Genomic DNA, 71,402 nt, shown 5'->3' on the forward strand with positions numbered 1-71,402 from the left:
TTTGTGTAGTGTTCACCAGATAGGCTGTAATAGGTTTCACGTTCTGTTTGTTGTTTTTTTATTTAGTTATTTCATGTATCGTCACTTTTCATTCATTAAAGATCATGAGTAACCAACACGCTGCATTTCGGTCGACTCTCTTCCTTCAACAGACGAACGCCGTTACACATAATTTGCAACTAAATTCATTAAAAATCCTACAATGGTATTATCTGGATTTTTTTTCCTCATTTTGTCTGTCATAGTTGCAGTGTACCTATGATGAAAATTACAGGCCTCTCTCATCTTTTTAAGTGGAAGAACTTGCACAATTGGTGGCTGACTAAATACTTTTTTTGCCCCACTCTATATCATTGCGTTATTATAGCCGCATACAAACATGGTCTCTTTTTTGTTTTCTTGAGTAAGGTAGCTCCAAAATGCAGGTTTTTAAGCCTAGCAAGCAAGCAGAAAACACAGAGCGCCGGGCCATGATTGGCTCAGTGTTCTGTCACTCATGGGGACACTACGTCACCGCCAAGTCTAAGGGTAGACCTTGAAAATTCAAGCCCTTTTTGGGTGCTGCCATAGAAATCACTTCTATGCTCGCTTCGAGGCAAGCAACACTGAGGCATGCATGAGAGCATCAGCTGTTCCAGACGACTGTGTGATCACACTCTCTGTAGCCGACGTGAGTAAGACCTATAAACAGGTAAACAAACACGAGGCTGCGGGGCCAGATGCGTTACCAGGACGTGTGCTCCGGGCATGTGCTGACCAACTGGCAGGTGTCTTCACTGACATTTTCAACATGTCCCTGATTAAGTCTGTGATACCAACATGTTTCAAGCAAACCACCATAGTCCCTGTGCCCAAGAACACAAAGGCAACTTTCCTAAATGAGTACAGACACTTAGCACTCAGGAACGTAGCCTTGAAGTGCTTTGAAAAGGTTGGTAATGGCTCACATCAACACCATTATCCCAGAAACCCTAGACCCACTCCAATTTGCATTCCGCCCAAACAGATCCACAGATGATGCAATTTCTATTGCACTCCACACTGCCCTTTTCCACCTGGACAAAAGGAACACTTATGTGAGAATGCTGTTCATTGACTACAGCTCAGCGTTCAACACAATAGTACCCTCAAGGCTCATCACTAAGCTAAGGATCCTGGGACTAAACACCTCCCTCTGCAACTGGATCCTGGACTTCCTGACAGTCCCCTCCTGTACCGCCTGTTCACCCCTGACTGCATGGCCAGGCACGACTCCAACACCATCATTGAGTTTGCAGACAACACAACAGTGGTAGGCCTGATCACCGACAATGACGAGACAGCCTATAGGGAGGAGGTTAGAGACCTGGCCAGGTGGTACCAGAATAACAACCTATCCCTCAACGTAACCAAGACTAAGGAGATGATTGTGGACTACAGGAAAAGCAACACCGAGCACGCCCCCATTCTGATCGGCAGGGTTGTAGTGGAGGAGGTTGAGAGCTTCACGTTCCTTGGTGTCCACATCAACAACAAACTAGAATGGTCCAAACTCACGAAGACAGTCGTGAAGAGGGCACGACAAAGCCTATTCCCCCTCGGGAAACTAAAAAGATTTGGCATGGGTCCTGAGATCCTCAAAATGTTCTACAGCTGCAACATCGAGAGCATCCTGCCTGACTGGTTGCATCACTGCCTGGTACGGCAATTGCTTGGCCTCTGACCGCAAGGCACTACAGAGGGTAGTGCATACGGCCAAGTACATCACTGGGGCTAAGCTGCCTGCCATCCAGGACCTCTACACCAGGCGGTGTCAGAGGAAAGCCCTAAAAATTGTTATAGACCGTTCTCTCTACTCAGCCATAGACTGTTCTCTCTATTACCGCATGACAAGTGGTACCGGAGTGCCAAGGACAAAAAGGCTTCTCAACAGATTTTACCCCCAAGACATAAGACTCCTGAACAGGTAATCAAATGGCTACCAGGACTATTTGCATTGTGTGCCCCCAACCCTCTTTTTACACTGCTGCTACTCTCAATTCATCACATATGCATAGTCACTTTCACTATACATTCATATACATACTACCTCAATTGGGCCGACCAACCAGTGCTCCCGCACATTGGCTAACCGGGCTATCTGCATTGTGTCCCACCCACCGCCAGTCAACATCTCTTTTACGCTACTGCTACTCTCTGTTCATCATATATGCATAGTCACTTTAACCATATCTACATGTACATACAACCTCAACTCAGCCTGACTAACCAGTGTCTGTATGTAGCCTCGCTACTTTTATAGCCTAGCTACTGTATATAGCCTGTCTTTTTACTTAAGTTTTATTTCTTTACCTACCCATTGTTCACCTAATACCTTTTTTGCACTATTGGTTAGAGCCTGTACGTAAGTATTTCATGTTGTATTCAGCGCATGTGACAAATAAACATTGATTTGATTTGAGTTACATTAGAAGTGTTCATTCAAGAAAGCTCAATCTCATTGGCCACAGATAAAATGACATCAAATCCCGTTATACCTACAGTAGCTTTGATTGGACTGATCACCTCATCATCATACTTTCATATTCTTAGCTAGCAGTCATCATCATGAATCAAGTCAACAATCTACCGGCAAATGCATTTTAATCCTTGTCATATGAAGATAAATAATAAAGAGAAATTATAGATAAAACGTATCGGTGCTCATCGGCCATTGGACATAAACATTACATAACAAGTTGGAAATCGCAAAAAATCTGGAAAAAAAATCTGAAATCAGTGGCCAAAGTCTAAGATTAAGGGTCTCTTTTCCTAGTTTAAAATGATAAACATTCAACATTGGCCATGCTGTCAATCAAGCATGATTTGTGCCGCGCTCAAAACAACTGTTAACTCGGAACCGCAAAATCTGACTTCAGTGAGTTCAAAACAACTGGGAACTCGGGAAAAGCAAGCTACGCCTGGGAAAATACGCTTTGAACTTTAATCCAACTCGGAATTGTACATTCGGAACTCGGGCCTCTTTCTAGAGCTACGACCTGAAGATCACTGATGTCATCATGATTTAAAATATATATTTATTCTTCTTTATATTCTTGTTGTGATGTCTTAAAAGCACCATAAATTCAGAGATTGGCAGACTTTGATGACAAAGTTTGATGACCTTCCTGTTCAAGTGAGCACAGCACAACAAGGTGAATCCAAAATGTATTGTATGCTGCTGCATAAATTATGTAATATATGCCAGGGAGATATGTACATTGTAGCTAAGAAAGTAATACTAAGTGTATGTTGTGTAGTAAGCTGTTAGTAGCCCATGTGCCTCACCCCCCCAAAAAATTATATTTTCACTTCTTAATTTCTCCTACTGTTCTGATTTGGTTGTGCACATGTATCCTATAACCTGTTTTTGATAAATGTAATAATCAAATATTGTAAGAGCTTTCATTATCTGCTTATATGCCCCCTTTATTTATCCTACGGTTCTGACTTGGTGTACATGGAGAACACTGTAAGAATGGCCCATGTTCTGAATTCTGTAGCAGTATATTTCAAAAGTGTCTATTGACTAACGTCTGTCCTGGCTCGCTCATTAATGTCTTAATCGAAATTACGGATTGCCTCTTATCCACTTGTCGTCCCCTTATGCCATAGTTTGTACATCTCAATTGTCAGTAGAAACCACATTTGTTTAAGAAAGTCAGCCATATCATATATGTTTTTTTTTAAGGCAGTAAATGAGGCTGAATGAACTGTTTCGTTGCCAGACAAGGCTCCACTGATAGCCAGGTGTAGCAGTGGTAAGGTGTTGGTACTCTGCTGTTGGGACAGCTTTATGTAGGCCAGTTTGTGGGCACCGTTTGTCACAGTTATGGTGCAATTAATGTATTGTTTAGTGTTTTGTAGTGGCTTTGCTACCATTTTATATTATTATTATTTATTTATTTAACCTATATTTAACCATGCATCCCAATTTTTTTGTTTTGTTTCGCCACTGATTGTACCAGAATAACTCAAACTGTAGATTGGATAGTGGTGCTGGTAAATTACGTTGCTGTTGGGTAATAAACTAGGTGGCGCTAATGAGCACAATAAAGTTGCCTCAGCAGTTTAATTTAAAGTCAACTCTGATGAAATCTTGGGAGTTCTCGCAAGGGTAAAACATTACTCTCTTTGCAAGAAAACGTCTTTAAATTCGCAGGTAAATCCAGAAAGAGACAAAGACAGACATTGTTTCCCCTTCATCCAGTTACAGTCAGTTATCAAGCTAATCAATTATTCTCCTAGAAACGGGTAGGCATTTAGGCATCGACTATTTTTTTCATGGTCTCTCCTCAGACGAGTCCAATGCGTATATCTGTAGGGTTGAATCTTTACCGCACTTCCAAAGAATAAGCCTTCTAAGCATATTCCCTTTAAAACGACCCTACCATTACCACAATGTATGGATGTTATTTTTTTTGTTTGTTATATACCAGCTAAACATGTCGTTTAGTAGCTTGTTGTTTTTTTTGTTTTTTTTCCCATCCCTCCGCTCTGAAGCAATGGGAGTGGCTAGAATAACCTTCGGGTGAGCTAGTGGAGAGAGCCGGAGAGCGAGAGAGGGACTGAGAAGACTAGTTGATTGCTAACATGGCGGAGACCGTACTCTCGCTCTTCGACTACCGGGAGCCACCGACACTGGACAGCGACGGAGAGGGAACCAAACCGGCGCCGACGCCTCGGGGGTGAGGGTTGTAGTCAGTTAGTTAATTAGTAGCCATAGGTATTTTTCTGAAGTGACTGTGACAGCGCGAGCGAGCGAGATGGTGTGTGTGTGTGTGTGTGTGTGTGTGTGTGTGTGTGTGTGTGTGTGTGTGTGTGTGTGTGTGTGTGTGTGTGTGTGTGTGTGTGTGTGTGTGTGTGTGTGTGTGTGTGATCTAACGCTATATTGTATGCACAAATTAAAGTTGTAATACATTCGTTATTAACTTATTCGGTGCGAGAGTGTGAGAAACCCGTATAAATTATAGTATAATGTTCATTAGACTATAATTCATTTGTTGCTACCCACTTCACAAAGCAGCTTGATAGGTGTGTGTGTGTGTGTGTGTGTGTGTGTGTGTGTGTGTGTGTGTGTGTGTGTGTGTGTGTGTGTGTGTGTGTGTGTGTGTGTGTGTGTGTGTGTGTGTGTGTGTGTGTGTGTGTGTGTGTGTGTGTGTGTGTGTGTGTGTGTGTGTGTGTGTGTGTGTGTGTGTGTGTGTGTGTTTCCGCGCCCGCTTGTACGTGTGTGCGAGAACTGTACGAGCTAGCTAGCTAATTTAGCAACTTCTGCACTTGTGTAGTTAACTAACAAATGTTTCTCAAATGTGAATTGTATGTGAATTACTAGCCAACCAACGAGTTATCAAACGGTACTAGTAGATACTCTTAACAAACAAAAGTAAACCCAATATAATATATTTGTTCGTTTTTGCTATGGTCCTATATGCTACCAGAGCCTCTCTCTCTCTGTGTGTGTGTGTGTGTGTGTGTGTGTGTGTGTGTGTGTGTGTGTGTGTGTGTGTGTGTGTGTGTGTGTGTGTGTGTGTGTGTGTGTGTGTGTGAGAAGAGAGAGCTCTCACACACACAGGGAGAAGAGAGAGCGTGAGAGAAAGGAACGAGCACTGTGTGTGTGTGTGTGTGTGTGTGTGTGTGTGTGTGTGTGTGTGTGTGTGTGTGTGTGTGTGTGTGTGTGTGTGTGTGTGTGTGTGTGTGTGTGTGTGTGTGTGTGTGTGTGTGTGTGTGTTAGAGAGGGGGAGGGAGTGTGTGTGTGAGCAAGGGGGAGGAGTGTGTGTGCGTGACAGAGACAGTATGTGTGTGTGAGAGGGGAGGGGGAGTGTGTGCTAGAGAGAGGGAGATGAGTGTGTGTGTGTTGGAGAGAGGGAGAGTGTGTGCGTGACAGAGACAGTATGTGTGTGTGTGAGAGAGGGAGGGGGTGCATGTTGTGTGGAGAGACTGTGTGACAAAGAGAACAAGAGTGTGTGAGTGGAATGAGCACAGTGTGTGTGAGAGAAGGGGGAGTGTGTGGTGTGTGTGCTAGAGGGGGTGGCATGTGTGTATGAGAGTGTATGTGTGTGTGTGTGTGAGTGAGAGAGAAAGGAGGGGAGAAGTTGTGTGGTTGTGTGTGTGTGTGTGTGTGTGTGTGTGTGTGTGTGTGTGTGTGTGTGTGTGTGTGTGTGTGTGTGTGTGTGTGTGTGTGTGTGTGTGTGTGTGTGTGTGTGTGTGTGTGTCTAAGAGAGTGAGGGTGTGTGTATTCATGTGTGTGTGAGAGAGCAAGAGGAGAAATTGAATAAATGTGTGTGTAGGGGAGAGGAAGAAAGGTGTATTTTTCAGAGATTGTGTGAGAGAGAGGAGAGTGTGAGGAAAAATAAATAAGGTGTGTTTTTAGGGAGAGAGAGTGCGAGGAGAGGGCTGTGAGAGAGATTGAAGGACGTGTGTGTACGTGAGGGTGAGCATATTTGTGTAATAAAGGGGGAGTTTGTGTGTGAGGGAGAGATAGTGGGGAAGTGTGTGAGAGAGGTACAGGGAAGGAGAGGGAATAGTGTGTTGCTTAGTGGGGGAAGGTGTGTGTGAGGGAGAGAGAGGGGTGGTGTGTGTGTGTGTGAGGGACTAGTGTGTTTATGTGTAACCAAGAAATGTGGGTGTGTGTGTGTTTGTAGAAGGGATAAAGCAAAGGGGAATATTGTGTGTGTGTGTGAGTGAGAATTGTGTTTCTGACTTTCCAGTAGTGTGTTGTCTTCAAAGTAGAAACAATATTTTAGGATGGTAAGAGACTAATATTTTCTGGTATCATATTTTGTGTGTGAGAGATTTTAGTTTTTGGTTAGTTATTACAAACTGACAGTGAAGACTGGTGAATAAAAGTGTGTGTGTCTGTCTTTAAGAAATGGAGGGATAGAGTGTGTTTGTGACGAAGAGAGAAGGGGAGGGTGTGTGTGTGTTACAGAGAGAGGGGGAGGGTGTGTGTGTTACACAGAGAGAGAGAGAGAGAGAGAGAGAGAGAGAGAGAGAGAGAGAGAGAGGGGGGGGTGTTACACACACAGAGGAGAGGGAGAGTGTGTGTGTTTAAAGGGGAGACAGCAAGAAGAGGGAGGGTGTGTGTGAGAGGGAAAGAGAAGGGGAGGGTGTGTGAGGGAGAGAGGGTGAGGAAGTGTGTGTGTGTGTGTGTGTGTGTGTGTGTGTGTGTGTGTGTGTGTGTGTGTGTGTGTGTGTGTGTGTGTGTGTGTGTGTGTGTGTGTGTGTGTGTGTGTGTGTGTGTGTGTGTGTGTGTGTGTGTGTGTGTGTGTGTGTGTGTGTGTGTGTGTGTGTGTGTGTGTGTGTGTGCGTGCTTGCGTGCGTTTTTGAAACAGAGAAGGGAGGGAGAATGAGTGTCTGTGTGTCTTGGGGAAGAAAAAAAAGTCTGTGTATGTGTGTGAGAGAGAATGTGTGTGTCTGTGTGTGCGTGCCTGTGTGTGTTTGTTCTGGAGGCAGAGGGAGAAGGGGGAGGGTGTGTGTGTGTGTGTGTGTGTGTGTGTGTGTGTGTGTGTGTGTGTGTTCTGCAGGCAGAGAGAAAAAGGGAAGGGTGTGTGTGAAAGGGGGATACAGAGGCAAGGTTTGTGTGTGTGTGTGTGTGTGTGTGTGTGTGTGTGTGTGTGTGTGTGTGTGTGTGTGTGTGTGTGTGTGTGTGTGCGTGCGTGCGTGCGTGCGTGCGTGACTTAGACAAGGGCAGTGTGTTTGCTTGTGTGTAAGAGACAGAGGAAAGGAGAGTGTTTATGCATCTACTTTGTTTATGAAAGAGGGAAGGAGTGTGTGTGTGTGTGTGTGTGTGTGTGTGTGTGTGTGTGTGTGTGTGTGTGTGTGTGTGTGTGTGTGTGTGTGTGTGTGTGTGTGTGTGTGTGTGTGTGTGTGTGTGTGTGTGTGTGTGTGTGTGTGTGTGTGTGTGTGTGTGTGTGTGTGTGTGTGAGAGAGGGGGTGGGAGTGTGTGCATGTAGAGGGAATGTTATCCATGGAGGAGCGAGAGTGTGCGAAGAGGATTGCGTGTGAGTGTGCATGCGTGCTTTATGGAGACTAGTGTAGTGTGTGAGAGGATGTGTATGTATTAAAATGTATGTGCATGCATGGGAGAAAGAGATGGTGCATGTTTTCTGGAGATTGTGTGTGTGTGTGTGTGTGTGTGTGTGTGTGTGTGTGTGTGTGTGTGTGTGTGTGTGTGTGTGTGTGTGTGTGTGTGTGTGTGTGTGTGTGTGTGTGTGTGTGTGTGTGTGTGTGTGTGTGTGTGTGTGTGTGTGTGTGAGAGGGAACATGAGACTGTGGGTTTGGATATTTGAGAGGGAGGGAGGGAGACATTGAGTGTGTGTGTGTGTGTGAGAGAGCATGTGAGCTTTAGAGAGGGGGGAGGGGTGTGTGTGCGTGCATGTGAGCTTGGCTGAAGAGAGAATGTGTGTGTGTGTGTGTGTGTGTGTGTGTGTGTGTGTGTGTGTGTGTGTGTGTGTGTGTGTGTGTGTGTGTGTGTGTGTGTGTGTGTGTGTGTGTGTGTGTGTGTGTGTGTGTGTGTGTGTGTGTGTGTGTGTGTGTGTGTGTGTTAGAGAGGGGGAGGGAGTGTGTGTGTGAGCAAGGGGGAGGAGTGTGTGTGCGTGACAGAGACAGTATGTGTGTGTGTGTGTGTGTGTGTGTGTGTGTGTGTGTGTGTGTGTGTGTTGGTCTTGAGTGAGGGCTTGTTTGTGTATTTGTGTATGTGGGTTGGCAAAGGCAGAGGGCTGTGTGTGTGAGAGTGTGTTTGTTTGTGGGAGAGAGGAGAGGGAAAGATGTGCAGGGATAGGGGAATGGAGAGAATCAATGGGAGGAAGAGAAAGGGAGTGATAGAGTGAAGGACAGATGGAATGGAGAAGAGAGACATCTGATTAGACAGTACTAGAATAGACCACACACACACACACACACACACACACACAATGGAATATAACCAAGAGAGACACTCCTGTGGACTTACTTCCTCAACCTGGTTGGGCTTACGTGAACATGTCATGATAAATCCTAGAGACTGGCGATATGACGTGGTCATAACTGGTCCCTGGTCAAAAGTAGCGCACTATATAACGTGTGGTCGTAGTGCATTGATTCATGTAGAATTCACAACCACACATAGTAGAACATTTTACACTTGTCCCACCTGCTGTATTTGAAGACACATAAAGCCATCAAGGTGAAATAAGCAAAATTCCATTGGAACAAATTGGTTAGGAAATACACTAATATATATGTATGTATGTATGTATGTATGTATGTATGTATGTATGTATGTATGTATGTATGTATGTATGTATGTATGTATGTATGTATGTATGTATGTATGTATGTATGTATGTATGTATGTATGTATGTATGTATGTATGTATGTATGTATGTATGTATGTATGTATGTATGTATGTATGTATGTATGTATGTATGTATGTATGTATGTATGTATATATAGTGTATTTCATATGTATGTATACATATATATACATACACAATTAGTGGTTTCGGCTATTTCAGCGACACCCGTTGCTGACGGGTGTATAAAATCGAGCACACAACTATGCAGTCTCCATAGACAAACATTGGCAGTAGAATGGCTTTACTGAAGAGCTCAGTGACTTTCAACGTGGCACCGTCGTAGGATGCCACCTTTCCAACAAGTCAGTTCGTCAAATTTCTGTCCTGCTGGAGCAGCTCTGGTCAACTGTAAATGCTGTCATTGTGAAGTGGAAAGGTCTAGGAGCAACAACGTCACCGCCGCGAAGTGTTAGGCCACACAAGCTCATAGGACGGTCCGCCGAATGATGAAGTGTGTAAAAATCGTCTGTCCTCGGTTGCAAAACTCACTACCGAGTTCCAAACTGCCTCTGGAAGCAACATCAGCACAAGAACTGTTCGCCAGGTGATTCATGAAAGGGTTTCCATGGCCAAGCAGCCACACACAAGCCTAAGATCACCATGCGCAATGCCAAGTGTCGGCTGGAGTGGTGTAAAGCTCCCGTGTGGCTCAGTCGGGAGAGCATGGCGCTTGCAACGCCAGGGTTGTGGGTTTGATTCCCACAGGGGAGCAGTATGAAAAAAAGTATGAAAATGTATGCACTCACTACTGTGTACTACTGGATAAGAGCATCTTCTAAATGACTACAATTAGAAAAAAATGTAAATTGGGCAGTGGGAACGAGTTCTCTGAAGTGGTGGATCACACTTCACCATCTGGCAATTCGACAGACAAATCTGGGTTTGGCGGATGCCGGGAGAACGCTACCTGCCCCAGTGCAGTGCCAACTGTAAAGTTTGGTGTAGGATAAATAATGCTCTGGGGCTGTTTTTCATGGTTCGGGCTAGGCCCCTTAGTTCCAGTGAAGGCAAATCTTAATGCTACAGCATACAATGACATTCTAGACGATTCTGTGTGGCAACAGTTTGGGGAAGGGCCTTTGATGTTTCAGCATGACAATGCCCCCGTGCACAAATCAAGGTCCATACAGAAATGGCTTGTCGAGATCGGTGTGGAACAACTTGACTGGCCTGCATAGAACCCTGACCTCAACTCCATCGAACACCTCTGGGATGAATTGGAACGCTGACTGCGAGCCAGGCCTAATCGCCCAAAATCAGTGCCTGACTTCACTAATGCTCTTGTGGGTGAATGGAAGCAAGTCCCCGCAGCGATGTTCCGACATCTAGTGGAAAGCCTTCTCAGAAAGGTGGAGGCTGTTACAGCAGCAAAGGGGGGACCAACTCCATATTAATGCCCAATATTTTGGAATGAGATGTTTGCAGAGCCGGTGTCCACATACTGTTGGTCATGTAGTGTATGTAACCTAAGTTGAGGTATTTACCAGGCTAGAAAGGCTGTGGTACTGTACTACACACACACACACTATAAACCACTGTACTGTATGTAAATCAGTTGTTGCTAATGCCTCTTATAGCTCTACCATTCTAGATAATGTTAATTACCTCACACAATGGGGAATGGGTGAAATGCATTCAAAAGAAGGCTGTTACTTTAAGAAAGAGCAACTAGGCCCAAGTTTACATGAGTGACCATGCAGACACACACACACACGGGAGTGTGTGTGCACACAAGAAAGTGCAGGCGCGCACACACACACACGTTATCACGAGTCCAGATGGAGAGCAAGGGGCAGATCAATACAAAGACAGCGAATCTGGTTGATATCTCTGCTCAAAGAGTCTCTCTCTCCCTCGCTCACACACAAACACACACACACGCAGTAATGAACACTTGAGAAACCAAGGCACTGTCTTCCTATGGCCTAGTTTTAAGAGCCTCCAATGTCATGTAAGGAGAAAATAGAAAGAATTACAGAAAACTGTGTGTGTGTGTGTGTGTGTGTGTGTGTGTGTGTGTGTGTGTGTGTGTGTGTGTGTGTGTGTGTGTGTGTGTGTGTGTGTGTGTGTGTGTGTGTGTGTGTGTGTGTGTGTGTGTGTGTGTGTGTGTGTGTGTGTGTGTGTGTGTGTGTGTGTGTGTGTGTGTGTGTGTGTGTGTGTGTGTGTGTGTGTGTGTGTGTGTGTGTGTGGACAAACTGCCCTAAATCACACTGATCCAAAGCCAGTTTCTAGTGCTTGTATTTGAATGGTTACAGCTAGGATTGAGGCAAAGAAAGATTAGCTCAGATCGGCTCCTAGTGTATCCACTGCTCTTACAAGTGGCTTTACGCTATGGCTAGACTCTGCACCGCAGTCACAGATCTTGGATCAGTTTACCATCCCTGTATCCTGAATCCCTGGCAGTGGAGTGAAACTCAACACAGACCTTGGATCAGTGTCTTGTATTGTGGCTTGTGATTCACAAATGTCCCTTCAACACCAATTTACCTAGTAAGAATTTGATCCAATTCTACCCAGTCAGCATTCAGCTTTTTCCCCAAATAAACCAAAGTAATTGCAATTTTTCCAATAAATAATTTAAATTAATCCAAAATTGTTTTATCAATGATTCAGTTATTATTGGTAGAAAGTAGTTGGATACAGAAATTGAGACTGGCTTCCTATTGGTGGGGCGGCAGGGTAGCCTAGTGATTAGAGCGTTGGACTAGTAACCGAAAGGTTGCAAGTTTCAATCCCCGAGCTGACAAGGTACAAATCTGTCGTTCTGCCCCTGAATAAGGCAGTTAACCCACTGTTCCTAGGCAGTCATTGAAAATAAAATATTGTTCTTAACTGACTTGCCTAGTAAAATAAATTGGTGATCAGTGTATTGATTGCTTTTCCTACTTGATTGATGTGAAGATTGGTTCTCCTGGGGCATTGATGAAATTGATAGAATCTCTCTCTCCCTGTGTGTGTTCCACAGACGCGGTTGTGGGAGGAAAAGGAAGGGAACGCCGGTGAAAGTGTGCGACCGAGTCTTTGTCACAGAGGATGAGGAGGACAGCTCCGAACACAGCTACTGTCCAGGTGTGTGTTTGTCCTATATTGATGATTCTTGTGTTGACACGTGTGTGTGTGTGTGTGTGTGTAATAGTTGTGTAGTGTATGCATCCATGATTGTGTGTGTTATGGGTAGAAGAGGGGGGTTTGTGTGTGCGTGCTGACATATATAAATGTGTGTTTGTGTTCGTGTGTGCGACTGTGTTCGTATGCGACTGGTGTGTGACGTGCACATGCGTTCAGGTGGGTGAAAGGTTGTTGACCTTGTGTGTGTGTTCTTTCGGTGTGTGCAGTCATGCATGTGTGTCTGTGTGCATTTGCGTGTGTGCTCGTGTGTAATCCTGTTGTACTCTTCTCTCAGGTGATGGTAAGGAGGCTGCAGAGAACAAACGACCAACACTGGATGGACCATGTTACATCAATGACCCTGCTCAGATCTGGTGAGTGTGATTGTGTGTGTGGGGGATTTCATTTCATGGTGTTATTTTGTTATGATGTGTTTTTTATTTGATGACGTTTTGTATTTTTTTTTATGTGTGTATAGTTGTGTTTGTGTGTGTTTTTTGTTATGTAGAATACAAAACATTAAGGGCACCTTCCTAATACTGAGTTGACCGGCCGTACAAGGTGTCGAAAGTGTCGAAAGGGATGCTCGCCCATGTTGACTCCAATGCTTCCCACAGTTGTGTCAAGTTGGCTGGATGTCCTTTTGGGTGGTGGATCATTCTTCATACACACAGGAAACTGTTGAGTGAAAAACCCAGCAGCATTGCAGCTCTTGACACAAACCGGTGCGCCTGGCACCTACTACCATACCCCGCTCAAAAGGCAATCTTTCATCTTGCCCATTCTCCCTCTGAATGGCAGACATACACAATCCATGTCTCAATTGTCTCAAGGCTTAAAAATCATTCTTTAACCTGTCTCCTCCCCTTCATCCGTTCTGATTGAAGTGGATTTGAAGTGACATCCAATATGGGATCAAAGCTGTCACCTGGTCAGTCTCATGGAAAGAGCAGGTGTTCCTAATGTTTTGTATTGTTGTGCTGTTTTGCGTGGGGTAGCTGTGTGTGTGTTGCAGTGTGTAATTGAAAGTGTGTGTGTTAGCTGCTATTTTTGCTGATTTTGTACGCATAGGTCCACTTGTGCTGATCTAGCTCCCTCCAACCCCTTCTCTCTCTCCCTCCCTATCTCTCCCCCCACCTCTCTTCCTCCCTCCCCCTTTCAGCAGTGGGTCTTTAGAGCTGGGTGAGGAGGGATCCAGCGGGGGCAGGGGGGCGGCGGTGATGTACCCCCCTCCTCCAAACTGCCGCATCCGCGAGGTACACTGTGGGAGCCAGGTGCGCCTGGTCGTCATAGCTATCCGAGACATCACCAAAGGAGAGGAGATCACCGTTGACTACAGCCTGACCGAGTGGGGAGACAACACTATGGTGAGTAACCATGGCGACATACCTGTGAGAGCCGAAGTAACTGTTGCCATGGTGAGTAACCATGACGATGTACCTGTTAGAGCCTAAGTAACTGTAGCCATAGCGATGGCTGCCACAGATATAACCTGGGATATAGTTGTCAAATGCAGTTTACCCATCTTTCTATTTGGTGAATAGTGTTTTCAATAAATGACTTACATTTCACATGTAGTGAGCCAAATAACGACAAAATAGTTACATTTTGAAATCGACAGTATGCCACAATATCCATGATTTGTGTTATCCGAGGCAAGTTGTAAGTACTGAAACTAGCGATTGGATCACGTGCAACACATTTCTGCGCTGTTTACTTTTACTCTGGTTAAATAATCCTCTTTTTCTCACAGAAATTGTTGAGTAATTTTTGTTGGGCCATAATACATGGGTATCTGGGAATTTTCACCTTGGCTGACTACTGTATCTGACTGATTATAGTATCTAGTGCTTTTTGGAGCACTACTGTTATTCGTTTGACCGTCTGATTGACAGCACTGGGTGATAACAATGAATGCTAATGGAGCCTATATTCCTCCAGGGTTTCCGTGGTACGGTGTCTCCAGGGAGATATGAGTGTCTCTCCGACCCTGAGAACAACAGTATCAAAAAGGTTAGAAAAGACACCCGTTGCCTACTATGTTTGTACAACACTTAAATACTATACTCGTGTACGTGCTTTGTATGTCTACATTCCATACGCCTGTCTACTATACCCTCAACTCACTTTCCTTATAGGATTCTAAGCGTTGTAACATACTAGTGTTGCTCACTCAGCGCTCTAAATGGACACTCCTCATTCACACACCCACCGTTGACAGACACTCTAAACCAGTGGTTCTCAACCCTGGTCCTGGGGACCCAAAGGGGTGCAACCTTTTAGTTTTTACCTTAGTACTACAAAGCTGATTCAAATGATCAACTCATCATCAATGCTTCAAGCTTTGAATCAGGTGTGTGTGCAGTGCTAAGGAAAATCAAAAAATGGGCACCCCTTTGGTTCCCCAGGACCAGGGTTGAGAACCACTGCTCTAAACAGTCTGTCTTATGTCACTTGTCTGTACTCTACTCACACAACTGGCTCAAACACTACTCATCTCTCGCTCCCAGGAGGAAGAGTCCGTGCCCCCCTCTCTCTCAGCCCAGGACTACCTCACCCCTTCCTGGCCCCTTTCCCCCTCTTCCTCCCCCCTCTCCCACTCCAATGCCAGCGACTCGGATCCCCAGAATGAGGGGGGCGAGGACGGGAGTCAGAGACGCACACCTCGCCGCCGCAAACGCCGCCGGACCACCACCCCCTCCAAAAAGAGGACCACCCCTCACAGGACGTCCCCGGGCCGCCCCCCTCTCCACTTCATATCGCCCCCTCACCTTCTCCCCCTCCTCCCTCCTCCTCCTCCTCCACCTCTCCTCGCCCTTCTCTGTTCAAATCCCCTGCTCCATTGGGGCCCAACACGACGGCGAACATCAGTATTAACATCGCCAGGGGGGTTGGCATGGGCGTGCCCCCGCAGAAGCTGAGCTGCGCTTACTGCGGGCGTCACTTCCGCTCACTGGGGCGCCACCTGGACAAACACCACCCCAACCAGCCCGAGATCCGCGCCGCGCTTATCGAGCGATTTATGCCCCACCTGGCGGCCGCACACGCCGCACACCACGCTCAGTCCGAGCAGCAACCTCTGTCATCATCGGCGGCGTCAGGAGCGGAGCAAAATTCCCACAAGCCACCACAGGGGGGCGCCGCAGCCGCTGCGCTCTCCCTGTCTCCTCAACGTCCCTCCGCCACCACCGCCCAGTCCCCTTCCTCTGCCGTCGGGAGAAACTCCTCCCCCCTGGTGTTGACACCGCCCCGAGGACGCAGTGCCGTGGCCGTGTCCGTTCTGAAGAGAAGCCCGCCCCCGGTGGCTGTGACCCCGCCCAGAAAGGCGGGACTGCGCAAAGTGAAGAAGGAAAAAGAGGAGGAGGAAGAGGAGAACGACCTGGTGGAAGTGGCGGTTGCGAGGCCCAAAGAAGAGGCAGAGGCGGCTTGTCCCCACGTCTTTCAGCAGACGCCCAAAGAGGTGGAGCGGCTGCCTAAAGAGGATGAAAATGAAGAAGAGGAGGAGGAGAGAGGAATGATGGAAGACGACAGTGGAGCCGAAGAGAAGGAGAAGGAGTTGTTAAGGTGAGTGCTGTGGGGGGGTTGGTACTCCGTTAAAGGACTAGTTCACCTAAATGACAAATTCACCTCATCAAATGGATAGTGAGAAATAGTTGATGTATCAGCAAACTGAACTGCTACTTAGCTTCTGCATTGGTGGATGTAAAACAGTGGGAATGCTTTTAGCATGCTCAAATTAGATTACTAAAATCAAATCAACTGAGACTGGCTTAAAAGTAACTTCAAACTGCTAATGTGATGTTATCGTTACAATAAAGGTAATGAGGATAGTAGATACTTTGAAAACATTTTTCCCTGTTGTAATTGTGCGTTGAATAAATGAATAACTGACACCTGCAATTGAAACTAATCTCTCTCCCCTCTCTCTTTCTTTTCTTCCCTCCCTCTCCCTCCCTCAGTTCGGGCCGTCTCCACATGCTGCCCCTCCTCTCCTCCCTGTCTTCCCTGGTTCTCTACCTCCGCAGGCTCCAGCACTCTGCCTTCCTCTCCCTGTCCCGCCAGCTCCAATCTGCCGAGGCCTGGCGCCTCCTGTGCCACTCCTCCCTCGCCCTGCTCATCCTCTACAATCGTCGCCGTGAGTGCGAGGTCTCCAAACTGGTCATAGCCGAATACCGCGCCCGTGTCACCCCCCAGTGCCCCGTGCCGGTGCCCCCCGGCGCCCCACCCGCCCTCACACCCCTGGAGGCATCGCTTTCGCCCTTTGAGCGTCTCGTGCTTCCGCATTTGCCTCGAGTAGGTGTCCAGGGCAAACGAGGAAGAGTCCAGCCTCTAATCCTGCCACCGCACTGCGAACCATGTCTGGAACTCCTCCTCCAGACCAGGCAAGATGTCGGCGTCGATCCCCAGAACCCGTACGTTTTCGCCCGGCCGTACCACTCTCCAGCCACCCCCCTCCGGGGCACCGACCTCCTCCGGAGTCTGGCCCGCTCCAGCGGCACCCGGAACCCCCGCGCCCTCACCCAGACGCGCGTCCGGCGCCAGGTCGCCATCTTGACGCAGCTGCTATTGCTCGGCGAGGGGGAGGAGCCAGGACAGCCGGGCGGGAACGCCATAGAGCGCCTGGAACACTTCCTGGAGCGCGAGTACCACGTGACGCAGAGCTGCGGCGGGATTGGCCAGGACCCGGGGCTGATGGGTAGAGTGGGGCGCGTGGTGCTGTGCGGGGAGAGAGACGGCGTGCTGTTCCGGGGGATGAGCCTCCACCACATCTGTCTAGAGCTTGACGGTAAGGAGAACCTGAGGATTGACATATACGTCAGACCTGACTAGTCAAGCTAGAAGTGGAGTTATTTTTCTCTCCTTTACTGTGTATTAAGTGCGCTCGATTCAACCTGCTTGATATAATGGAACAAAGCATGATGACCGTTAGAGAAAGGTTAGCGGTCAGTCAAACTGATCGGATGTTTTCTTGAGAAGACCGATTTTCCGCATGTCTCATGGTCTGACTCACTCTGGTCACCACTCTGGCTCTGCCACCTTTCACCGCAGATGCGGAAGTGCGACATCGGCGAAAGAAAAAGTTCTCTCTAGCGTAAACGGACATTTTGATGGGGATTTGTTCATTATGTTACTTCGATTGACGCAGAAATGCGCCAATCGACTCTAGGGGGTTAAACAGTTTAGAGTCATCTCACAATGATTGTTCATTTTGGACTGCCCTTTAGTATGATGAGGACCAGCGCTGTAGTTAAAGTTTAGAAACATGTACATGTATTTGACCCTTCTCTTTCTCCCCCTACAGTGATGTCAGGCAACTCGGCCGACTCGTACTCGGACGGCGACTCTGACGTCGAAGGGGGGAAGGAGAAGGGCGAGGTGGCCCCTCCCAGCCTGCTGATGGTGAGGAAGGGCAGGACTAACGGTAGGACGCCGCGTGCCAGGAAACTCAAGGTCCCGCCCTCCTCCGCATTGCCCCTCTCCCCCTCACTCCCCGGCCGCAGGAGAGGCTCAGGTGGGCCCAAATCAGGTGTGTGTGTGTTCACACTCCAAAAGACATGTCTACACAGATCCACCCCTGTGTGTACTAACCCACACTCTCCCCGCACAGGCAAACGCGGCGTCCTCAAGCGCCCGTGGTCAGACGCGGAGCGCGCCGCCGTGGAGGAGCACCTGACCTCCAACATCGCCGAGCTGCGCGTGCCCGCCAAGGCCGACTGCGAGCGCTGCCTGCAGAGCTGCCCGCTGCTGGTCACCAACCGGCGCGACTGGCGGGCCATCAAATTCTACTGTCACAACCGCATCCAGCTGCTCAAGAAGAACCAGCGGCGCGAGGACGACGGGACGCCAATCATGGTGTGCTGAGAAGACGGACGGACAGACTGATGGACGGTCACGACAACAGCTCCACAGTATCCACACTTGCGTACTACATAGAATGAAGGAAGCCAAATCAGAGGAGTGGTCAACTCCGTAACGTCACAGCAGTGCTGATGGGCAACTCTGTAGTGCAACAGAGTTGACGCTTAAGGAAGCAATGTAGTGGCCGTGTGTTCGAAGTGGCACGCTAATGTGGGTATCGGAACGTAGCCTTACATCTCATTAAGCAGGTTTCCATCCTTTTCATGGCAGAAAAGTCCATGTCGGGTCAAAAATGTCACGGCAGAAAATGTTTTGATAAACTTTCCAAATGTCAACAAAACAAAACACGTTAGACACGGTGGGATCTTTGTGTGTGTGTAAAGTGAAGTACACGAGAAATGTCGGTGGACATGCTTTTATGTGCAAATATTGATATAAAAACCATCATATCGATGGTTGCAAGGTGATGAGCTTGATGCTACTTTACGAGAAATATCCAGGGTCTTTATTCTGGTGAAATAATCGATGTTTGGCTGCCATTTGACAAATAAAAATAATCTCGCTCTTTTGGCCATAATATTCTCAAAGGGGAAGGCTATACCTGCGCCTGTGCGATTTTCCAATAACAGACTGGGCAGACTCATCACAATATAACAACACTTTTTGTGAGAAACCCAGAGTTGAAAATTTGATGGAAACCCATTTAACTTTTATGTTATTCGGTACACGGGAATTGAACAGCTAAAGGTATTTTTATGTGCACTACGTCATCACGCACAGTCGGTTTGATGGAAACATTTCTGGTGGGGAAAATGCACATATTGTTTTGATGCAGATTTTTGAATATCTGTCGCCAATTGGATGGAAACCTAGCTATTGATACCCTTATATATATATATATATATATAGTCCTCTGAGACAAAGCGAGTGAGAGAGGGAGTGACTGTGTAGGAGTTGCCACAACCTGTATACTATACAGTGTATATGGACATGTTCATTTTGTTTTCTCTCCAAAACGAGACGGAACCATGTTAACGATGATAACGTTATAATGACGATGATGTTAATGATAACACACCACATATTGTTCTATTCAGATTTTCTGGACTCCAGTGTTTCATGGGTGTTGTAGGGACGTTTCTGAACACAAGAAAGCTTGACACGGTTAGAGTTTGAGGCTGTAGTGTGTGTGTGTATTTCTAGTGCTGAGAAGATGTTATAGGGTCTCCCAACACCCAGTCCTGGAGAGTGCATGCTTTCGTTCCAGCCCAGCACTAACTCACCTGATCAAACTAGACCTGACTGAAAGACCATGGTTAGTTCATTACTTAAAACAGGTGTTTTAGTGCTGGGCCGGAGAAAAAGCCTGCGCCCCGGGAGCGGCGCTAGAGAGACCCTGGGTTAGAGTGTGGGGGGGGGGGCACCATCAATGTGTTGTGAAGTTTCTTTTTGGACTACCTAAGACACTATAGTCAGCATGGTGCTTTTCTGCTCCCTTCAAAATTGACACTACAAGACAGAAGTTGAATACTGCTTTTGCCTAAAATATACCAAGTATATTCTTGCTGTTGGCATCATTCTTTTATTTTGATCCTGTTGCACATGCGTTTTCTTAAAAGCGGTTTAAAAAGGCGCATTAGCCTGTCCCGTCGGGCCATTCTTCTGCGACGTGCAGAGTTCCGTATTTAACTTGGGTGTGTTCTATGCTACTTAGTGATTTTTGGGGGGGCTTTTTTCAAAAGCGTGAGCATAGCTGAATACTATGCCGTGTTATATATCTTCTTTTTTTTATTACGTGCATTGTTGTTGCGTCGTTTGTTGATCGTTTTGTCTTTTCAGACTGACCAGTGTAGCAGTCTTTTTTTTAAGCTACTCTAGTCTCTATGGTTTATTGCAGTTAGATGATGGGCTGCTTGAAGCTCTAGTCCAGGGTGTTTTGCTGACTCTTAGGCCGGCATTCAATCCGATCATTGGTAGATTTGCGTTATAGCGCGCTTGACATGTGAAAGGTAATTTCCGATTAAGCCAACACGTGCAGAGTTGACCATGCACGCGGTCTCCACGAACGCGGGAACATTGCCTTTTAAAAAGTGCATTGCCGGCGAAGCGCGGTCGGGTTGAATCACGGCCTTCTTAGCTTCAGCAAGACGCACTAACGCCCCGGACCAGAGCTAGGTTTCTTTGTAGGTTCATCAGAGCGCCAAGTAACCCGACATCTTGTCTTATTGGAATAAAACCACACAACGCCTCTCGACAGATATGTTAAATAAATTCAACTAATCACATATAATCTTACATTGTTTCACGCTATCATCTTGCCAGTTTCAGTGTACATTAAAAAAAAGATCATTACGTAAACTGGTTAGTTTGTGCTTATCCGTAGCTTTTATTTGTTCATTTGCGAGTTGGTATTGTACATAGGCCTATGGTTTTGTAAATATTCACAGAAACACATAAAGGGGTAAAAACTACACAATGGCTTGGTTTGTTTGTGTTATGTTTTATATGAGTCTGATGAAAAGTTCAAGTCATATTTCTGAAATATGAATCTTTCAATGTACTAACAAGGAGTGCGTTCCAATAATATATTTTTTTCTCCTGAATTGTACACTTGTTTACTACTTACCACAAATCTAAATACATTGACTTGGTGGATGAATGGGCTAGTGGGTGTTTACACAATATTTATTTTCAAATTTAGTTTAATCATGAAGGAAAGTGAACAGGTGCACACATTGAGAAGAAGAAATAATTGGGACATATTCCAAAATGTTAAGTGCTTTATTTTTCCACCACCAGATGGGAGTGTTGCCCTGGAATCAAACAAAACTAGACCAGCATTCATAAAGCATCTTGAGTGCTGAGCAAGGATCAGGTCCCCCCCAGTCTTTTATTTTTTTTAAACTCATATTTCAAACTGGGAACATTGCCTTTAATTGTCTATCATGCTACAAAGCTGAATTTCCACGATATGGATTGAATGGAGCCCTTTTGAAACGTATACAGTCAGATTTATAAATATTATTAGTTAAGAATGTTAGGTGAGGTTGTAAACAAAAGTTGCAACCTGGATAAGAACTGGCAATCTTGCAGGTCGCTCCTGCCACCTGTAAGGCCTTTTCTTTTTTCTATATGTTTTTACCCATAAACTCCTAAGTGCTGCCCACTGAGCTTTCATCCAACCAATTACATTAGATCTGCCCATGAGGCTGAGCTTCCCTCAGAACAAGATTGAGGCCTGGGGGTGTATACATTATTCCGATTCTGTTGAAAAACATTTCCTAAACGAAAGAAAACCTAATGGAATAGGGAGGGACCTAACCTGAATTTGACCAATATAAACTCTTGTTTTGCTCGGTTTTCTTCCGTTTGGTTCTTAAACGGTCAACTGTTTCCGTAATGAATACGCCCCCAGGATTCAATCCAAGACCTGTTATAGAGCAGCAGGATTGAAACTCCTACTTCGCTAGACTCATTCTCGTCATCAGGAAAATGCTATTTATGGGGGTAAAATGTATATGTAAGGTAGTAAAAAAGAAATGTATCCTAGTTGTGCTAGAAATGCTATAGATAAAATAAGTAGTATGTCGTTTTTAAATGTGTTACCCAATTGAGAAAAGGCCGAATTAATATTTCCTCCATTCCTTGTGTCTTCTCTCCTCACCTCCTCTAAAGCATTGGAGGGAAAGATCCAACGGAGGGGTTTGATTCTTCTCAGCCATTGCAGTTTGTACAGAGCCTAGCAGGCTGTTCAGAAAGGCCGCCCACATCTGATTCCCCCCCCGCTAATTGGTCTTTTGATGATCTGATGTAATTGGTCAAAAGACAAATTAGTGGGAAAAAAGATCAGAATTGGGCTGCCTGTGTGAACACAGCCTAATTGTTTAAGAAAGGCTGTTCAACTAGTGTAACCTAACCCCATTTCCTTTATTTAGTCCCTTACCCTCAATTGCAAGTGGTCATGACATTCTATGGAATCTTCCCTTGTAATGAGTGCTTATGACGTTCCACGGAATCTTGACTTCTTTCGGTCTCTCAAATTTCTGTAAGAGCATCCAAAGCTAGAAAAAAAATGATACCAACATTACTACAAATTTACCAGCTTAAGTCAACTTGTCACTTGATTACTGCACATACTTGAAGTTAGAAACAAACATATTTTCAGTAGATGTGACCACTGCTTTTCCACATTTTCTAACCGTCATTTCTATTGTACCTTCTGAAATATTGCCCTTTGTTACGAATATATGACGTTTTATGCACCCTACTATCCATAATCAAGTAGCCTGCATCTACTACTACATAACACTGACATGACTACACTCAAACAGGCACACAACCCGTATCTACGTGTAACAATTGACTACATTTAAAAAATAAAATTAGCCTACTGTACGAACACTCGTCCTGTCCATTTAAAATTACTACAACTATGCAGTGCCAGTCGAACACCCTTTCACTCGACACTCACCCCCTGGTGTTTAGTCCTGTGTAGCTCAGTTGGTAGAGCATGGCACTTGTAACGCCAGGGTAGTGGGTTCGATCCCCGGGACCACCCATACGTAGAATGTATGCACACATGACTGTAAGTCGCTTTGGATAAAAGCGTCTGCTAAATGGCATATATTATTATTATTATTATTACTACTGTATCTTGTTCTACGTTGACTTGCAGATGGAATCTATATGGAATATGCTGCTACAGGATGCTACAGTTTTTGTTCTAGTATTTACTTAGTCATACAACAGCTACAACTCCCACAAAGAGCTTACAGATTGATGTAGAACATCTGTGTTTTTGTTGTGCAGTCATCACCCCCCCCCCCCTCCAAAAAAAAATAACCTACTTGATCTAGATCATTAAAACTAGGGTGCCAAAAAACGAAACATGGCTTGGGCCTCAACATGGACTGGGCCTCAACATGTACAGGGCCTCAACATGTACAGGGCCTCAACATGTACTGGGCCTCAACATGTACTGGGCCTCAACATGTACTGGGCCTCAACATGTACTGGGCCTCAACATGTACTGGGCCTCAACATGTACTGGGCCTCAACATGTACTGTGAACAGAGGCAGAATGGGGAAAAACTAAGACTTTAATAATATGATCAGCAGGCAAATGCATGCGGAAAACACACAAAGCAGAGATATTACCATTGCTATCTTGGCTGCACGGAGAGCAGTGTCCTGGCCCCTCAAATCTTTGTTTGGTTTGAGAGCATCACTGCCAATAAATCAATCAGAATATTCACTTGCAGCAAGGTCTTTTTATTTTGTTTTTACCCCCTTCTTCTTCCCAATTTCAAATGTTGCCTCATCGTTACAACTCCCCAACGGGCTCGGGAGACTAAGGTCGAGTCACGCGTCCCCCGAAAGGGCAAACCGTGCTTCTAAACACCAGTCAGCTTAACCCTGGAAAATCAGCCGCACCAATGTGTCAGAGGAAACACCATTCCCCTGACGACCGAGGTCAGCCTGCAGGCGCCCGGCCGACCACAACGAGTCGCTGAGCGCGATGAGCCAAGTAAAGCACACCACTCTGGCCAAACCCTCCCTTAAACCGGACAACGCAGGGCCAATTGTGCGCCGCCCGACAGGACTACCGATCACGGCCAGTTGTGATACAGCCTAGGATTGAACCCGGGTCTGCAGTGACACCTATATACTTTGGGTTAGATCAGGGATTCCCAAACTCAGGCCTCGGGACACCAAGGGGAGCACATTTAGTTTTTTCAAATAATCAACTACTCATCAAGCTTTGATCATTTGAATCAGCTGTGTAGTCAACATAGAGAAGCTAACTTATCTAACTTATCAAACTCGATTTTTGTTTTCCTCATGTAAGTTAGCTGCCTTAGACCGCTGCGCCACTTGGGAGGCCTGACAATTTTGAGTTTTACTCCCCTGATTGTTGTGCCACACTCCCCAAAGGCTGCCTTTCTCCAGGGGAACGATATCAGACCTGGTCTAGAGCGTACTCTGCAGTGAGGCAAAGCAGCTAGCTCCTAGCTACAGAATAGCAATGGGATGTGTGATGCTCCATACCCGTTACAGCTTGGCTAGCGTGCATTTTAGGAATTTTTCAATGACCTGTTCTTGGCGATACTTTCTTCTTTCTAGATTCAGAAGAAAAGTGTATCTTAGAAATGTCTATCCAGTTGCAGGTGGTTCTCCAAAAACATGAGAAATGTCTGAACGATATTAAATCCACGTTTTGAACCGAGTGAGGAGTTCCCTCGTCATTTTAGCTGCCAGACATCTTGCATTTCCCAACATCTTTGCCGTAACAAGTTGTTTCTATGTGTAGATGACGGCACGCCACACAGTGCTGTGCGACCAAAACAAAGATTGACAATGTAGCGGTGGTGTTGGTCCATGACAAGTCCTCGGTGATGTGAACGCTGAGGAACTTAAGAAGCATTTCCCACTTGATAGAAAACGTGTAATTCATATCTTTCTGAATTTCTCAGGTTTTTTGAGACCCCCCCAGCAACTGTACACGGACATGTATAAGATACTTTCTTTGTTCTCAAATCGGAAGAAAAGTATTGACAAGAACAGGTTAATTGAAAAATCCCTTTCTAAAATGTACGCTAGCCAAGCTGTAACGGGTATGGAGCATCACACATCCCGTTCCAATTCTGTAGCTAGGAGCTCCATGTTCGGCACCCAGAGTTAAGCCTTTTCATGTACCCTATCATCATCCATGAACAAAAAGGGACCCAGGGAACAAACACTCCGTGAGACAAGGGGGAACAGCAGAACTTTGTAAATAGCAAATAAAAGGGATCTTGTTCAGCTAACTTACATGAGGAAAACAAACATCGAGTTTGATAAGTTAGATAAATAGTAAGTTAGCTTCTCTATGTTGACTACACAGCTGATTCAAATGATCAAAGCTTGATGTGTAGTTGATTATTTGAAAAAACTAAATGTGGTCCCCTTGGTGTCCCGAGGCCTGAGTTTGGGAATCCCTGATCTAACCCAAAGTATACTGTACAAAAATCTAAAAACACAACATGCAACAATTTTCAAAGATTTTACTGAGTTACAGTTCAGACAAGGAAATCAGTCAACTAAATTAAATTAATTAGGCCCTAATCTATGGATTTCACATGACCGGGAATACAGATATGCTCCCAAGTGGCACAGAGATTTATGGCACTGCATCTCAGTGCTACAGGTGTCACTACAGACCCTAGTTTGATTCCAGGCTGTATCACACCCCATAGGGTGGCGCACAATTGGCCCAGCGTCGTCCGGGGTAGGCCGTCATTGTAAATAATAATTTGTTCTTAACTGATTTGCCTAGTTAAATAAAGGTTAAATAAAATACAAAATAAATATGCATGTTGGTCACAGATACTTTAAAAAAAATAGGTAGGTGTGTGTGGATCAGAAAACCAGTCAGTATCTGGTGTAACCACCATTTGCCTCATGCAGCGCAACACATCTCCTTCGCATACAGTTGATCAGGCTGTTGACTGTGTCCTGTGGAATGTTGTCCCACTCCTCTTCAATGGCTGTGCAAAGTTGCTTGATATTGGTGGGAACTGGAACACTCATTTGTACACGTCAATCCAGAGCATCCCAAACATGCTCAATCGGTGACATGTCTCGTGAGTATGCAGGCCATGGAAGAACTCAGACATTTTCAGCTTCCAGGAATTGTGTACAGATCCTTGAGACATGGGGCCATGCATTATCATGTTGAAACATGAGGTTATGGCGACGGATGAATGGCACGACAATGGGCCTCAGGATCTCATCACAGTATCTATGTGCATTCAAAATGCTATCGTAACCTTTGCCTGCCCATACCATAACCCCACCATGGGACACTTGGTTCACAACATTGACATCTGCAAACCCTTCACCCACAGGATCAAATCAAATCAAATCAAATGTATTTATATAGCCCTTCGTACATCAGCTGATATCTCAAAGTGCTGTACAGAAACCCAGCCTAAAACCCCAAACAGCAAACAATGCAGGTGTAAAAGCACGGACGCCATACACGTGGTCTGCGGTTGTGAGACCAGTTGGACTTACTACCAAATTCTCTAAAATGATGTTGGAGGAAGTTTATGGTAGAGAAATTAACAAAATCTCTGGCAACAGCTCTGGTTTACATTCCCGGAGTCAGCATGCCAACTGCACGCTCCCTCAACTTGAGATATCTGTGGCATTGTGTTGTGTGACAAAACTGCACATTTGAGTGGCTGTTTATTGTCCTTAGCACAAGGTGCACCTGTGTAATCATCATGCGGTTTAATCAGCTTCCTGATATGCCACACCTGTCAGGTAGATGGATTATCTTGGCAAAGGAGAAATGCTCACTATCAGGGATGTAAACAAATTTGTGCACAAAATGAGAGAAATAAGCTTTTTGTGCGTATGGAACATTTCTGGGATCTTTTATTTCAGCTCATGAAACATATTACATGTTGCATTTATATTTTTGGTCAGTGTAGATTGTTTTATACATAAGTTAGGGCCTCTATAAGCTACAATATGAGGTCCTAAACCTGGCGTGAAAGTGCATCCTTGTAGCTGTGTGGGCTAATATAGTGAAATTGTTTGCCTTGGGGTAAGTTGAGCCAATGACCACCATACCGCATCCAAATTATGCTTAAATGTAGTCAGTTTTATGCAACGGGTCATGCATATGAATTCAAGTTAGTGCATTTTTATTGTTACAGAGCAGACACCAATCAAATGTATTTATAAAGACCTTTTTACATCAACAGGTGTCACAAAGTGCTATACAGAAACCCAGCCTAAAACCCCAAGCAGCAAGCAATGCAGATGTAGAAGCACACAATCATGCCTTGTGTATACAAACTTAAAACAAGCAAGCAGGGGTGTAGCCCCTGTATGTTGTATTGTACATTTTTTGGGGGGGATATATTATTTTATACAAACTTGTTGGATGCATTTGCAGTTTTAGGTAGCCATTTCAGATTTTATTTGTGCCCAATAGAAATGAATGGTAAATAATGCAGTATCATTTTGGAACCACTTCTATGATATTTGACACTCTAATTTCCCTCACTCATTATCATTCACGATTCAATCAAGATTATCCATAATCATTATAGCACCCACATTGTAGAAGTGTTTAGAAACATATATTCTTATTTACAATAAGAATGACAATACATTATTTACCATTCATTTCTATTGGGCACAAAATTATCTGAAACACAACCAAAACAAACAGCAAATGCATCCAACACGTTTGTAGTCACAAGCTTAATGTAATCATTGCATGCTAGGAATATGGGAACAAATACTACACTTTTGACTACTTTATTTATAAAAAATCTTTAGGGGTGTCAATCATTTTGACCCCTACTTTTTTAGATGACTTTTTATTTGTCAAATACTGCAACTTTTTCTCTACACCCCATAGCAATATACATTGGGGCAAGAAAGTACAAAATTTGAAAAAAAATCCAGAAAATCACATTTCAGCATGACAATGATCCCAAACACACCGCCCGGGCAACGAAGGAGTGGCTTCGTAAGAAGCATTTCAAGGTCCTGGAGTGGCCTAGCCAGTCTCCAGATCTCAACCCCATAGAAAATCTCTGGAGGGAGTTGAAAGTCCATGTTGCCCAGCAACAGCCCCAAAATATCACTGCTCTAGAGGAGATCTGTATGGAGGAATGGGCCAAAATACCAGCAACAGTGTGTGAAAACCTTGTGAAGACTTACAGAAAACGTTTGTCCTCTGTCATTGCCAACAAAGGGTATATAACAAAGTATTGAGATAAACTTTTGTTATTGACCAAATACTTATTTTCCACCATAATTTGCAAATAAATTCATTAAAAAATCCTACGATGTGATTTTCTGCAGAAAAAAATAATAATTTTGTCTGTCATAGTTGAAGTGTACCTATGATGAAAATTACAGGCCTCTCATCTTTTTAAGTGGGAGAACTTGCACAATTGGTGGCAGACTAAATACTTTTTGCCCCACTGTATATAGAATTGCAACAAAACAAAAAGGACTGATGTGGATATGCAGACCTGCGAGAAACTGTGGCCCCTCACAATGAGTAAAAAAATGGTGGCCCCCACCTCCATCAAAGTTGCCCTTCCTTTATATAAGTAATCTAAGGACGAACCCTGAATGTTAGTGTCAACTTAAGTGTGATGGTGCAATGCATCGGATTCTTGTTAATTCAATATGTCAATGTTTAAAATAACGGATTACCAAAATAAATTCATAGAATTGTGAGCTGTAACCTACAAGATAGTGCTACACCATTGCTTGCCCCCTAGGCCCCATTCAGTACATATCTCCAGACTCAGATCACAGGTCCCTACCCCCCCCCACCCAGCCATCCAGCACCCACCCAGCCTCCCAGTCTTCTAGCAGAGGGGCCAAAGATATTAGACCCCCATCCCCCCTAGACTCTCACTCCTCAGCCTCCAGCCTTCCATCTACCCCACCTCCCAACTATCCATCAATCTGTTGCCACCCAGCCTCCAAACATCCATCAGCCTTCCATTCCCTAGCCATCCAGCCTCCTATTTATGTTGCTACTCAGCCTCCCACACCTCCAGTCTTTCATTCCCCTGCCACCCATCCTCATCCACCCCACCATGTAGCCTTCAGACATTCACCTATGTATCCATCCATCCATCCATCCATACTTCCACCCACACACCCAGTCTTCTAGGCCACCCAGCTGTCATCCCCACAATAATAGGGCTTTAACTTCAGCATTTCTCAAACTCACATCAGCAGGAAATCACTGCAGATGTGTAGTTTGGCAAGTGTGCAATTATATCCAAATTGACCATGCTCACTATGAGAAAAGAGGCATCCGTTTTGTGTGCTGCAGTCATGCACACACTTCTGAGTTCTCACTGCCCTCTAGTGGGTAGGTTCCAATACAACGTCTCACATGGGGTACTGTTGCCCATCCCTGACTTACACTGAGTGTACAAAACAATAGGACCCCCCCCCCCCCCAGTTCTGGACCACTCAAACTGGTACTAAATCTCTTGTCTTGCCCATTCTCCCTCTGAATGGCACACATATACAAGCCATGTCTCAAGACTTAAAAATATGTCATCTGTGTCCTCCCATTCATCTACACTGATTGAAGTGGAATTAAAAATGGTGACATCAATAAGGGACCATAGCTTTCACCTGGTCAGTCTATGTCCTGGAAAGAGCAGGTGTTCCTAATGTGTTGTACACTCAATGTATATGGACAATCAAAGTTGGATAAAGACTATGAACGAACCGAGTCAATTTCCTGAGGAAAAGCCATTCAAAATAATATTAGAATACATATAGGATGCGGCATCCAAATATAACCTCCAGGAAAATGTTACATCTGTCAAAACAGTAACAATTTCAAGATTGGCTATCACTGACAAGCATGACAATTCTTGCATTTTACAACTGAAACTTGTCACTTCTAGATCAACCTGGTGATCCATGTTTTTCATTCATTTTGCAGGAAGAAAAGCGTGGCGTTTAACCGTCAGTGTGTAGTAGCCCGCTGTGCATGCTTACCATTCCCAGGCACATTTCATTAGGTTCCTGAGACTTGTTGTGGTTGAGTTTGTGATGAGAAAAGTGCTCTGAATGTTTCCGAGAGAGTTTATCATAATTGGCAAACAGTTTCCCAAAGAAACGTCAGACTGGTTGTGTCCCAAATGGCACCTTATTCCATTTACAGTACACTACTCTTCCATCTACCCAGCCTCCCAACTATCCCTCCAACTATGTTGCCAAAGTAGCGCACTGTAAAGGGAATAGGGTGCCATTTTGGATGCACAATATATTCCATCTCAGGTCTGCTGCATGTATGATAAGTGGATTATCTTTCCATACAGTATTTACCTCAGGGACATACATTCATTACGAGAGATTGATTCACCTGAGCACCGTTTAACTGAGAAGTGGTGGAGTGTATCTCCGAGGCTCTCTGCTAGTACTACCCCCTAGGGGGCAGTGTGTCATAGAAATAGAAACCAAGATTCTGTGTCTAGCCTAGCGGGCGATTTGTCTTCAAGTCTGGGTGTGTTTCCCAAATGGCGCCGTATTGCCTATATAGTTCCCCTGGGTCTGTGATGCTTCACCTGCTGCCATACTGATTAAAAGTTTAAGTGACTAATCAGCAAATATGTTTACATGCACTTTAATAATTAGATATTAAGGCAGAGCACGGCAAGTCATGTAAACACTTTAATCTGCTTATCTTAATCGGCGTAAGGTCAAAATCGAAGTATGCATAGGCCTATTAAAACACCTGGTTTTCTGAGCAATCTTTTGAACTATTAGAACATGTAAACAGCTTAAAATCGGCATCCAGCTGTGCAAGTCTCCCTCGACGTTGAGTTCGGCAAAACTGAACAAGTGCATCTTCCAAAATAGTTTTCACAAACGTCATATGCCCGAACAGGCATAGCAAAATAACATGGTCACTGTGGTAGAAAGTTTTTTTTTTGAAAGGCGTTTATCTGCATTCATTAGGTAGCCTGATTTCAGATGTGGCCATGTAAACAGGATTATTAGGGGAAATCGTTATTTTTGCAAAGCATGTAAACAGTTTAAAACAAACTATTATATTAAATCTGACTATCCCCAATAATCTTATTGTGGGCATGTACAGTGGGGCAAAAAAGTATTTAGTCAGCCACCAATTGTGCAAGTTCTCCCACTTCAAAAGATGAGAGAGGCCTGTAATTTTCATCATAGGTGTACTTCAACTATGACAGACAAAATGAGAAAGAAAATCCAGAAAATCACATTGTAGGATTTTTAATGAATTTATTTGCAAATTATGGTGAAAGTCTTGTGTGGTCATGTCTTGTAAAAGCATTACCATCAGTGCCAGTTAGGTTATCATCATTATTCCCTGAGCTGAGACACAGCGGGGTGTGTGAGGCAGGACAGAGTAGCACTGTCTGTCTCTTTGCTATGTGGAAGAGGAGCAGGAGTATGTGTGAGGAGAGTGAAAAGTGTAGGTCCGGAGGGTGTGATACAATAGAGTGGGAGGGCAAATTATGTGAGTGAAGTGGGAGTGTGTGAGTGTGTTTGGTGAGAGTGGAGTGTGTGAGTGTTCTGTGAGAGTGGAGTGAGTGTGTGAACACTCTGGCAGAGAGGTGTGTATCAGGTGCGAGTGGAGCATGTGAAATGTGTTTGTGTGAGGTCAGGACTCCAGCGCTGTTGAGGTTAAGCACAGCACTCTTACTGAGGAATCTCAAATTCTGTTTGGTTTTATCTATAAAGCTATATTTTTCCTGGTAAATAAATCAAATAGGCAGTCAATTGCAGCCATTATCACTTTAAGGGGTAGGCAAAATACTGTCCATGTCGAGAGAGGGAGAGAGAGGAGGTACATTTTTGTATAGATGTATCATCAATGAATAAGGCTATGCTGTTTTGTAAGGGGGATAAATGTGTAATTTAAAAAATGCATTGGCTGTTTTGAAACAGGCTGCGTTTACACAGGAAGCCCAATTGAAAGGCTGATCATGGCTCGCATCAACACCATTATCCCAGAAACCCTAGACCCACTTCAATTTGCATACCGCCCCAACAGATGATGCAATCTCTATTTCACTCAACACTGCCCTTCCCACATGGACAAAAGGAACACCTATTTGAGAACACTATTCATTGACTACAGCTCAGCGTTCAACACCACAGTGCCCTCAAAGCTCATCACTAAGCTAAGGACCCTTGACCTAAACACCTCCCTCTGCAACTGTATCCTGGACTTCCTGATGGGCCGCCCCCAGGTGGTAAGGGTAGGTAACAACACATACAACACGCTGATCCTCAGCACAGGGGCCCCTCAGGGGTGCGTGCTCAGTCCCCTCCTGTACTCCCTGTTCACTCATGACTGCGTGGCCAGGCACAACTCCAACACCATCATTACATTTTCAGATGACAACAGTGATAGGTCTGATCACCAACAACGATGACACAGCCTATAGGGAGTAGGTCAGAGACCTGACCGTATAGTGCCAGGACAACAACCTCTCCCTCAACATGATCAAAACAAAAGGAGATGATTGTGAACTACAGGGAAAGGAGGACCGAGCAAGCCCTCATTCTGTTCGACGGGGCTGCAGTGGAGCAGGTTGAGAGCTTCAAGTTCCTTGGGGTCAACATCACCAACAAACTGTCATGGTCCAAACACACGAAGAAAGTCGTGAAGACGACAAACCCTATTCCCCATCAGGAGAATGAAAAGATTTGGCATGGGTCCTCAAATCCTCAAAAGGTTTTACAGCTGCAACATCACTGCCTGGTATGGCAACAGCTCGCCCTCCGACCGCAAGGCACTACAGAGGGTAGTGGGAACAGCCCAGTATATCACCGAGGCCAAGATTCCTGCCATCCAGGACCTCTATGCCAGGCGGTGTCAGAGGAAGGCCCTACAATTGTCAAAGACTCCAGCCACCCTAGTCATAGACTGTTATCTCTGCTACCACATGGCAAGCGGTACCAGAGCGCCAAGTCGAGGTCCAAAAGGCTTCTTAACAGCTTCTACCCCCAAGCCATAAGACTCCTGAACAGCTAATCAAAGGGCTACCCAGACCCCTCTTTCACACTGCTGTTACTCTGTTTACCATCTATGCATAGTCACTTTAACTCTACCTACATGTACATATCACCTCGATTAACTGGTGCCCCCGCACCGGTACCCCCCGTATATAGCCTCGCTACTGTTATTTTACTGCTGCCGTTTAATTATTTGTTTATTTAATGATGTATTACTTAAATTTTTTACTTAACACTTTTTCTTAAGGACTTGTAATTAAGCATTTCACTGTAAGGTCTACCTACACGTGTTGTATTTGGCGCATGTGACAAATACAATTTTATTTGATTTCTGATCTTTTTCCCCAATTATTGGCAAAAGAGCTGATCTGCTGAAAAAGATCAGAACTGGGCTGCCTCTGTAAACGCAGCCAGAGTCAACTGTTCTGAAAAATTGGCTACATTGTTCCGTACTCCTTCAGGATCGGAGTCCTGTCCGCGGGACGGTTGAGCTCACGTAGGCTGTGATTAGCAAGAGGTTGTAAGAAACCAAAAACAAATCCCAGGACATAAACATATCTGATATGGGCAGAAAGCTTACATTCTTGTTAATCTAACTGCACTATCCAATTTACAGTAGCTATTAGAGTGAAAGAATATAATGCTATCGTTTGAGGAGAGTGCGCAATTATGAACTTGAAAATGTGTGAATAAACAAATTAGGCACATTTGGGCAGTCTTGACACAACATTTTGAATAGATAAGCAAGATTTCACTGAATCACTAAAACAATGCACATAGTGCTGCCATCTAGTGGCCAAAGCCTAAATGGTGCCTGGGCTAGAATACATTATGGCCTTTCTCTTTAATTTCAAAGATGGTACAAAAAAAATACAAAAGAACAGTTGTTTTTTTTCTCTATATTATCCTTTTACCAGATAAAATGTGTTAAATTCTCCTACATTCCCACAAACTTCAAAGTGTTTTCTTTCAGGTAGCCTAGTGGTTAGCGCATTGGACTAGTAACCGAAAGCTTGCAAGATTGAATCCCCCGAGCTGACAAGGTAAAAATCGTCCTGCATCTGAACAAGGTAGTTAACCCACTGTTTCTAGGCAGTCATTGAAAATAAGAAAAATTGAAAATCATAATTTGACTTGCCTTGTTAAATAAAAAGGTTACATTTTTTAAAAATGGTACCAAGAATATGCATATCCTTGCTTCAGGGCCTGAGCTACAGGCAGTTAGTTTTGGGTCTGTCATTTTAGGCAAAAAGTTGCAGATCCATAAGAGGTTTTAAGCAATTGATAGGAAACTTACTGCCATTGTATACAACTGGGCAGTTAATGTACACCATTATCTCTATCTTACGTTCACTTCACTCTACAAATAGCATCACACTAAGCTGTGTTGAAACTCAGTTCTTTCATGAATGGCTCTTGAATTCATGTGACTAGAGTGGCATCAATGACTAGCACATCTTTCATACCGCTCTGCTAAATCCCAGTAAGAGTCTTAAAAGCAGGCATTCATCGCTTGCTGAAATGACGCATACAAAAAAGTATCATATCAAATTTTATTTGGTCACATGCGCCGAATACAACAGTGAAATGTTTACTTTACAATCCCTTAACCAACAATAACATTTGACAAAAAAAATACCACAAAAAAAATGTAAAAACAAAAGTAACAAATAATTAAAGAACAGCAGTAAAATAACAATAGCGAGGCTATGTATAGGGGGTACCGGTACAGAGTCAATGTGCGGGGTAGGTTGAATTATTAAAGTGACTATGCATTGAGAGTAGTAGCAGCGTGTGATCATTAGATCACATGACCCCAGGTCAGATTTTAGATTGCATTTCTGAAAGTGCAGAGATTCATATCAGGGCCCATAATAATATAGTGTTTCAGAGTAGGAGTGTGAATCTAGGATCAGGTCCCCTTGTCTGCATGTAATCGTATGCATTATGATCTATATGATTGTGTATGATTGAATGTATGGCACAGAGTGCTCATGTCCCATGTTTTGCCCTGCAGCCACTTGCCTACTGATAGGATCAATGTTCCATTGTGGTCCTCTACCATGTTCCACCTTTCCCAACTCTAATTTCATGAGATCAGTCTCCATGGTAACGCCAGTTGGCCTATGTCCCTTGACACCCTTCAAAGTCCTTATCCAAACCACAGCAACGGAAGGGCACACACACACAAGTTGAAATTCAAGTTCTCGCTTGGCTTGGGCGGTATACCATATAAATCGGGGTATTTGGAAATAGCCACAGGATGATTCTTCAATACCGTCAACAATTTGATGTTTTTTTAATAAATTTGATTATTTGTAGCTACTTTTTAAGTAAATATCTGCAGTCAACTTCTGTGATACGTTACATAATTTGTGTGATACGTGACATTTTTCATTATGAAGCTTACCGGTAGTCCCCCGTTCACGTGGTGTTGGTTTACAAGCACACAATAACAAGACCGGAGCCTTGTGAGTCACTCACTATTGTGCAGCACACGCAAAGTGATCTGATGCTGCCACCACGTTTCACTGTAGGGATGGTGCCGGGTTTCTCCTAATGTTACGCTTGGCATTCAGGCCAAAGAGTTCAATCTTGGTTTCATCAGACCAGAGAATCTTGCTTCTCATGGTCTGAGTGCGCTTTGGGTGCATTTTAGCAAACTCCAAGTGGGCTGTCATGTGCCTTTTACTGAGGAGTGGCTTCCGTCTGGCCATTCTATGATAAAGACCTGATTGGTGGATTGCTGCAGAGATGGTCATCCTTCTGGAAGGTTCTCCCATCTCCACAGAGGAACTGGAGCTCTGTCAGAGTGACCATTGGGTTCTTGGTCACCTCCCTGACCAAGGCCCTTCTCCCCCACTTGCTTTTGCCGGGCAGCCAGCTCTAGGAAGTCTTGGTGGTTCCAAACTTATTCCATTTAAGGCCACTGTGTTCTTGGGGACCTTCAATGCTGCAGATATGTTTTTGGTACAGTTCCCCAGATCTGTGCCTCGACACAATCCTGTCTCAGAGCTCTACGGACAATTCCTTCGACCTCATGGCTTGGTTTTTGAGCTAATATGCCCTGTCAACTGTGGGACCTTATATAGACAGGTGTGTTCCTTTCCAAATCATGTCCAATCAATTGAATTTACCACGGGTGAGCTCCAATCAAGTTGAAGAAACATCAAGGATGATCAATGGAAACAGGATGCATCTGAAATCAAATTTGAGTCTCATTCAGGGTCTGAATACGTAAATAAGGTATGTTTTTTTTAATTGTAATACGTTTGGGGAGGGGTGGTAGGCTTGGGGGAAGAACAAAAAAAATGGGGATTGGAAAAGTTTAGACAATTACATTGATAGAACAGACAATCTGCAATATTGAAGCTGAACTACCACCACAAAAAAAAACATGTATATTCTCACACAAACCCAGGCTTTTCATTCAAGGGAAACCGTGTCATCATCCGCTCCCCTGACATTCCACAATAATCCCACCTGTCACCATGGACACCACAAGGAGAAAGATGGCTTTGAGGAAATAAGAATACAGGGTTCAGAGCAATTTCCTCTATTGCCCTGGGTGACAGCCAATGAGCCAGGAGCCAAGCTCAGGGGTTAACTTAAGAGAGGTGTGGGAGTATATAACATTAAAGGACACACTTTTCTTTTCCCCACTGAATGAAAGTGCGGGTCTGAAGAGTTGAAAGGGCTACGGCTGCCGCACTGCAGTTAGTGGTCCTCCTATGATTACTCTTCAAAGCCTCCCGCAGCCTGTTTGAAGTCAAGGATCTACATGATGCTTTATCACTCAAGGACGTTAGGAATCTGTGTGTGTAGGGTTTTTATGTTTGATTTCGAGATACAACTTATGCCAAACAGATCTAGCTAGTGCCCATTAGTATCCTGCAACCTTCCATGGGCTCGGTGGTTTAGTCAAGCTTTGATCCTTTACTCAGGAAACCTTTTGCGATGACTTCAACAAACACAGCTTGACTGCTTCCTTTGCATGTCGTGGCTAAGGGTTTGCCCCAAATGGCACCCTATTCCCTTTTAGTGGACTTTTGTAGTGCACTATTCACTTTTAGTGCACAGAGCACCATATGGCTTGTCAAAAGTAATGCACTAAAAGAAAAGAAAAAAAGGTGCCATTTGGCACACAGGGCAAACGTTCTACTAGCGTAGTTTTGGATCTGCTACATTAGAAGAGTAGAACTTTAAAAAGGGATAAAAATCTGTCCAGTTTTGATGTGCTGCTCCTTTGAGAACAGAAGGATCTCTTGCATCTCACGGTCAAAGCATGTCGGTCTCAGTCAGTGAAGGAACCAGACGAGGTTGATGCACTATGAAGATTGAATAAACAGAGATTTGAACAAAGATGTTTGTTTTTCCACAGCGAGCATGCATGACAACTTGTCATTGAGCAGCAAAATGTTCAGACATTAAACAACAGTCAAGCTCAATTTGTCGTCTTTTCAAGTGTTTCGGTTTTAACATGCATATTCTGCGGTTTCTTTCTGAATGAGCACCTTGAAGAAATTGCAGAGCTTCTACTGTTTAGCATTTCAGTTGCATCTCTTAGCCAAACATGAGAAGTGTATTAGGGCTGTTAGTCCATCTGCTCTCGCTCCAAGGTGAAGTATCCTTTAAGTACAGAAATAGGATCAGCCCCCCCACCCCACCCCACCCCACCCTTAACCATTTGTGGGGATTTTTTTTTTTTTTACATTTATTTTTTAACTGACCCAAGATCAGCATCTAGGGACAACTTCTCTGCTCTCACACAGAAACACACAGGTGTCACACAATGGCTATCTGAGAAGCCTTACTTCAACAGCAACAGGGTTGTATACACTAGGCCCAAAATGGAAGAAAACTGACAAAAATAGGGATCTACTATCTTAACTTGTCCAACAAGAAACACTAGTTTTCTATTGCAAAACATTTTGGTACAGTGTGCCCTAATTAATATGACCCAGGGTCCGTTAGACTGCAACTGCTCGATTCCAAATCCATTTTCATTCCCTATCCCCCTAGTGCCCAGGCATTAGAAAGGCTAATGGACTGTAGGTACAAACAATCCTTTTTACATAAACACCCAAGGGCTAGGTTTGGGTGTGTGCGTGTGTGTTTGTGGGAGGAAACAGGAGAGTGTGAGTATTTTAACATGGCTGCGCCCACATATGTACCGCAGAACAGCAGACTCTCCCAGTTCCCATGACAACAGGTAAGTCACTCAGATCTTCTTTACTTGCTACTTTGTGCACGGCATGTACAATTATGTACAAAAAAATACAGAACAATTATCTTGCGATTGAACAACATTTGCATGAATAAAATCAGCCTCGTCTCACAGACTGACGGAGCAGTGGAAAGGTTTTGGGTTTGAAGACATGCTGCTTAAAGGGAGACTGACTGAACACAATGACTCTGCGTGTGTTTTTCTGGTGCTCATTATGAATACATGAGATTTGGGTCTTGGCGGTGTGGTTCAATGTGGGTGTGTTATGTTTGTGTTTTGTCCCTCCCGAGTCACCGTAGCAACAACGGTCACTCACTTCCTCCAAATAGTCAGAATGAATCTAAGATAATTCAAGAAACCTGTAATAACTTGACATTTTTGCCAATGTCTTAATAGCACAATTTTACATCCAGCTAAGTTGTTTGGTGCACTACTTCTCAAGTAAGAAAATGTGCATGAAAAACTAGTCGGTGCCATGCATACAGTTTATTTGTCAATGAAGCTAGTAGTAGCTAGCATGCACATTAAGCTGCCGGGCTACGTTAGCTAAATAAGCTTATAAAGTCACTTGCGAGAAGCGGTGTGCGCTTCGTTGCTGTTTTGTTTTTTTACAACTTTCTCACTATCCAGTGTGTCTGACAGTGTTTGATAGCGAATCATGACACAAAACAGGTCACGGCGGGACACAAGACGCTCGCAAATGGAATTTTGACAAGTGACCGTGCATCATCTCAATTCTCATTTTGCCCAAAAATGTGGCAGACTCGAGCGATCACTATCAAAAACATCTGCAATTGGCGGATAAAAGGGCTTAGAGGCCAAATGTTCTTTCAACACCATAACACTGGCGCCGTGTTGTCTTATGTAAACAGGTCTGTGGCGCAGCATAATGGGCAAGGCTGTCTCAATAGCATCAAATCCATGATGCATTGTGGTGACTGATCTACAAATAATAATGAGTAGTTATTTATGCTGCTAAATGATTTGTAGATCAGTCGGCAGTTGCTTGCACTGTCGTCTGCAAATGTCGAACAAGCCCAATGTCTCTAGGTTCTGGCTACTATGATTGGATAGAGCGCAGTCAGCACAGCCGTTTCTCTGGGCATGACAATTCTACCATCTTGTGTTAGTGAGAAAGTGGGCATCATTGTAATCCAAGCCCAACCCTCATGTAAGTCATGACAAACTCCATTACACAAATCTCACAAAACTCTGTTTTGGAATATACTGGTTTATATGACCAAAATTATCCTACTTACACTTCAGTCATTTTTGGCACAAACAAATGTTTGACTAATATTGATGCAACATAGGCTGGTCTTAACCTTTTTAATCTGAGAAGTTGGTTATTAGATTCAGTTGTGCTTTAACGTTTTGTGGGTAGCCTAATATGGTATCTTAGCAATTAGAAGTAAAACTGTCACACTCAAAGTTGACCCTCAGAGTTGACCTTGGGTCAATTTCGCATTTAACCCAATAATGGGTAAGTTAGGATAGAGGAAGGGGAAGCTGATCCTAGCTCTGTATATAGGGGGAAGCGTCACCGCCGGAGCATCGACTCTCCTTCTGCTTATCTCTCGTGACCTTTTGATGACCATACTTCTGTCCTTTGTAGCACGGCTGGATAGTGACAGGTCTGACAACCCATTTTAGCGCAAAAATCAAGGTGATTTTATCAGAAACAACCAGAAGTTACAAAAACATGGCAGAGCACTTTATCCCAAGCGAGTTTGAAGCTGGGCATAGACACACTTCAGACATCTTCCCATGGACATCCCAGAGGCAAAACAAACATTTGGAAATGAACACGGTTCTGAATAATATCCTCAGGTTGTGTTTGGTTAGCGTTATCAAAATGGCGGCCATTATTTGTAAAGGGAGATGGGACATTCAAAGGCATTAAGGGAAACGTCGCTAAACATTTAGAGTGATTTTATTTTTACTTCTACAGCGAGCACGGATGACACTTGGATGACTAACAAATTAGCTGTAGAATTAGCAAAGAATTTGAATAAATCATGACACATCTAAAATGGCCACAACGCTCAACAATCAATTCAATAAATGAGATGAATACACCCCCAATGCTCAGAGACCAATGAGAAACATTACTCCAGCACACACAATTTAGCCTGGAACCCAGACTGATCTGCTTCATTTCACAATATTAGTCATCCCACCGCTGAAACCCATTTGGGCCTACATCTGTAATGACAGGCATTATTTAAAAAATAAAATAATTTAAGTCAGCAACTGGATCACCTTCACCCAATCACAAGATAAAACTAATCCAAAGTACAGTCTGACCATGTGGGTTTCCATGCTAAAAATCACCCATAGTATCTGAGGATGCTAATTGGACCACTTGTTTTCAACCCATTCCAAGTACCCGGCTATTAGGGTCTGCATCCCAAATGGCATCCTATTCCCTTATACAGTGCACTAGTTTTGACCAGGACCCAAAAGTAGTGCACTATGTACAGAATATGTTGCCATTTGGGACTCAATACAAATAAAGCATACAGAGAATATATGAGATAAGAATTGAGGTTTCCTCCCAGGACTGCAAAGAAAGACTGTGGTGGTGTACGTGACTGTTCATAAGACACTTCTTGGAACACTGTCTTGTCTTGTCTTCCATGAAGGCCCCTGGGTAGAGGTAAAGAAGAGCTGATGTACGTGTGTGTGTGTGTGTGTGTGTGTGTGTGTGTGTGTGTGTGTGTGTGTGTGTGTGTGTGTGTGTGTGTGTGTGTGTGTGTGTGTGTGTGTGTGTGTGTGTAGAGTCACCGGGGAGACCGCACACTGTTACAGTCCTCAACCATCTCAAACAGGAAGTGATGCGGTCCACTTCGGCGCGCGATTTCACTAGCCGTCTCCCTGCTATTGCTCTGAAGCTCCGCCTTGATGTGGCGCTGCGATAGGAGGAACTCCAGTGTGTGGGCAGAGCCCGGTCCAGGGTGGGAGGCAGCTAGATGGAGCGCTGTGAGGCCGCCGTTGGTCTGGGCGTTCAACTCCGCCCCTTGGCGCAACAGGAGGGACGCAGTGGCAACTTGGCCCCAACGACAGGCACTGTGTAGGGGTGTCCAGCCGTCGGCAGTGCGGGAGTTCACTTCGGTGCCCGCTGCCAACAGGGTAGAGGCCGTGGCGGCGTGACCTCCGTAGGCCGCACGGTGCAACGGAGTATAGCCGTCCTCGTCCTGGCAATGCGCAAGCAAGGGGTCGACCGAGAGCAGCCGCTTCACCGTTGGCAGCTTAAAGTGGCAGAGAGAGAGAATATTTGCATTTTAACTGACCTTTATGGAACTCTTCAACATGTCATGAAACAGCCGAAAGGCAGATGCATTTCATGAAGAATCTAAAAGCAAGGCCAGAAAAATAGAGAAATAAAACCCCACCCTGGCCCCTGTTATTGCCTCTGGATCCACAAAGAGAGATGGAGATGTAAAGTTATTTCTGCACGGGTTTGACAGGGAGAACATACAAGAGCTCTAGGGGATTATCTTTCTTCCCCCCCTTCCTTCCATTTATTAAAATCTCACTAACACTTGATACCAGTGAGACACATCATGACACTCACCCACACAGTAATCAGAGGCTTTCTGTGCTGTTCTGTTCCAATCTTAAGCAGTGATCAGACGTCTAAACGGAGACGCATTCATTATACTCTCACAGCTCATTCACTGTTGATTTGAACAAACATTTCTAGAAATATTGGCCCATGATATCAAACTCTTCCAGTGACGAAGACATGGACGTCTCATGATAGGCTGTGGTAAGCAAAATAGGTCAACTTTGAGCACCGGATTTGCAACAGAAAGATGTTTGACGACACGTCAATTTCACAACAATTTGGCCCTGGATGACCAGCTCCAGGATGGTAGGTTCAACACCAAAACTTGAAATGTCAGCCTTATACCAAAACTTTTAATAAAAAAGCTTTTCACGTTCACAAGTCTCTCTGGGTAAATCAATAAGTTCAAATTCATCCATACTCAACTACCCTACATTATAGTGACTTTACGTCTACATGTCCCTTCCCTTGATCTTGGACAAATCCCTTGACAAGACCAAAGAGCCAGGAAGTTAGTCCAGGACATGGGAGCGAAGGTAAGTGCTGGGTCGTATTCACAACACATCAAAAAAACAAAAACAAAAATGTTTGACAAAAACTGGGAGGGACGACCTGAACTTGTTTTAGTTATTAAAAAAAGGTTTCCCTTTGCAAAACGTTTCGCTTCAGTGTGCCATAGTGTCTGCAGCAGAGGGACAAGAGAGAGGCGTGAGAAAACAAGTTTTGATCAGGGAAACAGATTATTTCCCTATTTAAAAAGAAGATGGAGAAGAAGCTATGAAGGAAAAATACTAGAGTTTTGGTGTCGGTACAGCCAACTAGCGCAAAAATTATACTGCGATATTGCCAAAACCTTATATCGCCAAAATAATATACCAATATTTAACTGTATCGACGACCCCCCCGACCACTTCTTCACATGCACACACATACACACTTTCAGATGACTTTTAGTGTCCAACTGTTACTTTGGAGCCTGGTTGGTGCTCAGTGCATGATAGGTGAGCAATATGTTAGGAACATCAAATCCCAATTAAACCACAGTATCAAATCACAATACATATAGAATCGTAAGAATCGCAATACATATAAATCGGCACCTAAGTATGTGAGAAGGTGTGTGTAGTTTGCATGTCACACTCACTCTGTTATTCTCTGCCGCCCACAGCATTAGCTCCTCCGGTCGGTCTTTCAGCTTCTCCTCCTTCTGCTGATACCACTCTTCACTCCTTTCCCCCTCCTCCTCTTCCTCTCCTTCGTCTCCCGGCCAGAGGCTGCATGCTCCGCGGGGGATCAGGTGGTCGTGGGTCTTCAGCAGTTCCAGCTGGTTAAAGCTCTCTGGGAACTCCTCCATACTGTACTAACTGCCCATGCACACTCACAGTCTACTCAGAATCTGCTGACATAGAGAGGAGATGATTGGGTAAATGATATGAATTATCAACAACTTAATTCACTTAGGAGAGAGAGAACAATACATCAATATTTAAAACGTAGGCTACTGCGAGAAAGACCGACAGCTACTTTTTATTAAGGGATACGATTTGACTGACCAACACTATATACTGAACAAAAATATAAAACCGTAACATGTAAAGTGTTGGTCCCCTGTTTCATGAGCGGAAATAAAAGATCAGAGATTCCACGTTGAATAAATGAATGTGAAAAAAAAAAATGGTATTTCAGAATGTGGACATACTCGATATTCGACACGATAAGGAGGATAATGACTCCAAGATGTCTGTATTATGTACGGTTCACAGATCTTAGAGTATTACAGGAGGCATGTACATGTCTAAAAAGGGCCTAAAATGGCCACTTTCATCATGATTTCCCCCCAAAATAGTTTGTGAAACAAAACTTCAAATTAAGTTACTATGTGAGAATTGCCAGAACAAATCAGAGTTGCCAAAAATATTTTTAGAGACTACCCTGGTGTAGAATCACCATATTCAAGTAATTTGTCCCCTTTTGATGTTAGGGATAGGCCCCTGTAATCATGGAAATGTTGCATTGAGAGATGGGAAGTGGAGAGAGAAGATTGTACAGTCATTAAGCATTAACAACTGATTACTGAAGTAGTGTGAGAGAGAAAAAGATCAAGAGAGGAGAGATACAACAACTTAGAGAGAATTCTGCGCTTGACATAATTATGATTTTAGACCAAGATTACTGAAGGTGTGTGAGTGTGTGTGTGTGTGTGTGTGTGTGTGTGTGTGTGTGTGTGTGTGTGAGAGAATGAGAGAGAGGAGACAATACATCAATATACTTAAACAAATCAACAACTTAATTATGGTACTGTGAGAAAGACCAACAGCTAGAACAAAAAAATATATGGTCCTCGTGGGAAATTTCATGCCAGCATAGCCTAAAATATTTTTGATATCTCCGGTTGTTCCCGGCAATTCTCACATAGAAACTTCATTGGGAGGAAGGAGGTCTGACAATTTTCGGGAAGAAAATAAATATAAAAATTGAGTTTCATTGAGGGATATTATTTTTGACGATATCGTATTATATTGTTTTTACAATATCACAATATTTTTGAGCTTAGTTAGCTGTACCTTCGTAACTTATTCTCCATCTTTTTAATAAGGGAGCCAATTCGACTGATCAAAACTAATTTTCTCATTTTCTCTTGTCCCTCGGGAGCTGACATATGGTGAGCAATATGTTTGTAAGTGGACAGTTTGATTTCACAGAAGTGTGATTGACGTGGAGTTACAAAGGTGTTGTTTAAGTGTTCCCTTCATTTTTTTGAGCAGTGTATATACATCACCACTGGTGGAGCCATGTTTTTGTCTGTACAACTGGCAGATCCTTTGGGGTGAATCAACTTGGTTTAAGCTTTCATAGTGTCCGTCAAGTTCGTACTCTGATATTTAGAATCTAACATTGTCGAAAAATAGGCCAAATTAGGATCGTTTTTAGATATTCATATTTATAATGTTGAACCCATCTCTGAATATTTGTATTTCAGAATCTAGACATAATCCATATTTGAGAGAACACTAAGGGGTATGATGACACCAAAATGCTGTCCGTCTCATCAACGGTTTCACAGATCATAGAGCAAGGGGTTGCACGTTTTGTTTTTGGCCCTAGCACATCACAGCTGATTAATAATAATAAACTATAATAATAATAACATTTCAATAAAATAAACTAATCATCAAGCTTTGATCATTTGAATCAGCTGTGTAGTGTTAGGGCAAACACCCAAACTTGCACCCCTTGAGGCTCCGAGTTTGAGAAACGCTGTCATGGGGTCTTACTACAGGAGGCATAGGATTAAAAAGGGCCTAAAATGGACAGTTTCATCATGATTTCCCAAAATGTGATACCAGTTTAAAAAGCATGTCAAACATCCTTCCTCCTAAGAAGTTACTACGTGAGAATTGCCAGAACAATCTGAGATACAAAAAAATATTTTCACACTATGCTGGTGCGAAATCACCCTATTCATTCAAAGTCATTCGTCCCCTTTTGATGTTAGGGATAGACCATTATAGTCATGGAAATGTTGCATTGAGAGATGGGAAGAAAATATAGTAATTCAGCATTAACAACATGATTACTGAGTGAGAGCGAGAGACACTAAAGACGGAGCCTAGACCATGTTTGCGTAATTTGTCCCTATATGATGTTATCATGGAAATGTACCAATAACATATTCAGGGTAGTCTAGTCTAACTATCTGAGTTTTTCCCAAATGAGGTTAAATGGAAATGAAAGCATATTATGTCAAAAAGCCTGGCCTATCAGATTAGGTTGTTTTAGGGTCTAAATCATGAATCCCCATGTGAAGCTAGCCAGAAGGATTACACACACAATACTGTGTGTGTTCGTAAATTCCTTCTAGCTATCTACTCGGATATCAGAGCACTCTCGTTCGAGCAGGGTTGCCACGTCAGCAGTTTTCCCATATTTGGGCAACTTTGAAAACTATGTCGCGGGTGAAAATGTATTGGACTCGGGTTTTGGGGCTACTTCTAAGGTGCAGCGCGGCCGAAATAGCATTTCTCTTAAAATATATAGATATTTCACTGAGACCTGCTGCTGACTATCAGGCAGTGAGTTGCTGAGTGAGTGAGTGAGTGAGTGAGTGGTGGGGAGGGCTGTGCGTGAGAGAGCACTGCAGCAGGCAGCTGAGCCCACTATTGGCTGAGTCACTTGAGGGAAAGGAGACAGAGCAGCAAGCGTGCACGTCGTGACAACTTCTTACCAGTTGTCGGTAGGCCATTTAGATTGTCATTATGGAGACACCTATTTTTTTCACATAAAACATTAACACGCTAGAACTGATACGCATAAAAAAATGGCGACAAAGCACTGGATAAAGACTTTGGGAGCACAAAAAAAAGCTATTTTTCATGCCTTTCAAATCACATTTTATTGGTCATGTACACATTTTTTGCAGATGTTATAGCGGGTATAGAGAAATACTTAAGTTCCTTGCTCCAACAGTTCAGTAGTATCTAACAATTCACAAAAATACAAACACATCTAAAAGTAAAAGAATGGAATTAAGAAATATATAAATATTATATATACAAATACAGTAGAATAGAATACAGTATATACATATGAGATGAGTAAAGCAAAATGTAAACATTATTATATTGACTATTGTTCCATTATTAAAGTGGCCATTGATTCCATGTCCATAATGTATGGGGTAGCAGCCTCTAAGGTGCAGGGTTGAGTAGCCGGGTGGTAGCCGGCTAGTGATGGCTATTTAACAGTCTAATGACCTTGAGATAGAAGCTGTTTTTCAGTCTCTCAGTCCCATCTTTGATGCACCTGTACAGACCTTGCCTTCTAGCAGGGTGAACAGGCCTTGGCTGGGGTGGTTTATGTCCTTGATTATCATTTTGGCCTTCCTGTGACATCAGGTGCTGTAGGTGTCCTGGAGGGAAGGCAGTGTGCCCCCAGTGATGCATTGGGCAGACTGCACCATCCTCTGGAGAGCCCTGTGGTTGTAGGCGGTGCAGTTCCCATACCAGGCGGTGACACAGCCAGACAGGATGCTCTCAATTGTGCATCTGTAAAAGTTTGATGGTCTTAGGGGCCAAGCCGAAGTTCTTCAGCCTGCTGAAGTTGAACAGGTGCTGTTGCGCCTTTGTCACCACACTGTCTGCGTGAGTGGACCATTTCAGATTGTCAGTGATATGTACGATGAGGAACTTAAAGCTTTCCACCTTCTTCACTGTGGTCCCGTCGATGTGGATAGGGGTGTGCTCCCTCTGCTGTTTCCTCAAGTCCATGATCAGCTCCTTCGTTTTGTTGACATTGTGGTTATTTTCCTGTCACCACTCCGCCAGGGCCCTCACCTCCTCCTAGTAGGCTGTCTCGTCATCGTTGGTAACCAGGCTTACTACTGTGTGTCATCTGCAAATTTGATGTTTGAGTTGGAGGCGTGCGTGGCCACGCAGTCATGGTTGAACAGGGAGTACAGGAGGGATCTGAGCACACACCCTTGTGGGGTCACTGTGTTGAGGATAAGTGAAGTGAAGATGTTGTTTCCTACCTTCACCACCTGGGGGCGGCCCATCAGGAACTCCAGGACCCAGTTGCACAGGGCAGGGTTCAAACCCAGGCCCCCCCGAGGTTAATAATGAGCTTGGAGGGTACTATGGTGTTGAAGGTTGAGCTTTATTCAATGAACAGCATTCTTACATAGGTATTCCTCTTGACCAGATGGGAAAGGGCGGTGTACAATGCGATGGCAATTGCATTGTCTGTGGATCTATTGGGGCGGTAAGCAAATTGAAGTGGGTGTCAGGTAAGGTAGAGGTGCTATGATTCTTAACTAGCCTCTCAAAGCACTTCATGATGACCGAAGTGAATGCTAAGGGGCAATAGTCATTTAGTTCAGTAACCTTTGCTTTCTTGTGTACAGGAACAATGGTGGATATCTTGAAGCAAGTGGGGACAGCACCTAAGATAGGGAGAGATTGAATATGTCCCTTAATACTCCAGCCAGCTGGTGTGAGCATGCTCTGAGGACATGGCTAGGGTTTCCGTCCTGGCCAGCAGCCTTGGGAGGGTTAACACGCTTAAATGTCGTACCTTGTAAGAATGAGAGCAGGCCGTGTCGGTGGCACGGTTATTCTCAAAGCGGTGTGGAAGGTGTTTAACTTGTCCAGGAGCAAGGCGTCGGCGTCCACGGTGATCGAGTGTTTTACCAGAGCGAGTACTACAGTCAATGTGTTGATAGAACTTCGGTAGCATTTCCCTCGAATTTGGTTTGTTAAGATCCCCAGTTACAATGAATGCAGCCTCAGGATACATGGCTTCCAGTTTGCATAATGTCCAGTGTAGTTCCTTGAGGGCAGTTGTGGTATCGGCTTGAGGGGGAATATACACAGCTGTGACTATAATCAAAGAGAATTCTCTTGGGAGGTATATGGTCACCATTTGATTGTGATGTATTCTAGGTCGGGTGAACAAAAGGACTTGGGTTTCTGTATGTTATCACTCCATGGATAGTTATTCATGAAATATACACTCCCGCCCTTCCTCTCTGATAGTACTTTATTCCTGTCTGCGTACTGTACTAAGAACCCAGCTGGATGTATGGATGGGACAGTATATCCAGAGAGAGCCATGATTCCGTGAAACAAAGTATATTACAGTCCCTGATGCCTCTCTGGAAGGAGATCCTCGCCCTGAGCTTGTCTACTTTATTATCCAGAGACTGAACATTAGACAGTAATATACTCAGAATCAGTGGACTGTGTGCATGCCCCCTAAGTCAGGCTTCAAGTACACTCCAAATACCTCTTCTCCACTTGCAGCGTCTTGGGGTAGCCTCTGGGATAAGTTCAATTTTCCTGGGGGGTACGAACAAAGGATCCAATTTGGGAAGTTGTATTCCTGGTCATAATGCTGTTGAGTTACCGCCGCACTGATTTCCAAAAGGTACTTCCAGCTGTATGTAAGAACACAAAAAACCTTCTGGGATAATAATGTAAACTAAATACTACAAAGTTGCATAGGAGCAAGAAGCAGAGCTGCCAAGTCTGTTTGCGACATTTCGCCTTTTGGGCGGGTTTTGAGTAGTCATTGCACTACAAATATCAGTTATACCTGACAACCGTGCATCGGAGTATGCCAGAGCGCAAAATAACTCATGAATTTACAAATGCGGCATTAAAAAAAACTCAGTTATTTTGCCAGCAGCACAGTTACAGCCACCAACGCTCTAGATAACATGAACACTGCCTAACCAGTTCTGCTTGAGCGAGTAAAATGGTCAGGGTGAGTTGTTCTCTTGTTTGTGTCTGGAAGTACTTTAGCTAACAAGCTAGCGAACGTTAGCTTGAGTGCGGTTGTGAGGTCAGAATGCTCGGATCAACTCTACGCCTCGGCCAGTGTCTGCTCCGACACGGACAATCTCATAAAGCTCTAAATTTACGAACGGCCAAAGCGCACTCCAGAGTGGATTTATTTATCACCCAATGATTTTAATTCAAAGCAGAGTCGTAATAATATAGCAGTAAGTATCGTTCCTTGTTAGTTTAACAAGAGAGCAAGACCGTTAACGTTAGTAGTCGAGAAGAAAGCATGAGCTACAACATTTAGAGCCTCGAATGGACAGTGATAGCTTGTAGATGACTACTCTGATATTCGAAAGTTGCTATACCAAAAAAAAGCTTAATACCTTACAAATACGCCTTGACTTACTGTGGTAGTATCTTTAAACAAAACCCTCCTCGAACAGCACTTTACCCCTTTTCCGGGTTTCTCTGGGATATGTCGTCAGTATTTGTTGCATCTAGCGTTGCTGTGCAGAGCGATTTTTAACATAAGACTACATTTCCCATAACCACTTCGTAACACGTGCTAGGAAGTAGAAACAACTGTGGTGATGTTCCATGTCGTCTATCGAGTATTTGCGCTGCGCAAGTTTTAAAGCCAGACAGAAGCCCCAACAATGACATTCATAGATTATAATATATAATATTTTTTTTAGATATGTGCTTTTTCATTCATCACTCGTATAAAACAAACTACAACCAAATGCAGAACACTATACCAGCATATCAGACATGTAGACTATTTTGAGTAAGTTGTTGTATACTTTATATCATTACCCTTATAATGATCATAGTTTAATGGAAATAAAATACATAGAAATATTTCATTTAACATAAATAGTAATTAAATGTAACGATACTAAGTAGCTTGCATGGAGTGTGTGGGTGGGTTTGTGTGTCTATTTGCTAAAGCTGGGTCAATGTGCTAAAAACCCAGTGTTTGCATTCCGTGTCTTTGAAAGCTGGCACAGAAGCTGGATATACCTATTAGTCAAAGGGTGTATTCAGTGAGGAGAAATGTTCCGAATATTACAGAAATAAATGTAATTTCCCCTAATGTACATGACAGACAATCTTGTCGGTTATACACATTTACAGCTGAACATTCTGCAGCCTAACATTACACCCTCCCGATCCAACCCATAGAGTTACAGTTTGCAGTGAACTTCCCTTTCCCCAGATGCATGCACGCACAGGCTTTACACAGTCAGACAGACAGACAAACGTTTTACATACTTGAACATCTTCAGATTCGTGGTAACCATGACTACCCGATAAAGAAAACGAGAGCCTCACACTCTAAGAGCGCAGATGCAACAATTTAATAACCAACGTTTCACCAGACAAGCTGTCTTCATCAGGGTATAATGACAAACACTGCGGGTTACTAATTTATATAATTTGGAAGGACACACAGGTGTCTGTAATCATGGCCGGGCGTGGCTTGATGTCACTGGTTGATATACAGATATAAATAGAACATATAAAAAGCATGAATGGATATACGATCATAAATACAATGTGGCTACATAGGCCTACAAAACATTTACAATGAATAGAAAAATCACAATAATCACAAGAATGGCTTCAGGTCAAAGTCTATGTAGAGACAAAAGGGAGCAAGTGTCTTTAAATTAAATATCTAGGCAGCCCCTCCTTTTAACAATAAATTGTCAAGGTCTCCACCTCTCCTAGGGGACGTGTTAGATGTTGATATAGCGAAGGGACGAAATAGAGTGGTCCGCTTCCAAAAAGTGGGCCGCAACTGGGTACATCGAGTTAATTCGCTCTTAGTTCCACCCACATCATTTTTACCACAAGGACAAGTTATAAGATAAATAACTGCCTTGGTGGAGCATGATAGCACCTTTGATTGGGATCTGTTTCCCTGTTTGAGGGTGTTAGAAGGATCTACGTTTGTAAATGCCATGACATTGAGCACAGCAATAACACTTGTAGTTTCCATTCAGTAGAATAGAAGTCTTGTAGTGATGGGTCGTTTGCGAAGAGCCGGCTCTTGTAGGTGAACGTTGGGAGCCGACTCGCATATCAGAAGAGACAAATCTGTTTATAAAAATATACAAAAATTAAGATGTGAATAATCAAAAGATTTAAATCAATATAATTAACTCATTCAAAGAATGAAAAAATAATATAGTCAATATAGTCTTAAATGCTCAAGTGCACACACATTCCTTCTGACTGTCTGCTCAGACTAACAGCCTCACCTGTTGTTCCTGTCAATCAGACACGCAGTGTCAACCAATGAACCAAAGATGCGTGAGGGAGGGCCGAGCCAACTCACTCACAGTCACACACTTAGCATCCGAGGAGAGAGAGGAAGGACAGCTGTGAAAACAACAGCTGGAAAATGAGTCGGAAGCGCAGTAGCATTTGGATGCATTTTAATAATGTAGATAAACAATATTAGAGCACAGTGTAGAATTTGCCAAAACAAAATCTTTTATAAAGCCGGTTCTACGCACAACCTACACCGGCATATGCGAACTGTGCACCCAACTGTGAAGCTAGCTGTAGTGGAGCTTGGAGAAACTAGTGGGTCTGCTAGTGATAGTGGTGGAGCCAGCATCTCCACACATATATCCACTCAGTCAAGTAGGCCTACTCCGCGACCCACAGCAACACAGTCTTCTATGGACCAGTTTATGCCAAAGTCTATGTCTGTAGCAAAACAAGGCCAAACTGATATTGCATTGGCTATAATGATTGCCACCGATTTCCAGCTATTTTCGATCGTGATCGTGGAGGACAGAGGATTTAGAAATTATAGCAATAATCTAAATCCAATGTACACAATTCCAAGCAGGAAAACCCTTTCAAAATCACTTATTCCACACACAGGCTTCAGTGTGGGAAAGAGTCCAAAAAGCTACTACAGTTTCTGTAACAGGTAATATTAATGAACTTATCCTCTGCAGCAGAGGTAACCCTGGGTTTTCCATTCATGTGGCAGTCCTCGTGAGAGCCAGTTTCATCATAGCGCTTGATGGTTTTTGCGACTTCACTTGAAGAAACGTTCAAAGATCTTGAAATGTTCTGGATTGGCTGACCTTCATGGCTTAAAGTAGTGATGGATTATCTTTTCTCTTTGTTTATTTGAGCTGTCCCTGCCATAATGTGGACCTGATCTTTTACCAAATTGGGCTATCTTATGTATACCCCCCTACCTTGTCACAACACAACTGATTGGCTCGAACGCATTAAGAAGGAAAGAAATTCCACAAATGAACTTTTAACAAGGCACAGGCATGATTCCATATGTGTTATTTCATATTTCATTTTGATGTCTTCACTATTATTCTACATTGTAGAAAATAGTCAAAATAAAGAAAAACCCTTGAATGATTAGGTGTGTCCAAACTTTTGACTGGTACTGTATATATAAGAAATGGACATGACCAGCAGCCCATGGGCCTGTTTTTTTTAAAAGACATTTGCAACATTTTTCTTTGTAATAATCATCTATATTTAGCATTTGGCTGACCAATGGGCAGTGACTGGCCCCTCTACCAAGATGGACCAGCCGGGTTTCTGATTGGCTGAGCTGATGTGGCGTAAATTCACATTCAAAGTCAAAAGGCAATTCATCGACGAGTGCGAGACCCGCTCTGACTCTGTCAGTCACTCAGACAAAATAGATAAACGGGAAGGTGGTGCAGAAAAAGTTTAGAGACCAATACAGGTATCTCGAGAACAATGCTGCTAAATGTGTGAAGTCAACCAACTTATTTGCTGGAAGTTCTGGTTCGCTGGTCCGAGTGCTGTATCTGTGTCTCTGAGAAATGACAGATCAGCTGTTGTGCAGTCAAGGTAGAAAGAAAACAGAGAATGACACACTCACGCACACTGACACGGCTCATTTAGGGCTAATATTTTGGCTGCATATTGTAGGAAATATATTCATACTTAATTTAGTAGGCTAATTAGGGAATGGGGATTCGGGGGAACATTTAGACACTGGGCTACTTACGATATAGCCTAAGGTCATTAGATTGTTTACGGTGCATTCGGAAAGTATTCAGACCCATTGACTTTTTCCACATTTTATTACGTTTCATTTTGTTACGTCACAACCTTATTCTAAAATGGATTAATCTAGTCATAATACCCCCATATATTCATCTACCCACAATACCCCATAATCACAAAGCAAAAACACGTTTTTGAATTTATATTAATTCAAAAAACTGACAATTTACATTTACAAAAGTATTCAGACTCTTTACTCAGGACTTTGTTGAAGCACCTTTGGCAGCGATTACAGCCTCCAGTCTTTTTGGATATGATGCTACAAGCTTAGCACACCTGTACTTGGGGAGTTTCTCACATTCTTCTCCAGAGATCCTCCTAAGCTCTGTCAGGTTGGATGGGGAGCGTCGCTGCACTGCTATTTTCCGGTCTCTCCATAGATGTTCCATAGGGTTCAAGTCAGGGCTGGCTGGGCCACTCAAGGACATTCAGAGACTTGTCCCGAAGCCACTCCTGGGTGTGTGCTTAGGGTTGTTGTCATGTTGGAAAGTGAACATTCACCCCAGTCTGAGGTCCTGAGCACTCTGGAACAGGTTTTAATCAAGTATCTCTGTGTACTTTGCTCCGTTCATCTTTGCCACAATCCTGACTAATCTCTCAGTCCCTGCCTCTGAAAAACATCCCCACAGCGTGATTCTGCCACCACCATGTTTCACCGTAGGGATGGTGCGAGGTTTCCTCCAGATGTGAAGCTTGGCATTCAGGCCAAAGAGTTCAATCTTGGTTTCATCAGACCAGAGAATCTTGTTTCTCATGGTCAGAGAGTGCTTTGGGTGCATTTTGGCAAACTCCAAGCTGTCATGTGCCTTTAACTGAAGAGTGGCTTCCGTCTGGCCACTCTACCATAAAGCCTAATTGGTGGAGTGTTGCAGAGATGGTGGTCCTTCTGGAAGGTTCTCCCATCTTCACAGAGGAACTCTGGAGCTCTGTCAGAGTGACCATCAGGTTCTTGGTCACCTCCCTGACCAAGGCCCTTCTCCCCGATTGCTCAGTTTGGCTGGGCAGGCCAGGTCTAAGAAGAGTCTTGGTGGTTCCAAACTTCTTCCATTTAAGAAATATGGAGGCCACTGTGTTCATGGGGACCATCAATGCTGCAGAATGTTTTGGTACCGTTCCCCAGATCTGTGCCTTGACACAATCTTGTCTCGGAGCTCTACGGACAATTCCTTCGACCTCATGGCTTGGTTTTTGCTCTGACATGCACTGTCAACTGTGGGAACTTATATAGACAGGGGTGTGCCTTTCCAAATCATGTCCAATCAATTGAATTTACCACAGGTAGACTCCAATCAAGTTGTTGAAACATCTCAAGGATGACAACAGGCTGCACCTGAGCTCAATTTTCGAGTCTCATTTACTTATGTAAATAAGGTATTTCTGTTTTTTATTTTTAATACATTTGCAAACATTTCTAAAAACCTGTTTTCGCTTTATCATTATGGGGTATTCTGTGTAGATTGATGTTTTTTTTTTTTACATAATCCATTTTAGAATAAGGCTGTAAAGTAACAAAATGTGTAAAAAGGGAAGGGGTCTGAATACCTACCGAATGCACTGTATTACACATGGGTAAAGCAATAGCCACCTACTAGACATTTATATAGTGCTTTTTACTAAACACAAGTCATTATTTAAATTTGACATTTTAGTAATTTAGCAGAAGCTCTTATCTAGAGCGACTTACTTGCTTTCGAGTGCATTAATGTTAAATTAGCTAGGTGGGACAGCCACATATCACAGGCATTGCAAGTACACTTTTCCTACATGAAGTAGTTATCAGCAAAGTCTGATGGGGGGCGGGCGAGGGGGTCAAGTGGAAGTGGTGGTTCAGGAAAGTATTAATAAAAAATTAAAAAAATGGGGTGGGGGGGGGGGTCGAGAGGAGGAGGAGGATTACTTAAGATACTCTTTCAAGATGTAGGGATTCAGGTGCTTTCAGAAGATGGGCAGGGACTCTGCTGTCCTAGCTTCAGAGGGAAGCTGGTTCCACCATTCGGGTACCAGGACAGAGAAGAGTTCAGACCAGAGGTCGGAGAACGGAGTGCTCGTGATGGGGTGTAAGTCGCTCTGGATAAGAGCGTCTGCTAAATGACTTAAATGTAAATGTATGTAAATGTAAGGTTTTAGCATAGCCTGAAGGTAGGGAGGGGCAGTTCCTCTTGCTGCTCTGTAGGCAAGCACTATGGTCTGCTAGTGGATTCGAGCTTCGACTGAATGCCAGTGGAGTTTGCGGAGGAGAGGGGTGACATGGGAGAACTTGGGAAGATTGAAAACCAGGCGGGCTGCAGTATTATGGGTAAGTTGCAGGGGTTTGATGGCACAAGCAGGGAGCTCAGGCAACAGCGAGTGTGTCCCTCTTTAGCCTGACTAGTCCCAGCCTCATCTACACCACCATCAGTAGCCTGATTAGACTCAGCCTCATCTACACCACCATCCCTGGCATAACTAGGCCCAGCTTCTCCTGCCTGCGTCTCATTGCCCCCTGCACGTTGACCTCGATTTCCCACACTGGCGCCTGTACCCTCACCTTGTCTACGGCCTTTAGGTGGGCACACAAAGCTCTTATGACCTAAATCCCCTCACTCAAAACACCATAGACTATCTGTGCTGGCAAACCCTGTGTAGAGCCTCTCCCCATGCCTCACTTTCAAATGCACATTTAGCTGTTGCTCATTGTTATTCAGAAACATGAACACTTGCCTCCGGAACAAAACAACATGCTTAACGGCATCTAACTGAAAACCTGCCAACAGTACACGAAAACCACTAGCAAACTTACCAAAAAGACTCAGCTCTTTCCTGATTTGATCATCCACAATAAACAGAGGCACATTTGCAACTACCACCCTGGTCGAAGGGGTAGAAAGAGGCGAAATTGGCACCAACACACCCCATACAAACATTCCACTAGCAATGAGCCTACACACCAAATGTTCTATTTTCATGAACACAACCACAACTTTGTTCATTCTGGAAGCAGAATGTATAAAGTCAGCTCCTACCTGTTCACCGACAGCGAGCAGAACCTCCTCCACCTTAACTCCATTCTCAGGAACACACCTGAATCCATGCCGTGTCGACAGAGTCTCCTCCGCGCTAGGCTGAGAAGTCATCACGCACACCACACCTTCCAAACCGCCAGGAAACTAAAACTCTGTCCTCTTCCACCCTTTGAAAAGAACAGTGGGTACCGCTAAAACAAAAATCAGTGCATTAACCCTCCACCACAGAAATTAAAATTGAAAGAAAAGACCAAGGAGAGAATCAAGAAAATAAGTTAGGACAGAGCCCTCCACAGCAAACACCCAAACTCACGCAAATAATTCCCAGCATGCACTGCGAGAGAGAAAGAGAGAGCGAGGAACTGGCAGTCTCTCCTTGTCTCTCACTGTTTTCTTGTATTGAATTATATGTAGCTTAAACACTTAGCTAAATGGATAGGGGGGAACACTTGAGATGTACTCATTTGAAATATGTAGTTAGGCTGTTATAGATGCCCATAGGCTCATATAATACCTTTCTTTAACCATTACTCCCACATTAATAAACCATTTACTAATCATTAGCAAAGTCATTTTGCAGTCCCTAATCTAAAGTGAGTACTATTTATACTTTATGTATACTTTTGAAGTGTTTTGAGTCACCTGTCTAATCTCTCACAAAAAAAGATGGGCATGCCATTCATTGGTAGAGAAAATGTACGTGTGGCTGAATTTGTTTCCCAGTCCACCCCTGGGCAGAGTAACTTCCACTGTCTGGCTGTGGCTCAACTTTGTCGAGCTTATCTTAGACTGCCTGGTGTAAAGCAACACATTGACGAGTCCAAAAAAAGAGCAAAGCCTGCCCACCCAGCACATAAGATAAGCCAAAACAAGCACAAAAAATGTATTGAACGAAAACAAATAATATTCCACCCACAACTGAAGTGCACAGCCTCCCTTGGGTAGATATTCCTGCAGTACCTGGTAAAAGGCTGGTGTGGCTGACATTCCAGGGCTGATCCCAGTCCACCCCGGGGTGACTTAGTCCTGCTGTGGTTATTATGTCTATCTCTGGTTCTCTAATTAAGTATCTCTGGCTGAAATTACATTTCTCAGAGCAGGAGAAAATTGCAAGTGACGCAGCTCACCTCAGTCCCCTCGATAAACACACACCTCTACACACACACACACACACACACACACACACACACACACACACACACACACACACACACACGCGCGCACACATATTCTCTTTTAGCACGCATACGCACGCACACACTTATTATGACTCCTGCTGTCAGTCGTATAATTTACATAATTAGGTTAACATTTATTCCAGGTCTAATTGAGCCTTTGCTTTTCTGAGTGTGAATTGAATGCCGTGCATTTGTGCGTCACACCTTCGCATAGCCTACTTTTTCAATTTTCCCGGCACTTGGAAAGGTGTTTTCAGTCATCCTCAGCTTTTTCTCCATGTCTTTACCCTTTAGGTGATTCATGTCAATTTGTGCATCTCAAATGGCACTTCTAAAGGGAAGTCGCCAGGGGGCCTTCAAAAGGGGAGTCACCAGTTGCCCAACCCTGATGTCGGCTACACCTGCACTGTATCTGCGAGCTGTTGGCTAGAGCGCACGTGCCAATACCAGAGTGGGCACACTACCTATATAACGCAAAAAAATATAAAAGAAAACTATCAGTAGAGTTGAACATGTGATGTTTCATTTAACTTGTATTTTGTATTCGGTACATGGAATTTACTATGATTCCTTATCACTTGTTGAATCCACGGTAGGACCCGGTTAAATAAGGATTGTTTAACTGTAACGGTGCTGGGTTTTTCATGCTCAACAGTTTCCTGTGTGTTTCAAGAATGGTCCACCATCCAAAGGACATCTAGTCAACTTGACACAAATGGGTGAAGCATTGGAATTAACATGGGCCAGCATCCCTGTGGAATGCTTTGTACACATTGTAGAGTCCATGTCTCAACAAGTTGGGGCTGTTCTGAGGGCAAAGGGGGGTGCAAATCAATATTAAGAAGGTGTTCCTAATGTTTTGTGCACTCCGTGTAAGTGATCGTATACTGCACGTGTAAGTGTTACAGTATAGCTTCCGTCCTTCTCCTCGCCCCAACCTGGGCTCGAACCAGGGACCCTCACTCACGAAACATTCGTTACCCATCGCGCCACAAAAGCCGCTGCCCTTGAAGAGCAAGGGGAACGACTACTTCAAGGTCTCAGAGCGAGTGACGTCACCGATCAAAGCGCTACTAGCGCGAACCACCGCTAACTACTAGCCATTTCACATCGGTTACATAAGCAAGGTGTGACACCATTATGTTTTAGTCTAATCTGTTTGTGTTTCTTGCGGTCAATTTGCAGTCTCCAAATGATTTGTAATTATGTTCCGGTTCCCCGACCATCTGCTCGAGAAAAAAATCCTCCCGTGGCTGAATCTAATTGATGATCCCTGCCATAGAATCCGGCTCTCTGACAGACTATGTTTAACACTTTACGTGCGTGTGTGGGTGGGCTGTCTCAATCATAATAAATGGGTGGCCAATAAATCTTGCTGATTTAATTGCGATTAGCTATCAAGTTCTCTGCCAAGGGGTGCTTTGAATTTTAATGAAATTGCATTTGAATAATTCAGAATCTTTCTAACAAGCGAGAGAGAGAGGTGGAAACTGAGCTGCACTTCCAAACCTCCTGCCAAATGTATGACTATATTAGACACATTTCCCTCAGATTACACAGACCCACAAAGAATTCGAAAAAGAATCAAATGTTGATAAACTCCCATATATATTGGGTGAAATACCACAGTGAGCCATCGCAGCAGCAATATTAGGACCTGTTGCTGCAAGAAAAGGGCAACCAGTGAAGAACAAACACCATTGTAAATAAAACTTATATTTATGTTTATTTATTTTCCCTTTTGTACTTGAACTATTTACACATTGTTATAACACTATACATAGCCATTGTATGAGATTTGTCTCTATTCCTTTGAAACTTTTGTAAGTTTAATGTTTACTGTTCATTTTTGATTGTTTATTTCACTTTTGTTTATCGATGTTTCCCATGCCAATAAATCCCTTTGAATTGAAATTGAATTGAGAGCGAGAGAGAGGCAGAGACTAACCTGGCTCTTCAGTCACTGCAAGGAACGGAAAGTAACCTTCTCCGCCCTTTAGTAATCAATTTACACAATCAGGAGAGGAGGGCAGAGATTCCACAACCAGCTTAAACCCTAGACTCGATGTCCGCGGACCGCGGAAGTTGAATTAGAATAATAAAAAAAATCGCCATATAAATCTGTCAGTTTGAACTAGAGATATTTTTGTTGTTGCATTGGATGTCTCTCAATAGACCACACTTCCGGATCGGCGGTGAAAGGTGAAATAGCTAGAGCTGTTTTATCAGACCATGAGCAACAAAGAGCCACAGAACACTGCTGTACCTCATCGATCATTGTAAAAGTAAACATGTACGCGTTCATACTTTGACCTCTCACTCTATCTCAATGCTTCGCTTCTCTTCTCTCTCAGCGTGAACAAACAAGCATTGAGCCGCCAATATCTGACACAAACACACACACACTGCGCGCGCCTGCAGCACCGGTTTAAAAGTGCTGCCAAACACATCGCGCGCATTACATCTCCTCCAGTATCTGCACAGAGAAAGCAATGTCCCCCTCTCCTCGCGCCGCTACTGATGCGCTCGAGGAAGTCCGGTGATTGGAAGTCCCAATTGGAAGTCCCAATCACCCGCAGACATGCGAGGTGCGTGTCTATGGCTGTCCCTCACCTATTTGGCCGCCAGCCCCGACGGGTTTGGGGCACGGGAATACAGCAACTCAACCGTTATCGGCGGGGTTCTATTTGTGGACGCAGAAGGGCTGTTGAACCTCTCAGACCCGTACACGTCCAACCGGACAAATGTCTTCTCGCTGGACCTGGACGAGGGCACGCTCGCGGACTGGCACTCCATGGCGGGTAAAAAGCGCTACGGGGGAGAGTCCCAGAACGCGACCGTGAAATCCCTACTGGTCGTGGCTTACTCTTTCATCATTGTCATCTCGCTGTTCGGAAACACGCTGGTGTGCCATGTGGTGATCAAGAACAAGCGGATGCACTCCGCCACGAGCCTGTTCATCATTAACCTTGCGGTGGCAGACATTCTCATCACGCTGCTCAACATGCCCTTTACTTTGGTGCGATTCGCACACAGGCACAACACACATCACAGATGATTACACACACACACACCTTCGATGTTTTGTTGTTTTAAGAGCGTCTGAGATTCTTGCGGTATAAAAATGTAATAGTTTACTGCTACCTTTTTCCTCATGGTAGATCAGTGGTAATCTCAGGAAGGGAAAGAACGAATAGGTTTTAAAATCCATTTTAACCAATTATTCACAGATGGTTTGGATGATGTGTGAGGGGTTATCTGTCAGTGTTAAATCGATCTATTACGCGTATGGATAGGAAAGCTCCAGCCTTTCATCACTCCATCATGCCAGTAAAAAACGCCCTCGACAACATGCCTGTGTGGTCTCCCTCAGGTTCGCTTTGTGAACAGCAGCTGGGGGTTCGGGAAAGGTATGTGCCACATCAGCCGGTTCGTCCAGTACTGCTCCCTGCACGTATCCACACTCACTCTCACGGCAATCGCGCTGGACAGACGCCAGGTAGGCCAACAGTCATGCATACAATTGGTGAATGTCGGGTATGTGGTTCGTCTAATTAAAGTGTTGCAGTTTGCTTAGTCTCGCAAAATAACATCTGTAAAGGAAAGCTGTTAGGAAAGTGGGTCAAGCGTCAGCACGCGAAAGCGCAAAGGGGAGCTGTCCACGCGGCAATTCTGCCTTAGCTCAAGCGGTGAATCAAATAGACTCGCTAATTGTCAGCTTTGTTACTAGTGAATCACCAGGCTGACCGTTTGATACAGGCAACGAAAAGCCAACTATTATGTTGTTGTGTCCACATAGAAATACATTTTTAGGGATAGGCCTATTTCATTGTTGCATGACAATAGATGTAACATACATCATGGTCCTTGGCTTTGGTATGGTCAGGGTAGTTTGAGGACCACCCATACGACACACATGACTGTAAGTCTTTGGATAAAAGCCTGCAAATGGCTATATTATTATTATTATTATTATTATTACATGTATTGGTTTATGGTCATAGTTTGAGGGACAAGACATCTCCCAAGCTATAGGGACAAGTGTGTTATTTTCTGGCGTCTGCTGTAGTCTTATCCTTACAATATAATTCATATTTGATGGTTTTCGCATTTAGCTGTTTTCCATAGAGTTGTATTGGATATGAGTCTACTATGTATCAATGAGCTACAGAGCTCAAACTGAGTTTGAGTACGATTTTTTTCTTCTCTCAAACCAAAAGTGTGGCTTGTAAGGGAGGAGTGTGTAACAGAGAATAGCAGCAGGTGTGTGTATTGGAGTGTGTGTCTTGGAGAATGTGTGTGGTCTGGTGTGTATAATGCGGCCTGATAAAAACACTTTGTTTGTGTGTGTGCAGGTCATTCTCCACCCTCTGAGGCCCCGCATGTCCCCGACTCGCGGCGTTGTGTGTGTAATTCTCATCTGGGTCATGGCCAGCTGCTTCTCCTTGCCTCATGCTATCTACCAGAAGCTCCTAACCTTCGTGTACAGGTACACACACACACACAAGTACACACACACACTTTACCTTCGTGTACAGGTACCCCCCCCCCCCACACACACACAATAAATCGATAGAACAAACAATTCACTTTCATGCACAGGTACACACACACACTATATTGATCAACCAAACACCACCTTTGTGTACACAATACCCACAAGGTATTATTCTCTCACACGTCTCTCTTCCCTCCAGCCTCTCTCACTCTCCCTCTCACTACATTTCTCATTAGACGTTTTGTTTTGGGGTTTCCAATATTGTTCCAATATTGTTGACTTTTCACAAGTGTATTCTTCCCTGTGCAATACTCATAGCTGGTTATGGGGTCTCTCTCGTTTTCCTCTCTCTCCCTCCTTTCATTCTCCTTCTCACTCTCCCCCATCTTCCCCTCCTTCTCACTCCCTCTCCCTTCTCTCTCCACTCCCCCCCCCCTCCCTCTCTCTCTCAGTAAGGAGAAGGTGCGCAGCCTTTGCGTCCCCGACTTCCCCGAGCCCTCTGACGTCTACTGGCAGTGCATCGACCTCCTCACCTTCATCCTCCTCTACGTCCTACCCCTCCTCATCATCACCGCCGCCTACTCAACCGTGGCTCGCCGCCTGTGGCGCCGTAACGCTATCGGGGACACCACCACTGCGCAGTTCGCTGTGCAGCGGCGGAAGCGGCGGCGCACCCTGGCTATGTTGTTGGCGGTTGTTGGGGTGTTCGCGGTATGCTGGTTCCCTCTGAACTGCTACGTGGTGCTTCTCTCCAGCCAGGCCATTCAGTCATCCAATGCCTTGTATTTCTGTTTTCATTGGCTGGCGATGAGCTCAACGTGTTACAATCCCTTCATCTACTGTTGCCTGAACCCCGCCTTCCGCCAGGAGCTAAGGCTGCTATTGGGCATGTGCCAGAGGAGGGGGCGTGGAGGGGTGGGGCCGGTGCTGGTGGCTCCGCCCTCCTGTGCACCCTGCCACAGAGCCGCCTGGCCGGAGAGCCGCACTGGTTCTCGGCCGAGTCACGCCTCTTCACACCCGAGCCACGCATCTTCTCGACCAAGCCACTCCTCGTCCTCTCACCAGCCCCCTAAAGACAGGCATGTCCTTTTCTCCGCTAGACATGCCAGTAAAACAGACATCCTATCAGTGGAGCCTATAGTAGCTGTCAGTTAACTTCGACTACCAGAATGCATTTGGGTTGGGATTGAGTGAATGATTGAGTTTATTTGACAATTAAAGACGTGTAAAGTTAATGCATTAGGTGGTGAGACCTGTTGAAGGACTACATTGTTAGCCAAAGACAGTGGGGGCTCTTGAACAGGAAATGTGAGATCTTTAAACTTTCATGACAGCGCCACCTTCAGGAAGAAATGTCTCACATGGATAGGAGTAGGGGTTGGGGAGGTCTAGCAAAAAAAGGAACACCCAAACCAGCAACTACTCTGTTAGCACATACTGTATACACTGAGTGTACAAAACATTTAAGGACACCTTCCTAATATACACCCCCCCCCCCCCCTTTCCCTTCCGAACAGCCTCAGTTCGTGGGGGCATGGACTCTACAAGGTGTCAAGTGTTCAACAGGGATGCTGGCCCAAGTTGATTCTAATGCTTCCCACAGTTGTGTCAAGTTGGCTGGATGTCCTTTGGGTGGTGGGACATTCTTGATACAAACAGGAAACTGTGTGTACTACCATACCCTGTTCAAAGGCACTGAATGGAACACACACAATCCATTTCTCAGTGGTCTCATGGCTTAAACATCCTCCTTTAACTTGTCTCCTCCCTTTCATCGACAATGAATGAAGTGGATTTAACAAGTGACATCAATAAGGGATCGTAGCTTTCACTTGGTCAGTCTATGCCATGGAAAGAGCAGGTGTCCTCAATGTTTCGTACACTCAGTATACATTAGCAGAACAGTATTGTCGCGGCATAGCCAGTTCTGCTTTGTCTCGGGACCGCATTGCACCACAACCTGCGAAACTTCTCTGCCTCTCTTTATGTTCTGGCTCTGTCTAGTTTTTTGTTTCGCTTTCCGAATAAATCACGGACAATTATATCCGTTATTGGACATCAAAAGGCAGTGGAATTTTGTCATTTCACCAGTTGCTGTTCATTCCAAAAAAAATAATATTGTCTTCATTCCCACTGATCGCCCACTGCGCAGATTATTAAGTGTTGTGGTGGGTCCCTGACAGCTTTTCATTTCATTTTTGTCGAAGACAGAACTATTTAACCAGTGGGGGTGAAGACTGCGAGCGCAATATTCCGCTCCCCGAGTTTCACTGCTGCTGTCGCGGAGTTGCAGGAAGGCGAGGGGCTGATGGAGCTGGAGTTTGAAGGAACAATCTGTAACTTTCACTTCACGTCGGAAGTGCTATCCCTGCACGTTTTGTATACTGTGGCGTTGGGTCTCGCTCGGGCAAATGTAACTGAAGGTGACCCACAGAATTTCAGTAACTCCGTAGCAGGTTCTGTGCATTTGCCAAGATCCACTCCTAATGTTTACAAACATGTGGAGGGACAGCGCTTTAAAACCATTGACTGTGAACGAAAGTAACAGACCGAACCTTTAAGATCTGATAAGAGTCCAGGACCGTGGGAAAGAGGAAAGGGGTAAGCTTTTGTGGTCCCCGAAAATGAGCAGATATGTGCACCACGTCATTGCGGTCTCTCGCTCTGCTGTGTGTGATTCTTGCTAGCTGTCACTCAAATGGCGAGGGGCTGAAGCTCATTGGCCGGAAACTGCTAGAGGGCTGGCCCACGTGGGGGTAAATGTAGGGATTTCGTGGCTAATTGACATAACATCGTAATTCTGCTTGTAGATTTATGTACTGTATGTATACATATTGACATATCCAGCCCAAAGCGGGAGGTAAAAAAAAAACTTTAAAAAATACTAGTTGCCAAAGTACCAGAGCATAAATGTATAAATGGGCTCCCGAGTGGTGCAGTGGTCTAAGGCACTGCATCTCAATGCAAGAGGCATCATTACAGTCCCTGGTTTGAATCCCGGCTGGATCAGATCTGGCTGTGATTGGGAGTCACATAGGGCGGCGCACAATTGGCCCGTCTGGGTTTGGCCGGGGTAGGCCGTCATTGTAAATAAAAATGTGTTCTTTTAACTGACTTGCCTAATTAAATCAATATTAAATATATATATATTTTATTTCAGTTGGATAAATATATTAAAGAAAAACGTGATAAACTATACTTGACGGAAGGAACCCTATAGGCCTGGTCAAAAGTAGTGTACTAAAGTTCGCAGGCTCAATTACAGAGAGAGCCGGCTGGTGGACAAGATGAGTCACTCATCAAAGGGTTGTCTAATACTGTTGATGGAACTGGTAACCAGACCTTGGATAACATTTTATTTGTTTTCTCTAAAATACTTTGTATCCATTTTATTTAGCTGACCAGGAGTGCCGGGTGGGTGAGGTTTGCACATTTGGGACTATTCTATTGTAGGTTAAGCAAAATCAAGTGCATCTAAAGTATGTGAAAGAAAACAAGCAGCGTTTTCACCAATACCTGACAGTGATATGACTGACAGATTTGCACGTCTGTGTCAATGTTTACTTCTTAATTCATTTGAATGTTGAGCGAACCGGGTAAAAGTGTGAGCATCTGTGACATGATGTTCACGTGTACAGATGATAATGATGGCGGTTTAAACCTGACATTCGAACATGCTTGTGTTAATGTTTGGTTTCATGGAAGTTGTTCTCGTTTTGAATGTTTTGAACGTTGACGCTAGGGTATTGTGCGAGTTGGTGGTAACGTCAGGCATGAGCATCTGTAATATGATGGTTCTGTGATGTAAATGTGATGTGGCGTCTGAATTGTGAATTCTTCCGTCTCTCTGTGCTTTCTGAGATCCATTGCCTTAACTCATAGTGCACATATCTTTGTGTACACGCCTTTCTCATAAAAGGCTGTACTCTCCTTTTGCGATATTTATCCATTTGTTAATGAATTAGGATTCTCCACCAAATATTGTGTTATAGATGTGTTTGTAGAATTAGATATGTGATTCTCTTTTCAAAAGCCATTAAAGTATGCGACAACGATGGGTTGGTGTGACTCATAGACAACGGTATGGTTTTGTGCACTATTATTTCTGAGCTCCCTTTCTTCTTCCATTAACAGTATCTGTGTGTGTGTGTGTGTGTGTGTAGCTAATCTTTCTGAACTCCAACTCTGCTACTATTCATGAGAGTGGGGTGGGGTGGGGGGGGGTCATTGTGTCGAGGGAACGTGAGGTCCAAGGTCAGTTACATGAATGAGTGCAGAGCATTTCACGTACGGCACATGAAATGTGGGCTCAAAAGAAGCACAAATAAGGTAACGTCTGTCTGATGACCTCAAGCAAGTCCCAAATGAATGTTGATTAACCTCCTCTGCCCCTTTGCAATCAAATGACACTCAGGATACGGAGGTATTTACGAAAAATCTGATCTTAGTCCAGCCGTGACGAACAAGTGTACTGACATTTACAATGCCTGCTAGGCTGCTATGCACAATCTATTCAATTACATTACATTTAAGTCATTTAGCAGACGCTCTTATCCAGAGCGACTTACAAATTGGTGCATTCACCTTATGACATCCAGTGGAACAGCCACTTTACAATAGTGCATCTACATATTTTAAGGGGGAGGGGGGTGAGAAGGATTACTTTATCCTATCCTAGGTATTCCTTAAAGAGGTGGGGTTTCAGGTGTCTCCGGAAGGTGGTGATTGACTCCGCTGTCCTGGCGGCCGTGAGGGAGTTTGTTCCACCATTGGGGAGCCAGAGCAGCGAACAGTTTTGACTGGGCTGAGCGGGAACTGTACTTCCTCAGTGGTAGGGAGGCGAGCAGGCCAGAGGTGGATGAACGCAGTGCCCTTATTTGGGTGTAGGGCCTGATCAGAGCCTGGAGGTACTGAGGTGCTGTTCCCCTCACAGCTCCGTAGGCAAGCACCATGGTCTTGTAGCGGATGCGAGCTTCAACTGGAAGCCAGTGGAGAGAGCGGAGGAGCGGGGTGACGTGAGAGAACTTGGGAAGGTTGAACACTAGACGGGCTGCGGCGTTCTGGATGAGTTGTAGGGGTTTAATGGCACAGGCAGGGAGCCCAGCCAACAGCGAGTTGCAGTAATCCAGACGGGAGATGACAAGTGCCTGGATTAGGACCTGTGCCGCTTCCTGTGTGAGGCAGGGTCGTACTCTGCGGATGTTGTAGAGCATGAACCTACAGGAACGGGCCACCGCCTTGATGTTAGTTGAGAACGACAGGGTGTTGTCCAGGATCACGCCAAGGTTCTTAGCGCTCTGGGAGGAGGACACAATGGAGTTGTCAACCGTGATGGCGAGATCATGGAACGGGCAGTCCTTCCCCGGGAGGAAGAGCAGCTCCGTCTTGCCGAAGTTCAGCTTGAGGTGGTGATCCGTCATCCACACTGATATGTCTGCCAGACATGCAGAGATGCGATTCGCCACCTGGTCATCAGAAGGGGGAAAGGAGAAGATTAATTGTGTGTCGTCTGCATAGCAATGATAGGAGAGACCATGTGAGGTTATGACAGAGCCAAGTGACTTGGTGTATAGCGAGAATAGGAGAGGGCCTAGAACAGAGCCCTGGGGGACACCAGTGGTGAGAGCGCATGGTGAGGAGACAGATTCTCGCCACGCCACCTGGTAGGAGCGACCTGTCAGGTAGGACGCAATCCAAGCGTGGGCCACGCCGGAGATGCCCAACTCGGAGAGGGTGGAGAGGAGGATCTGATGGTTCACAGTATCGAAGGCAGCCGATAGGTCTAGAAGGATGAGAGCAGAGGAGAGAGAGTTAGCTTTAGCGGTGCGGAGCGCCTCCGTGATACAGAGAAGAGCAGTCTCAGTTGAATGACTAGTCTTGAAACCTGACTGATTTGGATCAAGAAGGTCATTCTGAGAGAGATAGCGGGAGAGCTGACCAAGGACGGCACGTTCAAGAGTTTTGGAGAGAAAAGAAAGAAGGGATACTGGTCTGTAGTTGTTGACATCGGAGGGATCGAGTGTAGGTTTTTTCAGAAGGGGTGCAACTCTCACTCTCTTGAAGACGGAAGGGACGTAGCCAGCGGTCAGGGATAAGTTGATGAGCGAGGTGAGGTAAGGGAGAAGGTCTCCGGAAATGGTCTGGAGAAGAGAGGAGGGGATAGGGTCAAGCGGGCAGGTTGTTGGGCGGCTGGCCGTCACAAGACGCGAGATTTCATCTGGAGAGAGAGGGGAGAAAGAGGTCAGAGCACAGGGTAGGGCACTGTGAGCAGAACCAGCGGTGTCGTTTGACTTAGCAAACGAGGATCGGATGTCGTCGACCTTCTTTTCAAAATGGTTGACGAAGTCATCTGCAGAGAGGGAGGAGGGGGGAGGGGGAGGAGGATTCAGGAGGGAGGAGAAGGTGGCAAAGAGCTTCCTAGGGTTAGAGGCAGATGCTTGGAATTTAGAGTGGTAGAAAGTGGCTTTAGCAGCAGAGACAGAGGAGGAAAATGTAGAGAGGAGGGAGTGAAAGGATACCAGGTCCGCAGGGAGGCGAGTTTTCCTCCATTTCCGCTCGGCTGCCCGGAGCCCTGTTCTGTGAGCTCGCAATGAGTCGTCAAGCCACGGAGCGGGAGGGGAGGACCGAGCCGGCCTGGAGGATAGGGGACATAGAGAGTCAAAGGATGCAGAAAGGGAGGAGAGGAGGGTTGAGGAGGCAGAATCAGGAGATAGGTTGGAGAAGGTTTGAGCAGAGGGAAGAGATGATAGGATGGAAGAGGAGAGAGTAGCGGGGGAGAGAGAGCGAAGGTTGGGACGGCGCGATACCATCCGAGTAGGGGCAGTGTGGGAAGTGTTGGATGAGAGAGAGAGGGAAAAGGATACAAGGTAGTGGTCGGAGACTTGGAGGGGAGTTGCAATGAGGTTAGTGGAAAAACAGCATCTAGTAAAGATGAGGTCGAGCGTATTGCCTGCCTTGTGAGTAGGGGGGGAAGGTGAGAGGGTGAGGTCAAAAGAGGAGAGGAGTGGAAAGAAGGAGGCAGAGAGGAATGAGTCAAAGGTAGACGTGGGGAGGTTAAAGTCGCCCAGAACTGTGAGAGGTGAGCCGTCCTCAGGAAAGGAGCTTATCAAGGCATCAAGCTCATTGATGAACTCTCCGAGGGGACCTGGAGGGCGATAAATGATAAGGATGTTAAGCTTGAAAGGGCTGGTAACTGTGACAGCATGAAATTCAAAGGAGGCGATAGACAGATGGGTAAGGGGAGAAAGAGAGAATGACCACTTGGGAGAGATAAGGATCCCGATGCCACCACCCCGCTGACCAGAAGCTCTCGGGGTGTGCGGACGAAGAGAGAGCAGTAGGAGTAGCAGTGTTATCTGTGGTGATCCATGTTTCTGTCAGTGCCAAGAAGTCGAGGGACTGGAGGGAGGCATAGGCTGAGATGAACTCTGCCTTGTTGGCTGCAGATCGGCAGTTCCAGAGGCTACCGGAGACCTGGAACTCCACGTGGGTCGTGCGCGCTGGGACCACCAGATTAGGGTGGCAGCGGCCACGCGGTGTGGAGCGTTTGTATGGTCTGTGCAGAGAGGAGATTCCAAATTGGGATTCACACATTGTGGTTGAGGGGTCAATTTCAGTTTCTGTTTCTGTTTGAATTGTATTCTGAATGAGTCCTCATCCAAATGCAGTTACGGTGCCTACCCAGTGGTTCTGAGGACCAGATGTTTCTTCGAGCTTGGTAGGAGCGTGGTTGTTCTATGGTTGTTATGGATACAACCTTCCCATAATCTTTCCTACATGTTTCCTCGTGGATCTACTTAAAGTAATGCTCTCAAAATGTTCAGAGAACGTTAAGAAACAAAATGTTCTTCTGTGGTAATTTTGCTACTTCAGCATAACCTTTTTGTCCAGTTTCCTCATGGTTCTATTTAAAGTCATGTTCTCGGAACGGTAAGAAAACTTACCATTAAAACCACAACAAGACATTAGTAACATTCTAAGTGTATTACTGAAAACCATGTACATTCCGTTCTTAGCATCAACAAAACTCTCTCCAGCCTCCATCTTGTTAGGTGTGTTGGCTGTGCCCACTAATTGGCCACATCTAAACTTAATGAGTGCTTGTTCCCTTTGAAATAGGGTACGTTTGAATAGACTAAAATGACAAGCTCTGTATGAGTTACAAAAACATGGCATGGTAGCTCCATCCTGGTCCCACAGTTGACTAATTCCATGGGTAGAAGTACATTTACATAGGTTCAAATCTCACTGAGAACATGCTGCAATAAAAAAGAAAAGTGTTATCATGATAAATGCCTAAATCCAGCTGCTTCTCAAAATACAATCTCAAGCATTCATTTGGTTGCTGTGCTCTGCCTTTTAAGAACTGATTTGAGTTCAGGACTGTGGGAAAGAAGAAAGTGGTAAACTATACTTGACGGAAGGTACCCTATAGGCCTGGTCAAAAGCAGTGCACTAAAGTAGAACAGGGTGCCATTTGGGAAACTGTCCACGAGAAGGCTACTGGTTATATGCTACATTATGCGTTCACTTGTTGGCAATTAGGCACCGAGTATCCTCGTTCGTAGGCTCACTTACAGAGAGAGCCGGCTGGTGGACAAGATGAGTCACTCAAAGGGTTCTGTAATACTGTTGATGGTACTGGTAACCAGACCTTGGATACAATTTTATTTAATTTGATTTGTTTTCTTTAAAATACTTTGTATCTATTTTATTTAGCTGAACAGGAGCACCAGGTGGGTGGGGTTTGCACTTTTTGACAATTCTATTGTAGGGCAACGAAATCAAGAACACCCAATGTATGTGAAAGAAAACAAGTAGCGTTTCCCCCAAGACCTGATGGTAATTTGAATGACAGATTTGTATATGTTTGTGTCGTTTCGTTCTTAATTAATTTGAATGTTGAGCGGACAGGGTGAAGTGTGAGCATTTGAACATGCTTGTGTTAATGTTTGGCTTCATGGAAGTTGTTCTTGTTTTGAACGTTGACGCTAGGGTTTTGTGTGAGTTGATGCTAGCATCAGACATGAGCATCTGTGATATGATGTAAATGTGATGTGGGATCTGAATTGTGAATTCTTCCTTCTCTCGATCTGTGCTTTCTGAGATCCATTGCCTTAGAACTCACAGTTCACATATTTTTGTCGTGTACACGCCTTTCTCATAAAATACTGCACTTTCCTTTTGAGATATGTAGCAATTTGTTCATGAATTGTGATTCTCCACCAATTATTGTGTTATTCATGTGTCTGTGTTCATAGTTCCACATAAGTGATTCAGAGCCCTGTTCTTCTTTACAAAAGTGTAAAATATATATTTCTACTTTACATGGTCAGCCGTGCACCAGCCAGATTGTGTTTGTGTGTGCGTATGCATGTGTGCGCGTGAGTGTGTGCAGATGCATGTGTGTGCGTGAGTGTGTGCAGATGCATGTGTGTGCGTGAGTGTGTGCAGATGCTTGCATGTGTGTGACGGTATTGCCAAAGGGTTTGAGTTAAGTTTCTGCTCTGGTTTAGCTCCTTAGTAATGGATTGTGACTGGCTGATTGCTCTGTTAACATTTGGCCAATATGTTATTGTCCAACCCCTTTTAACTTTTTATCTTTTTCAAAAGCCATTAAAGTATGCGACAACGATGGGTTGGTGTGACTCATAGACAACTGTATGGTTTTGCGCACTGTTATTTC

The 71,402-nt window shown here is 44.5% G+C and overlaps 3 protein-coding genes and 1 non-coding gene across 12 annotated transcripts; 3 read left to right on the forward strand and 1 right to left on the reverse strand.

The window, feature by feature from the left end:
- The first annotated feature begins 4,611 nt into the window (after positions 1 to 4,611).
- Positions 4,612 to 20,793, forward strand: LOC124013322. Its single transcript, XM_046327593.1, has 10 exons — positions 4,612 to 4,706; positions 12,321 to 12,424; positions 12,759 to 12,837; positions 13,626 to 13,830; positions 14,405 to 14,476; positions 14,974 to 15,112; positions 15,172 to 16,027; positions 16,423 to 17,249; positions 17,766 to 17,975; positions 18,072 to 20,793. Exons 1-10 carry the CDS (start codon positions 4,612 to 4,614, stop codon positions 18,323 to 18,325), a joined length of 2,841 nt encoding a protein of 946 aa, XP_046183549.1. The 3' UTR covers positions 18,326 to 20,793.
- Positions 9,992 to 10,067, forward strand: trnaa-ugc. The gene has a single exon. It is a non-coding gene; the product is annotated as a tRNA-Ala (tRNA).
- Positions 20,794 to 40,776: 19,983 nt separating the features above from the next.
- On the reverse strand, positions 40,777 to 56,348 carry ankrd49 (ankyrin repeat domain 49). 9 transcript variants are annotated; one of them, XM_046326311.1, is made up of 5 exons: positions 56,042 to 56,348; positions 51,218 to 51,338; positions 50,226 to 51,053; positions 42,812 to 43,063; positions 40,777 to 41,347 (listed from the first exon to the last, which is right to left on the reverse strand). In XM_046326311.1, the coding sequence occupies exons 4-5, from the start codon at positions 43,019 to 43,021 to the stop codon at positions 40,880 to 40,882; spliced, it is 678 nt and encodes a 225-aa protein (XP_046182267.1). In that variant the 5' UTR covers positions 43,022 to 43,063; positions 50,226 to 51,053; positions 51,218 to 51,338; positions 56,042 to 56,348; the 3' UTR covers positions 40,777 to 40,879. The 9 variants fall into 9 exon arrangements, with proteins under 9 accessions (XP_046182267.1, XP_046182275.1, XP_046182270.1 ...); XM_046326319.1 differs by lacking the exons at positions 50,226 to 51,053; positions 51,218 to 51,338; positions 56,042 to 56,348 and adding exons at positions 48,451 to 48,601; positions 49,357 to 49,431; XM_046326314.1 differs by lacking the exons at positions 50,226 to 51,053; positions 51,218 to 51,338; positions 56,042 to 56,348 and adding exons at positions 48,451 to 48,601; positions 49,357 to 49,431 and having other exon boundaries at positions 42,812 to 43,066.
- A 3,300-nt stretch (positions 56,349 to 59,648) lies between these two features.
- LOC124012554 (probable G-protein coupled receptor 83) lies at positions 59,649 to 65,793 on the forward strand. Its single transcript, XM_046326310.1, has 4 exons — positions 59,649 to 60,238; positions 60,593 to 60,718; positions 61,575 to 61,708; positions 62,170 to 65,793. Exons 1-4 carry the CDS (start codon positions 59,801 to 59,803, stop codon positions 62,870 to 62,872), a joined length of 1,401 nt encoding a protein of 466 aa, XP_046182266.1. The 5' UTR covers positions 59,649 to 59,800; the 3' UTR covers positions 62,873 to 65,793.
- Positions 65,794 to 71,402: the final 5,609 nt, after the last annotated feature.

The sequence above is a fragment of the Oncorhynchus gorbuscha genome, linkage group LG24 (genome assembly GCF_021184085.1).
Source record: "Oncorhynchus gorbuscha isolate QuinsamMale2020 ecotype Even-year linkage group LG24, OgorEven_v1.0, whole genome shotgun sequence".
In the NCBI taxonomy this organism is placed as follows: Eukaryota; Metazoa; Chordata; class Actinopteri; order Salmoniformes; family Salmonidae; genus Oncorhynchus; species Oncorhynchus gorbuscha.

Coding starts and splice junctions, on each gene's coding strand:
- LOC124013322 (XM_046327593.1), top strand. CDS start 4,612: ATGGCGGAGACCGTACTCTCGCTCTTCGACTACCGGGAGCCACCGACA. Junction 13,831..14,404: donor AGTGGGGAGACAACACTATG/GTGAGTAACCAT, acceptor ATATTCCTCCAG/GGTTTCCGTGGTACGGTGTC. Junction 17,976..18,071: donor CGGCCGCAGGAGAGGCTCAG/GTGGGCCCAAAT, acceptor CTCCCCGCACAG/GCAAACGCGGCGTCCTCAAG.
- ankrd49 (XM_046326318.1), bottom strand. CDS start 43,021: ATGGAGGAGTTCCCAGAGAGCTTTAACCAGCTGGAACTGCTGAAGACC. Junction 41,348..42,811: donor GGGCGGCAGAGAATAACAGA/GTGAGTGTGACA, acceptor TGCCACTTTAAG/CTGCCAACGGTGAAGCGGCT.
- LOC124012554 (XM_046326310.1), top strand. CDS start 59,801: ATGCGAGGTGCGTGTCTATGGCTGTCCCTCACCTATTTGGCCGCCAGC. Junction 60,719..61,574: donor TCGCGCTGGACAGACGCCAG/GTAGGCCAACAG, acceptor GTGTGTGTGCAG/GTCATTCTCCACCCTCTGAG. Junction 61,709..62,169: donor CTCCTAACCTTCGTGTACAG/GTACACACACAC, acceptor TCTCTCTCTCAG/TAAGGAGAAGGTGCGCAGCC.